The sequence below is a fragment of the Convolutriloba macropyga genome, chromosome 11, assembly GCF_964194025.1.
Source record: "Convolutriloba macropyga chromosome 11, txConMacr16.3, whole genome shotgun sequence".
Taxonomy (NCBI): domain Eukaryota; kingdom Metazoa; phylum Xenacoelomorpha; order Acoela; family Convolutidae; genus Convolutriloba; species Convolutriloba macropyga.
The window spans coordinates 45313827-45374774 of record NC_134478.1 but is presented as its reverse complement, the minus strand read 5'-3'; the positions used below and the strand labels follow the sequence as shown (position 1 = coordinate 45374774).

Here is a 60948-nt window from a genome sequence, read left to right as displayed (position 1 = left end):
CACGAATTTTTTTACTTGAATAAAATCTCGTACGCAATAATACTACATAAAAGTTTAATATATAATTTTTAGTTGCGGTAAATCACAGCTTTCAAGGAAGCTGTAACTTGCGCTTTGAAAGTGGTTCAGCAAAGCTAAACAAAATGCGCAATCGAAATGTACAGATGCAAATCGAAAGAACCCATTTTTTTGGGTTTTTTTCCGCATTGCAGTGTGTAGTAATCATTCATTTGAAGTATTAATGTAAAATTGTTCTCGACGACCCTTTCGACTCAACTGCTGTCTTCTATTTTAGATTAGTTTGGATTTGTATATTTACCAGATGTTCTCGAAATTGATAACCACTTCAATATTGACCGATCAGATTGGGAGCTGTTACCAATTTAGGGCATTGCTGAATATATTTGATCGATAAATAATTTATATCTATATTACTTGGTTTACCAAGAGGTCAAAAGCAACGCTTATTGCTTTCCAATTTCGCGCCAACATTTTAAGTACGCTATAAACCCTTCGTTGTTCAATTTTGTAAGCTTTTTTGAGCTTGGGATTCTTAATTGATGCATTGTATCTCACGAGTAATGTTGCTGGGACAATATGCTGAGAAGTTATCTCAGCAGTTCGTCTTTGCTGGTCAAAATCGCTGAAAAATTATTTAATCCAATTATTTTGGTGCTGAGACTTCGAAATTTTGGTGCTAGTCGGGGAGAAGTCTAGTGTGCATCAATAGAGAAGTCTTGCGTGCGTCAGAGCTCTACTGCAATTTTTTTTTATTAATGATGAAGATTGCCTCATTTCTCCAATATTGTCTAATAAATGGTCTCATTGGAAATTGCCCGTAATAGACAGTTTTAATGGACAATTGATGTGATATACAGCAGTTCTAATAGGTTGTTGACGTTAACTTCAGTATTAATGGACGTTTGCTTGAAGTACAGCTATTCAGTGGTTGCAAAAATTTAGCACATTTAAATTTAACATTTAATATACAGAAACGTATGATTTTTGGGTCCTGTAATAGGGGACCCGTACTTAACGCCAAGTCAAAATCACTACTGGGCAAGTCTAATTCCAAGTCTAGGTATCAGTACTGATTCAGAGCTATGATCATAACACATTTAAGTTTTGTCAGACTTGGCCAAGGCTTGGCAAGTCTAAGCCAAGTGCAAAAATAAAGTTCCCTACGGGGATCGAACCCAAGCTCTCCCTCTAACAAGCTGTTTGTTCTCCTTACTGCGCCACTGTGACTGTTAAAACTTTTGTCTTTTGCGCCGTTAAAATACGCTTGAAAGAAGCAAATTTCGGATCTATTCTGTTCCCCCCCCAGTGTTTTTTTATGACCCCCAGTTACAAATTATGTTGTTACATAGCACGTTACTGTGTAAGAAAATAGCACGTGCGCCTGGGGATCATAAAAGATTTATGCTCACTAAGCTTGGGGGGGGGGTGTGCAAAACAGAATAGATCCCAAATTTCAAGTGAGAAAGCGGGCAAATTATACTTGGGAGACTAGCATTTACAATTGCCCAGTACTGATTAGCACTTGGAGTTCGGTACGGGAGTAGATCGTGAATGGCATAGTGACACAAAAATCGCGCACAGTTTTAAGTTAAGCACATAACTACTGCTTTTCGATTACCGTTGCTAAAAGATTCACGCGACCTGCCGGCCTCGTTTCGACCCACTAATAGTTCTGTACGTTGGAAGTCAATAGCTCAATACATACTTGATTTGCAACGTAATTGCTTGTAGTTTCAACCGGAGATAGATAACGTACTAAGGGACCAAAAAGCCAAAAAAAGAACCAAAGGTAAAAATTAGTCACAAAAAATTATGAAACACCTGAAATTGGTCCGATTGTTTCTCCAAGAAACTCAATGAAATCATGCTTCTTTTTTTTACTTTGTGTACCATATTCGCGCTCGGTACTGGCACCCAGCATTCTGTGACTAAGGTTTATGTTCTAACGTGCAATTAGAGCGTAATATCTCAAGTGCGCCTGTTAACCAGTGATGGTTTAAATCCCTAGGGTTGCAGGATTTATCAGAGCTTGATACTTTCACATAAAAAATTTCAGTTGAGCTCATTTGTTCTGATGCCTTTAGAAGAATTGGAAATTGGGCTAGGTTTCTGTTGACGTTGTTGGTAAGGGCACCTAGCAAGAAGCAGCTTAGCCGCTCTGCTATAAAATAGAGCTTTTAAGTTACTACAAATAAATTAGAATTTTACTGTGACTGGCGAATTCATACCTTTTGCACTCAGGTATATGTTAGAACATAATTCTTAGTCGCCCGAGGACTTAGTGCCTTGACACGATGTCGCTTGCGCCCTGCTGCTGGGTAAAAGGCGAGAGGGGAACTAGGATGTGTTCAATCGTATTTAGAGAATCAAAGGGTTAAAAAAATAATCGCTTGTGCGAGAGGATGTCTAATCAGGGTGAGGAACATTAGACTTACGAGAGCAACTAAGTGAGCAAGAAATTAAGACGAATGCGAGGTAAAAACATATTTCTGTTGCATACGTCTTTTGCACGAGATTTTCGAAGTCTTAATTGCAAGCTAATTGACTAAGCAGAGCTGCCTCGAGTTTTGAACCCTGACTTTTTTTACCCTTGGTTCTCTATTCTATTTTAGTAATAAATTAAACCACTGTTTTCGATGTGAATTCCTAAAATGTATTCTAGCACAACTTAGACACCATTCGTTTCTACTGGTTTCTCTCAACCTACCGGACGAGTTTACATTCTTGATATTCGAAAGTTCGAAAAGCAGTGGTCTAATATAAACATAGCGGGTGTAAAAATCTATTATCGATAATTTACAAACATGTATCCACTAACGTATTTGCTCATTTCACTATGCATAAACCCTCCTGATAATATCATATATTGAACGTACACCCAAATTAGTTGTTTAAAAAAACTATTTCTTAATTTTTAATAAACAAAATGCGTTGCTTTTGAATGGATAGCAATAACAAAACTACCTCAGCTGCAATACATTAGCCGAAGCAATGAGTGCCGAAAAAAGACAAGAGAAGAAACTCCACATTGTGACTCCTCTTGTTAGATCAAACCAACTCTCTCTTAAGAATGGGTTCGAAGTGATGCTAAAACTAGACAACATACAGATCCCTGGATCCTTCAAGATCAGAGGAGTTGGTAATATGTGCCAGAGATCTCTGGAAGACAATCCCTCTGTAAGTGCTTTTTCGGTTAATTTCTGATAAACTGAAGGACGTTCCTCTAAAAGAAGTATCAGCTTTTTATCATATGCTTAATTTTTTTCCTATTATGCATTGAGAGTTGTCAAGTTCTTTTACAACGTGTCAATTTAACTTCATTAATATTATTGTGGCTATTACTCACTTCTTCTGGGGGAAATTTTTGTTTATATTATGTGTTAAGCAATCTGAGAAGCAGAGCTTGGTAGATTTTGTCGGTTGTCCGCATGACTTGATGGATTTAATTATATTCTGGGAGTTTTTCCGTTTGTGCCCCCCCCCCTCCCAGTTCATTATGCACCCCCCCCCCCGTTGAAGAGCACGTGCCATTACATAAACCATTATGTAAAATTTGGTACCTGCGTCGGGGGGCGACGTGATTAAAGGGACTCATCTAGAATTTTTTCACACCAAATGTAATCATTTTCTCAGGGTCGAATTGGCACATTTAACAGGCGCGCAAATTCACCCGGAATTGTGAGTGTATTACGTTTTGCCATCTTAATAAATGGGAGAGAATTTCTAAATGGATTTGGGCTTCGTTTTTATATATGACGCTTTTGAGCAATTACTTTTTGAGCAATTAACCTAAGGGAAATTGCAATGTTACTGATAATATCTCAGTGAACTCCGAGCTATTGGGGATTGAAGCAATTAAGAGATAATTAAAAGCAGTTTTGTACGTTATTTCCGATATCCTTAAATGTGCCATTTCAAGCCTGTGGATGTCACGTTATTTAAACCACTCACAAACCAAAAAATTCAAAGGAATGACATTCAACGTAATATTCTCTTCAAAAACAGCATGTGATTTTTATATATTTTTGTTTCGTGATTAATAGCCGCCCTCATCTTCTCAGCCGGCTATTATAGCGCTCCTATTTTTTTTACTTCGCCGAATAAAAAAATGTTTCGCTTTACCTCATTTTGCCGCCTTTTCAACATTTTGCGTGAAATCTTTTTGACTTCTCTAGGCTAGTTTCTCTCTTCTCTCATTCTGCTAAAAGTGATTTTGAACATCAGTTGCTCAGCAAAGCAATTCAAAATGAACAGAGTCAGTATAAAAAATTGAAGTCAGAAATAGAAACGGGATAAACCCATAAAGCCCAATTTTAGATGCCCGCTATTTGAACGTCGTTCCTATAAGTATTAGTTACCTCTCTCTAATGCTTATTGTTATTGATAGTAGCCCCTGTAGCCTCTCTCTAAGAAACAGAAGTATGTTCAACTGCGAAATGCCATCAAAATAAATCGTTAAAAAATGTTTTTGTAGAAAAATCTTTTTTTCAATATCTTCTGTTATTTAAATCCCAATCATGCTTACTGGAATCAACGGCGGCTATTTTCCGGCAATCTGCCGGGTATGTTTTAAGATCGTACTTCATTGAGTGTAATTTTTTTGCTTAAAGTTTTGCTAAGACATCGTACCAGGTAAAAAAACATACTTGACTTCTCGAAAACGGTGATAGTTGCTGTTTTATAAATAGAAGAATATCTAAGTTATTTTCCAAAAGAGGGGTCCTAGAAAATATTGGGAAAATGTTAGCGCATTGGTACAAGTCTGATAAAAGATACGGCGTTTTACATAATGTAGAAACATGGGTATTATAAAAACTCTATTCCTAAATAATGGGTGCAATTGAAAAAAAAAGAGTGCAATAGCGATCATTTTATTGGAAAACATCCTCCGAATTTATTGAAATTGTTCTCGAAGAATTGCTGTCGCCGTATGATAATTCAATTTTAACTCCAACGTAGTACTCAAACTTCTTGCCAACTGCTTTTTTTGTAATAGCTGCGAAGCTCTAAGCTGAGCGGAGCTATATTGCGGTGTTGGTGTTTTTTTTGTCTTCAGACGCTCTTTTTTGTTTTACATTTGCTTGCACTGCAGAGCTGAAAAAGTCAATTTTTCTGAATGACTTCTTCCTCTAACTAACTGCATTTGAGCGCGTGTCATTTCTCACTCGTTCTAGTAAAAGTCTTTCGGTCAGATACGTGATCAGATTTTTGATCATACGTCACTTAGCTCACTTAATAAGTAGACTTTTGCACTTTAAAACTTAAGTTTAATTTGAATTAGTTTAAGGTTGAAGGAAGTCATTTGTCCACTCAAGGCCCCTAATAAAAAGGTTTTTTGGGGGAATGAATTCTAGCAAGCCTTTCCACTTTATCGCTGAATGTCTCTACATAATTTTTTGAGCGGCGTCATTAACTTTTTTCAATTTTTATTTCTACCTGTATTATATGGCACGCAAGTATATTTCGCAGCTATTCGGGCAATCTGCCGGCTTTTTTTGAAACTATGCATTTATAATTTCCCATCACGACAAATTTTTGTTTACATTGCGTCTAAAAATACAAGAGAACTCAATATTACGAGCCCCAAATCGTATTGCGGTCAGCGGCTAATTTAGTTGCCATACTTGGGTCGAAGCACATCTTTCAGATATTGAGTTCAACGTCTGACCCATTTAACTTTTTGTCCTGCAAAATTGGGTAAAACAGGTAAATCCCGGAGAGCATGAAGTGCAGTTTTCGAGCATATGGACTTACTATTCTCTAAGTTTGTTATCCACCAAATTTTTTGAGGCCACCGAAAGCTTTTCATGTGGAGCCCCTGTCAACATTTATTCTCCTAGAGATTTGAGCCCCCTCTCGTCCAGCCCTTCAAACCTTCCACCCACAACTAGCTTCCTGTTTTGTAACCCTTAATTTTTCCTAGCCCCGATTTCGTAAGCCCTACATTATTTAACACCGAAACAATTCAACTGCTTCATTGTTTCAATCCGATTTAAAGATTCCTATTTTTGAAGATAATTGTCTTTGAATAAATTTTAATTAGTTCTCTCAATGAAGATTAAAATTAGGCTGAATTGACTTGAGTTGTGATTAAAATTTTTCCAGACCTAATAAATTTTGCCCCGCCCCCAATTTGAATCTATAAATCAGTGGCTCGTAATTGTCAGAAAAATAAAGCTCATAATAACTTTATTATTGAAAAACAAAATAAACGAAATAAACTGAGCTCAAAATTATAACCATTAGCGAGTTTTATTGTCTCATCTAGTCCCTATTAGGATAATTAAAGGCTATTGAAGTGTGGACCGAGCTCTTGATCACTTCTTGTTTCATTTCATATTGAAATTAGTTTGGCAACTACTGCTGTCATTGAGTATACCATTTCTTTCCAAAACAAAGAGAAAATTGTTGTAGGTCAGGAGTTTCACGTTAAAAGAGAATGTACAGTTGTCTGAAATTGATCGTTTATCAAAGAATCAAGTGCCGCATTTCCGCCTCTATACGAGATGGCCACCTCATTCGCGTAAACGGTGAGCAGATAGTCAATGTTACCCATAACCGGCGTTGGCAGGATACAGTGTTTAAATTAAACATCTCAGCGTTAATGAAAAAATTTGCAAACATTGTCAATGCATGAACCCGTGGACTGGCTTTTCGATATTCCCAATATGTTCAAATTGCGTTTAAAGTTTGACATCGGAGATAACCAGGAGCTTTTCATCTGGCTTTTTTAAGTTATTGCCAAAAGTTTTTAAATTTACATCCTTCATGTATATATTTTCGGCATTGCTGATGCTTATGTGTATGCTATCCTTCCAAACGAAGCAGAAAATAAACATACGGCCAATTACTTGATTCTTTAGAATTATACTCTGATTCTTCAGATTATAATTCGGAAAAGGCTTTGCTTGATTTTGAAATTAACCATATTTATTTTTTTAAAAACTACCATCCAGAATCAATGGTGTCGGCTGTTGTTTCCTTTGAACCCAAAATTTTGTGCAGACAAGTGAAGAATTAGGACTCAAAAAGATTTCATCAGAAAATCATTTTGTGGCCCTGGCCCAAAATGATTCCTGTTGTTACGTTCTTAAAACCAGACGAAATAGAAAACTCCTTCGCCGAAATACATAGAAAATTTTGGTGCTACAATGATTTTAGGTTGAATAAATTGTGGGTTTAAATGACCGAGGAGCGAGTTTATACGGTGTTAAATGGTAAGTGGTTAAATAAATCGGAGTGAAAAGAAATAGAACATTCCCAAAACTACCTCCCCCCATGGCTTGAACCTCCCCAAGGCTTGACCCCCTAAAGCTGGCATCCCTAATACCCAGCTGGCTACAACCGAAGCTGACAGCTCGCAGGTGGTTTGAAAGCTCATTAGTCGGTTAAGTTTAATCTGGCTACGATTACAACATTAGGACTCTAGTTTTGCTGGATAGTTGCTTGCTTAACAATTTTCGAGAAACATTTTATGAGAAGCAGATCATGATTTCCATTCTGTATTGCACTAACAGATTATTTGTGTCAATTAAGTTAAACGTCATAGCATAATCTGGGCTTAAACATTTGTTACCTAAAATCCGAAAGATTCATTCTAAAATTTTCTTTAAACATGAGATTCTTCTAAGCATCGTAATTCTGCTAGTGTCGAGCAATGCTATTTGTCATCTGGTAACAATGTTGGTAGTGTAATGAGAATTTTGCAGTGTACGAAAAAGATTAGTGACCTTGTTTACTATAGAGTTACTGTATAGCTTTTTGAATAACAACCATGACCAAAGGTTCTGTTTGTCCAGTTCTTGTAGCAAAATAATATTCTACCGTACGTGTGTGATTTCAGGCCTCCTGTTTTGTCTGCTCGTCAGGTAAGTTATTTGGCGTTTTTTCTTTGATCAGTGAATTCTGTAAGCTGAAATGTCATTGTATCAGGTGGAAACGCTGGTCTAGCAGCTTGTTATGCTGGCTTACAATTGAACAAGCCAGTGCACGTTTTTCTCCCTACGTCAACTCCTCAATTCGTCATTGACCAGTACAAGCTCTACTCTGGTGCTACCCTTCATGTTCATGGAAGTGTTAGTCAAAATGTTCACTTTTTTAACTCTTTGAGCGAGAACCGATTTTTAACTCAAGAGCCGCGAGAAGATGGAATATTATCAATGAAGCTAGAAGTGCAAAAAAAGAAGAAATATGCTGTATTTTGAAATATAATTATTACTGTTAAGAGAAAAACTCACTTCATCAACTATAGATTCCATTAATTCAGTGGCTTCTGAAAACCAATTGAAAGTATGAGATATAAAGAAACAACTAAAATTCTCTTCAAGTTTAAGAGTGCAGACATGCGTGAACTTCCAGTAGCGCATTTCCAAAAAATAGTTAATTATAATAGTTTTCCTGGATTGATCCAAATTACATGATTCAACAGCCCATATACACTGGTTATAAAAATTGCTGCCAGGATTTTGGTCTGACTATTTTTTGATATTTTGTCTTCAAAAACAGGATAAATTGGTAGCAATGGGGGCAGTGATTAATTGCTCTCAAACGAAGTTTAGCAATTATATTAGTGCTGTGCTCTTTTTATGCGATTTTTTGCTTGACCACTTTCTTGTCTGACCCATTGGACTTTGGGTTGTCAAAAACGGTATAAACAGGTAACGCCCGGGGACATTAAGGGCTCTTAGAGCCTTTCGGCTTACTAGACTCTAAGTATGCAATTCAACGAAACTGTTTCGGAGATTTAAATTCATGTTGTGAAAGGCGGTTCTTCGAGTTTAACCACCCTTCACTTAACCCCTGCCCCCCAATGCCCCCCGCGCAATTAAGCTAAAGCTGGCCTCCCTAAACCGTAGCTAGCTACTGACGAAGCCAACCCCTCGCCTTTCGTCTGAGAGCAATTCGCTGTTCTCAATTCGCTGTTTTATGCGATTTTTCGCTTGACCGATTTTTTGTCTGACCCATTTGACTTTCGTCCTCAAAATCGGGATAAACAGGTAGCGCCCGGCGGGCATTAAGTGCTCTTAGAGCTTTTCAGCTGTATTAGCTCAAACTGTTTTGGAGACTTATACTTATGGTGTGAAGGGCGGTTCTTAGAGGTTGAACACCCCCCACTGTTGACCACCCACACTATTGCCCCCACCCTCCGCTGCGCTGTTGCGCCCCACCCCCTGTTGCCCCCTCCCCTTATCAGCCCCCGGTGCCCCCCCCCCATCCTTGGCTAGCTACTGTCGAAAAACCGCGTGCTTAAAACACGCAAATATACACTAATTTTCAATTTATTCAAGCTTTTTTATAAATTGTCATTTTTAAAGTTTTATCAGCCCTAGGTGTCAAGGAACCTCCTCAAGGGTTTGATAGTAGGTTTTTGCATAGTTTCTAGTGGTAGTGGAATGTTTTCAACATATTAACGTCACGAATATAAGCTTTTTTTTACAAAACGTGCAATTTTTTCCTTTTTTTTGCATTTAGTTTTCATTGTTCACTTCTTTCAGACACAGGGGCCAGAAAACTTCCTTAGGGGTTTGTTATTAAGCTACTGAATTTTTTTTCGCCATGCAATAGTTTTCAGCTTTTTAATATCACAATTTTTAGCAGTTTTTTTTGATAAAACTTGCATTTTTTCAAGTTTTTTTTAAAGTTCTTTTTGTTTTTTTTAGGTTTCTCCAGCCTCAAGAGCCAAGGTACCCCTCTATTTTTTGACAATAGGTTACTGTATGGTCTGTAGAAGTAATGGAATGTTTTTCAAGATTTTACCATCACGAAGTTTATCATTTTTTGACAAAACTTACAATTTTCAATTTTTTTGACATCTATTGTCAATATTCAGGTTTTCGCAGCCTCAGGGGTCAAAAAACCTGCGTTTGGGTTCAAAAATAAGTTGTTTTTTTAAACAATTCATTAGTTTTTAACTTTTTATCACGAATTTTATCAATATTTGTATGAAGTTTTTTGAAAATTTTTGTCATTTTGTAGGTTTCCCCAGCCTCAAGAGACACTTAGGGTTTGATAATAGGTTACTGCATAGTTTTTAAATAAAATGGAATGTTTTTCAAGATTTTGATATCACGAATATCAGCAATTTTTTTTAAAAATATTTGCAATTTTGAGTCTTTGATTTTTTTTATTTTTTCGGCACCAAGGTCCTAGAGACCCCCTCCAAGGTTTGATAGTAAGCCTTCTGCATTTTTTTGCTAGAGTTGTTGAAATGGTTTTCAATATTTTAAGATTCCAGCTTGAGCATTTTTTTGATAAAAGTTTCTTTATTCAATTTTTTGGAAAATTATCATGTTCCAAGTTTATGGATCTTTATGAGCCAGCGAAACTATTTAAAGCTTGCAATAGGGATACTGGATAGTCACCTGAGACAATGAAATGGTTTTGAAGATCTTTAGCACGATTTTGTTCAAATTTGCGATTGTTTTCAAAATTTTTGAATATTTTTGTCATTTTCTGAGTTGAACAATCATTACTGGCCAGTGAAACTTTTTAAGTCTTGCTAGTTTACATGACAGAACTCCAGAGACAAAAAATGGTGTTAAACGTTTTTCTGACTGCGAAATCTGGAAATTTTTGTTTTAAATTTTGCAGTTTTTGCAAATTTTTAAAATAGTTTTTTTGTATATTTACTAACGAGGATAGAAAACTAAATGTTGCAGAGTCGAATCAAGGTAAAGCTAGCCTCACTAAACCGTGGCTAGCTACTGACGAAGCCAACAGCTCGTCGGTCGTTTACGAGCATTTTGCCCGACTTTAGTCGGTTATGTTATGTTTCTCTATTCTGTGTTTTCAGAGCTCTACTAGTAGTTAAATATGCGTTTTAACGTGTTACCAAAACTACTCAAGAATTGTAGTTCCTTCAAAAAATAACCTCCCGCTGCAGAAAAGTATACCCCGCCGCACCCAGTGATGCTGGCTACCAACGCCAACCACTCGGCAGTCGTTTGAGAGCAAGTCGTGTGATATTAGTCGGTTAGGTTTAGGTATTTAGTAAATAGAATGTCGTAGATAATAATCAGTGTTTTTTGAGCAGTAATTAAGGGTCACTGTAGAGGACATATTTTCTTGATTAGGATTGACTTGTTTATTTGGGATTTGTGCGTGCTTGAAGTGCCGTTCTCGAAAGACTTGAGCGCCTAAAGAGCTGCATTAAGAATTCGGTTGAATGGAAATTTCTGACCTCGAAGCTAAGAAATGGAGGAGGTTTGTATCGCATACTGGAAACCACGACCAATAACAAAATCAAATTACCATGCGTAACAGCTGCTCTCCTATCAAAGACAGGGAAAGATTTACACCGCCCAGTGCGCTTTAGCGGTTTTAAATCTGCCTGGATATTGCGATTTTTCAATTAACTTTGGTGAACTGTATTATGCGTTATACCTTAAACTACCGTTGCATTACTTGACACTCAAGAGTTATTCCAAATAACTAATTATTCAGTTTTGCTGATCTTTAAATTAATTCGCTCAGAATACCATACTCATTTTGAGTTAAAACAATCTAATTTTGAGTTTTTGTTAAGAACTCAAAACGCCCTTTTTGCTCTTAGTGAAGCGAGTTTTCTAATCTTTCCGTGATTTAGGTGTTGGACACACGTGACTTACTTCTCTCAAAAAATGACTTCCTCTTTCTGAAATTCACTTAACTTTAATTCAATGAGATAAATTCAAGTGAGTGTCTATCCCTCTAATTGAAATTTATTTAAGCGCAGCTAATAGAAGCCTACATATTCTCAATCAAAATGTAAAATCTCAGCCCTTATTGAACAGAATAAATTCCTTTTTTGCTCTGTCGTGTTTTACTTCCAGTCTGATACTGCAGATCTACGAAGCTATTGCGACTATGTTCTTGTTGTCTGGAAGCTGTTTTTAAATTTGCTTCAATAACTCAATTGTAGTCTTCGATGGGCTTCAATAACACCAATGCGAAACTAGGCCAAGCTTCGTTCAAGTCACTAAGAGAACTGACTCTGTACTTTAGACAAAGTTTCTCCTGCTTAGAAATTTTGTTCCCTGGAAATGCTTTGAAAATATCAAAGTCGTTGATTCTTTTTTTTGCCGGAAGTCAGTGTTAGGTTAAGCTGTACAACGATTTACAAATTCAAAACAAGATAACAAATGATTTACTACTCAAGGAATTGTACAATAGGCAATGTATTTCAGTTCAACTTAACCAAATTAGCGAGTTTCAACTGTTTTTGTAGTTCTTATGCTGCTAGTTACGTGGTTTTACATGTCAAATTTGCATCGCTGATCTGTTATGGATAAGAATGTCGACAGACTGAACATTTTTTACGGCATCACTTTTTTGTTGTAAATATGATGTCCCTGGAAGTTTTCTAATCATGTAGATGCTTTGTCGAGTATTCGATATTAATAGCAATTCGATTTGCAAATCAATCGTAAAGAATCTGATGCAATTTGGCAATGAATTGTTCAATTCGTTTGTATGTCGTTTTGCTAATACGGTGACATTCAAGTTTGAGTTTGATTTCACTTCATGTACGATAATCAGTTAATAAGACTTACTAAATATAAATGTTGACAAAAGCGGAGAAATCAATTTGGCTTCGATAGAATGTAGCCGTGATTTTGCTTATCCTGCTATTCTAACTTCACTGTTTTATAGCCTTGCTTCGTTTATTTTGTTCATTTAATAAGCTCGGCCTTAAAGCTATGAACCAAGCTCACCGAAGAAGTGGATGATGGTTGTTGTCAATGTTAATAGAAAAAGTCGATTGTTTGTACCTAATTGAGACAAGCCCTTCGTTGTGGTCCGTTTGTGAAGCCGAGTTTATGACAGACTTGATCAGATTTGGTATTGTTCCTTTCGCAAAAATGCATCTGAATTTATTTTTTGAAAACCACTATGCTAATATATGGCTCGACGAATTGTCTTCATAGTTTTTGAATAGTTGTTTTTCCTTATGTTTTTTAAATGAAAAATTGTTTTATTAGGGCTTATTAGGGATTTATTAGGGATTAATTCCAATTAGCTGCCAGTGTGGTTAGCTGGTTCTCCCTTTAAAAATTAAGCTAATTTTTGTTAGGGGGCTAAACAGTAATTGTCGATTATCTGAGTTTAGATGGTCATTTAATTAATTCGTGTTCAGACGAGTAAGCCGATCTCCTCATTTTTTTTCTCCCGGAAATAAAGTGCTTATTTGATGAATAATTCCCCCCTCCACGAGTTTTGGGCTTTGAGATTTTATATAAACACACCTGCCTTGTATGAGATTTTGCTGGAACTGAACTGGCGACAAGGCGGAAAAAATTGGGGACTTGGAGAGCTGTTATTCTGTTTCTTAGCCACTACCTTATGACATGACCACAAAAATTTAGTCCTCCTGGTTTGAAAATAATCAAATTTGTAGGGATTTTGCATGACAATAAGAACGCCAACATGCTGGCATCCAATATGAGCGTTGCTCTAGTTCGTTTGGCGGCTTTTAAAAATTAATTATTTTGAGAAATCAGCATCCCTGTCATCAAACCATAATACCATGAAAAGAGTTTTGACCCATACATTCCTCCAATTATATTTTTTCTTATACAAACTTTTTACTGCAGACGTGAAATTTGACGCAAGTTCTATGAAATATTTCAAGAACGATTCAGAACGATTTGACTATATGTATTTGATTTTATTTGATCTCAAATTTTATTAATTAATCATTTTAGGTATGGAACGAAGCAAACGAGAAAGCGATTGAGTACAGTCAAGAGGTGAATGGAATTATGGTACCTCCTTACGATCATCCCTATTTATGGTCAGAATTTTATGCATTGACAACTGATTACTATTTAGGTGCGTTGTGTGTGTGTGAGTGTATATGCGTACGTGTGCGAGGGGGGGGGGGGGGTTCCATCGGCGCGTGTGTTTTATGTGTGCGTGTAATCTGGTCTCATGTTATTGAAATCTTGTTTATAATAGTAATTGCCATAAAATAGGATTCGTATGATCATATCAGTTAAGTCTCTGATAGTTTTTCAATATACATCAGTTTTCGTAAAACAATAACTCCCTGATGCCGATAATCTGAGCAGGAATAACGGTTCACATCAGTTTTGATCGCTGTGAATTTCTAATAATGTTGGTTTTTTTCTTTATGCATTATTTTTGTAGTTTGAATTGCTTGGTTTTGTCGTTTTCGTAGTTTAAATTTCTGAGGCTGACTGCTGGCTTGATTCTACTGTCCCATTGAACCTTACAGGTATTGTTTTGTTTTGAAAATCTAAAGGCTATGTGAGCCATTTATCACTGTTGTATCTTTTGATCTTTTTAACATTTCGGATGCTGAATGATTCTTTGTTTTTTTTTTTGAAAAATTGTAATTTTACTCAGCTCTTTTGGCCTCTGGTTGCTGCTTGTCGCTGTTTCATTATAACGATTTATTCTTTTGGTTAACTGACGCCAGCGTCTAACGATAATAAATTCAATCTTAACTATAGTGTTCAGGAATGATAATAATGTGATTTCTCTTAATAAGATATTTCAGATCAGTTCCTCTGAAGGGAGTTATATTAAGACTATTTATGACAGAGGTCTAGTTTATGGCTAGTCTAGATTTTTGCTGAACTCTGGTGAATAGAGCCTCAATTTAGAAATTGTCTAACATATTTTTGTATATAAAACTGAGATAGAAGCTCTATGAAGCTCATTTCTGAATTGGGTAGAAGTAAGCAATCCCTGTCAAAATCATCGGACTTCAATATTTTGCAAACCTGAGTGAAATCCTGTTTCAACCACGGATTAGGGTAGTTCCAAATTTTCGATTGCATTATTGTTTTGTTTTGCACAGGGAAGGTCATTCGAGTATGATCGACGAGATTGAATCTGAACTGGGTCCAGACACAGTGCCCAGCTGTATAGTGGTGTCAGTTGGTGGCGGTGGATTACTCCTGGGAATGATGGAGGGAATATTAAAAAGACCTTCGTGGAAAAATGTTCCGCTAGTTGCGATGGAAACTGTGGGAGCAGATTGTCTTAATTTGAGCATCAAAGCTGGAAAAAGTGTGCGATTGACTACAATTTCAAGGTAAAAGTAAAAAGAATTATTGATTCTTCTGGTTTAACTTTAGAGAATTTTTTGTAACTATTTATAAAAAAAACATCGCACAGTTCTTTTACATACTCCTTTCAGAACTTCCTAATTGGTTTAAAAAACTTGTCAAAAGCTGAAATCTCCGTTAACTTCTAGAATTTCACAAAACTTTTTTTTTGAATTTTCACAAGTACTCGCAGGAACTTGAAGAGGTTTGGACAAGGCAGTGGCGGGTAATCCATTTGGAGCCGTCAAATGTCCTCTCTGAGTATATCCTATTTTTCTACTTAACCCAAAGATATCTCGAAGGTTTCTGGTTAACTTTACTTAAAATAGCAATATGTCGTCATAAGTTCTGCTGTCGTTCATTTATATTGAGAGGAATTGTTATCTTTCCCTGTCTCTATCTCTCTTATGACCATATGACGTCGCGCTCACTTTTGTCCGTTCATCAGCTTTTGTTCGCTCGAACATGCAGATTTTAGAGTGAGTTTTGTACGTGACCTCAATTTTCACTCTTATAAAAATCAGTCTTTCGAGTGAAATTTGTTCAAAAATGATTTACCTCTCTTAAAAGTATTTTTGTCTTTCTCGAAGATTAAGCGTGCGCTTTAACTTAAGGAGTTAAGGTGAAATCTCACTCCAAGTGAAGGATGTTTAAGGGCAGCTTCGAGAAATAACGATTTAGTCGAAATCTGTCTAAGAATTCACAGCATGGCTATTCATTAGTAATGGTTTCTCTTCTTCGTTTTTTAAAATAAAGTCTACAAACCTATCGCAATCAGTTTCTATTAGTATTCGCTATTCTCAATTATTTTGTACCGCCATTATCAGAGGAAGGTTTTATGTTTCTTCAGCTTTGCACCTCATATCTTCGGGTGATTAACATTATTAATTGCTCTCAAACGAAGTTTGTAGCAATTATATTAGTCCTGTCGGTCTTTTTTATGCGATTTTTCGCTTGACCAATTTTTCGTCTGACGCTTTTGACTTTTCGTCCTCAAAAACGGGATAAACAGGTAGCGCCCAGCGGGCATTAAGTGCTCTTAGAGCCTTTCAGGTCTGTTTCAGCTCAAACTGTTTTGGAGACTTATACTTATGGTGTGAAGGGCGGTTCAGAGGTTGAGACACCTCCCCCTTGTTGACCCCCCACCCCCGCTATTGGCTCCACCCACCCCCCCCCCCCGTGGCTAGCTACTGACCAAGCCAACCGCTCGCCGGTCGTTTGAGAGCAATTCGCCCGACGTTAGTCGGTTATGTTTATTTTATTAATAGCCGCCCTCATCTTCTCAGCCGGCTATTATAGCGCTCCTATTTTTTTTACTTCGTCAAACTTTTTTTCGCTTTACCAATTTGCCGCTTTTTCGACATTTTGCGTGAAATCTTTTTGACTTCTCTAGGCTAGTTCCTCTCTTCTCTCATTCTGCTTAAAGTGAATTTGAACATCAGTTGCTCAGCAAAGCAATTCAAAATGAACAGAGTCAGTATAAAAAATTGAAGTCAGAAATAGATGCGGGATAAACCCATAATGCCCAATTTTAGATGCCCGATATTTGAACGTCGTTCCTATAAGTTTTAGTTATCATCGCTTATGCTTATTGGTATTGATAGTAGCCCCTGTAGCCTCTCTCTAAGAAACAGAAGTATGTTCAACTACGAAATGCCATCAAAATAAATCGGACTTAAAAAATGTTTTTGTACAAATTTTTTTTTTCAATATCTTCTATTCTTTCAATCCAAACCATGCTTATTGGAATCAACGGCGGCTATTTTCCGGCAATCTGCCGGGTATGTTTAAATTCTTGAAAACCTAACTCAAGAATTTTCTTTAATTTCGTAATATTTGTCAAAAGAAACAAATCTTGGGACTTTTGGTTAATGTCAGTACTGTCAAATACATGTATTTCAATGAAACTTATCAATCATTTTTCTGAAAGCTAAATTGGAATAATGTTGTCATTTTTGTTCAATTGAAAAATTGTTTGGTGATAAATGCTTATATTTTGCTTGCCACTGTTCGTTGCAGAATTTTTGTCGCGCTTGAAAGTGGTTTTATCGATGCTTTTTGGGCGTGGTCGGCTTGGGATTCGACATCAGCTTTATTAAAAAAAACCTGTTGCAGAAAAGTTCTGGAACTGGAACATTTTATTCTTATACAAAAAAAATAGTTCAGCACAAAACTTCTAATGCGCAATCAAGCTATATTGAGAAAAAATTTTTGTTGTATTATTAATAGCCGAGTCAGCAATTCCAGGCGGCTATTATTGCGCTCCTAATTTTGAATTGAATTGAATCAACAATTTGAATTGTATTGAGGCGCTGTCTTTTTTTTCAAGATCTTTTCACACATTTTTATGATTTTTGCAAGTCAACTTGGAGTAGTGATTTTCGTCACGCCGAAAAAGGAAGTGGAGCGAAGAAGCGAGTGGTTTGGCGGCGTGAAAATTTTTAACTTGAATTTTAAGGTAGAGTGATAAAACAATGTTTGAACAAAAATTCGCTTTCTCGCTGGTGATTTTTTGTCCACATGCGGCAAATTCACTTTAATTTTTACTGTTTTTCAATTTTTTGATCGAATTGTTTGCCTAATGGTTTTCGCAATCCTTTCTTAGTTCATTCTAGGCCTATTTTTTGGTAAAACCAAATTTCACTTTTTCGCTAGTGGTTTTTTGTTCACATGCTGCAGTTTAACTTTGATTTTCTGCTTTTTTTTTAATTTTTTTTATCCGATTTTTAAGAAATGGTTTTTCCAGTTCACTCATAGTCCCTACTAGGTCTAGTCTGTTGTTTAATCAATAAAAATTCTTTGCATTGTGCATCAGGACTTGTCCTGCTATGTTTTTTTACTTCGTCTAACAAATTTTTGTTTCGTCTTACCCTGACTTCTTGGAATTGTTTTTTTTAATTACTTCAGTGACTTTACTGCTTTGCATTTAAAATTTGTGTTCGTGACGTCACTTCTGCTTTTAGGTCAATTGCGTGATTTACCTCACTAAAAATGTGACTTCTGAACTCACTTATTGAGCTTTAAATTTTGTGAACATTTAGTAATAAAAGGTCAATGGTGTGCATCTAAGTAGTGCCAAACTTATATGCCCTAATTCCTGAGTGATAGAGTCTTGAGTTTTATCATCGAATCATTTTTGAAAAAGCTCCATCAGGGTTTTTTTTATTGTAGAGCAAATGTGTCTCATAATAATGACAGTCCGAATCTAACCCAAAAAGTCGAGTGGTCTATTAAAGAGGTGGTGGTCGATCTGCCAATCTTATTTCTTTAGTTGTTTCAATTCATGGTGGGCCACAAGCGTCTATCGCAGCTTTTTTCCGGCTATATTCGAGTTTTGCAAAGCGAAAGTTTCTTGCAGATGAGACCTGGATGAAATGAGAATGGCAATGTCAGTTATTGATTTTGCATAGGCGTTGTAGAGCAAGGTGATGTAGTGACAAAATTACTTTTTGTGGACATTTTTGCATAAGTTCTGTATTCTGAATTTTATTCTCTCATCTAAATGTATTCGTAGATACTTGCATGATTCGATATCTCTGAAAATTTGTGTGCTTGTTTTTGTGGCTTTCTCAATTTTATTCATTTGCCCCATTTTTATTGAAGAAAAACCAATCGGACGAGTTTTTGATTTTTTCTGAAATGTACATATTTAGGCCTTGAACAGAACATACTTGTGTCATTTGCTGAGAGAATGACTTCGCATTCTTTCATTCCTGTGGTAATCCGTGCTTCATTGAATTGTTCATTAATGCACTGTTATCCCAAAATACGTTTTTGTTTCCTGTCTTTTAAATAACTAGCTCATAATAAGAGAGTTAAATTTTCCACAAAAGTCGATAATCTCAGGTTTTTAAAAGCGAAAATCGAGTGATCGACTTTCTCAAACGGTTTTCTTAATATCGAGAAGTCACAAACCACCTGAACTGTCTCTGTCCTTTTCAGACCAGAATTCGTCAATACGAGCAACCACGCTTCAGCGCAGTTTCTATCTATCGAGAAGTTGAAATTAATGCTTAGATGATTGATGTATGAAAATACTCAGAAGCTTCACGTAGCCAAATAAAACTTTTATTTAATTGTGTCCACTTTGAACATATCCGGTGATAGGCTGATCTGTTTTAGCGTGGCTAAGAGTCTAGGAGCTCTAGAGCCGTGTCCAGAACTTCTCAGACGACTTAAAGATGACACATATGTTGTGTTGTCAGAAGTAGTCTCTGACGAACAGGCCGTTAATGCGTGCAAACAGTTCATGCGTAAGTTGGGTTCATGTCATAAAACCCGATGTATAATCACTCACAGAACATTTGTGTGTTGATGTCATTTTTACTTCCTCATAACGATTGGTATTTACTACAATGGTTATATTCCCACTAGTAATAGTGTTTTTAAAAACATTATTGCTGCAGAAGCGGCAGTTACTATGCTCGTACATGGTTATATAAACAAAATCTCTGTGAACGAGACACTTAAGAACGGGCCACCGGCCCAGCAGTGTTCCCTCATTGAGGTCTAGGGAATAAACCCCTACGACCCCCCCCCGCCTGTTTAATTGCTCTTGAACGAAGTTCATAGCAATTATTGTAAACGTGTTGGTCTTTCTTTTATGCAAATTTCTTGCTTAACCATTTTGCGCTTTTCGTCTAGAACATTCTTTAACTTCTGAAGTGACTTTTTCACGCTTTCGTTCTTCCTTTTTGAATGATCTCTAGTGCTCTCACTCCGAAGTAAAGCTTGCTAATATAAAGTCGGTTGCAGCATAGCAAAAATATGGGCCAAGCTCAGTCAGCAGTGCGTAGGGTTATGAAGCGGGAAATCAGTGGCTCGAATGTTTTTCCACCCGTCTGTCGTTCGAGAGCAATTCTTCCGACATTAGTCGGTTTATGTTCAATAGCCGCGTCAGCAATTCCAGACGGCTATTAGAGTGCTCCTAATTTTTTTTACAATTCAAATTATTTGAATTCTATTGGGCGCTGTCTTTTTTTAAAGTTGTGTTCACACATTTTTCACTGACTTTGATCTTTCAAAAACGGGATAAACAGATAAAAGCCCAGCGGGCATTAAGTTTCATTAGAGGCCCAAAGTGGGCTTTAGTACTCCTTCAAGTGCTCAGATTGGTGCAGTTGCTGGGAAGGCCTTAATTTAAGGTTAAAAGGTCATTTTTAGAAATTTTTGGGCTCGAATTGGTGTAATTTTTGCTTTTGTGATTTCTTTCAATTTTTTAAGTGATAAGTCTGAGGTTGAAGTTTTTAAAATTTGTTGAAGGCTTTTTGCGAGACAAAATTACTTGTTATGGCCATTTTATGAGCTATATGTTTTTGCAATTTTTGTCATTTTTTTGCGTTTTTCCAGCGTTAGGGACCAGTGAATCTCCTTTAAGGTTTTTTAATAGTGCACTGCAGAGTTTTCAACATTGGATTGGTTTTCAACATTTTAATGTCTCGAGTGTTGGCATTTTTTTGATAAAATCTGCTATTTTAAGGTTTCCTAAAGTTTGTCATTTTTTGATATTTCTTCATTCTCAAGTGCCAGAAAACCTATTCCATGGTCTGAAAAAGGTACTGCGTGGTTGTTCGTTTCACTGGATTTGTTTTCAACAATTTAGCCTTTTGAATTTTGAAATTTTTTTGATAAAATTTGCAATTTTCAGTTTTTTCTAAACATTTGTTAGCCAGATAACCTCATCCAGGGTTTGATAGTATGTTACTAATTAGTTGCTAGGGGGCAATTGAATGGTTTTCATTATTTTAATAGAACGAATTTCTATTTGAAATCAAAAATTTCTTCTAAAAATTATTGACTATCGATCTTTGAGCCAATTAATTTTTAAGGCTTGGAATTGGGTCAATGGATAGCCTCTAGAGACACAGAAATGATTCTGAAGATACTAAAGTCACAATTTTAGCAACATTTCATTAAAATTTACAATTGCATTTAAAAAATAAATTTCAGTCATTTTCGAGTTAATCGATCTTCAAAGGCCAGTGAGTTTTTTCAGATCTTGCGGAGGTAATTCTGGAACGATTTCAGGGATGAAATTTTGCTCTAAGGGTGAAAGCTTCAAAAATTTTAGGAATGAGTATATTATTGTTTAATTTGTCTGATTGTTTTCATTTCTCAATTTTTTTAAAAATGATTTTGTGTTTTGGCTGTCATTGTTCTATTGATCTGCTGGTCAGGTAGAGTACTTCTAAGTTTTTCATTCAATTCTTTGAATTGTATTTCAGGACTTGTCCTGCTAGGATTTTTTTACTTCGTATAACAGATTGTTTCGTCTTACCCTGACTTCTTGGAATTGAATTTTTCAATGACTTCAGTGACTTCTACGGCTTTGCAGTTAAAATTTGTGTTCGTGACATCATTTCTGCTTTAAGGTCAATTGCGTCACTTACCTCACTCAAAAAATGACTTCTGAACTCTTTTATGGAACTTTAAGTTTTATGAATATTTACTAATTAAAGGTCAATAGTGTGGATCTAAGTAGTGCCAAACTTATATGCCCTAATTCCTGAGTGATAGAGTTTTATCTAAAATTAATTTTGAAAAAGCTCCATTTGGGTTTTTTTCTTGAAAAGCAAATGTGTCTCATAAAAATGACAGTCCGAATCTAACTCAAAAAGTTTAGTGGTCTATTAAAAAGGTGGTGGTCGGTCTGTCAATCATTTCTTTAGTTGTTTCAATTCATGGTGGGCCACAAGCGTCTATCGCGGCTATTTTCCGGCAATCTGCCGGCTATGTGTATAATAGGAAATAACCCCCATTGTCATGTGTACAAGTAAACTCTAAGGTGCTGAATGACTGCTAGAAAGAATTTAGTATTATTATTATTATTAAATTTTTGTTGACCGACAAAGAGAGAGAGAATGCAAAGAAATTTTAACTTATTCATTTTTGTTCGTTTCAGTGGATCACCGTATGTTAGTGGAACCTGCATGTGGAGCTGCACTGAGTGCTGTGTATGAAGACATAATCAAGAGACTATCAACTGAGGGAAAGATAGACACTTCTAATGGACCTGCAGTCATCGTTGTTTGTGGTGGTGTTGGAGTACAGATGCTTCTTTGAAACGGGATCATTTTATGGAATCTTGCATTGCATTTTACAAAATTGTACAAAAACTGAAAAAGATTCATTTCCTGTTGAATCGGGAACATTGGGTTGACATCAAAATATAAACGCAGTTAAATTGACGAGAAAGAACTGCAAAACTGGCTGTTATGCGTAAATGTGGTGTTGACGAGATATATTTGCAGTGAGGTCCACAGCTTGTGATGCATCTTTAGAATTAATTGTTTACCAGCATCAGGTTTTTATAGCTGCGAAGCTGTAAGCTGAGCGTAGCTATATTGCGGTGCTCTTGGTTTTTTACGACTCGAAGAGGAGTATTGGTTTTCTTAAGGTTTTTTTATAGCTGCGAAGCTGTAAGCTGAGCGTAGCTATATTGCGGTGCTCTTGGTTTTTTTTTGTTTCGTCGTCTGACGCTCTTTTTTCGTTTTACATTTGTTCACACAGCAAAGCTGAAAAAGTCAAATTTTCTGAATGACTTCTTCCTCTCACTAACAGCATTTGCGCGCGTGACGTCATTTCTCACTCGCTTTAGCGAAAATTTTTTGGTTATTTGCGTGATTAGATTTTGATCATACGTGACTTACCTCACTCATTAAAATGACTTTTGCACTTTAAAAACTTAAGTTTAATTTGATTTTGTTTAAGGTCAAAGGAACTCCTATGTGCAGTAAAGATCCCTAATAAGAGGCTTCTGAATTTTAACAAGCTTTACTAATTTATCGCTGAATGTTTTTTAGCCTAGTTTTTATTTGAGCGGCGTCGATTTTTTTTCAATTTAGATCTCTATCTGTTTCTATCTCTATTATATGGCACGCAGGTCTATTCTTTCGCAGCTATTCCGGCAATCTGCCGGCAATGTTTTTTTTTACCGGAATTACTATTTGTTCAGACGCTGTTTTGACCTAAAAGCGAAAGTGAGAAAAATTGCCTTGTGAACAAATTTTTTCCGAGCGAGAGAAGTTTTTTGATCATGCGCTGCGTTTATTGAATGACTTTTTGACTTTGAAAAGTAGTTTTTGACTGAATGGCGCATATAGATAATCGTTTTTAGCCGTTTTTCGTTTAAGTGGCCCATTTTTTTTGCTTGTAATTTGGATTTTAGTAAAAATGATTTTTATTCGATGCTATAATGAAATGTAAACCTTGGAAATTAATACCACAGTGTTTTGTAGTGCCTGGAAACGCGTTTCAAGTTCAAAATTGGCACATATTTCTTGATTTTCTAATTAATTTTTGGCTTTTTTCCTATTAATTTATTCATTTTTGGATCTTTTAGCCGTCTTTTTGTCAAAAATCAGTTAATATGGCAACGTCCCGTTGATAATTCATATACTGAACGCCTCTTTCTACCTCGATGTAATTTTGTTGTATAAAATTGTATATATGCTGATCCGATTTTGGTAATTTTTTCCAATTTTTCTCAATTTTTTTGTCTGTATTTTGGCTTTAATTACTAGAAATAGTCTTTTTGTGCAACATGATGGGTTTTAATTTTGTTCAAAAAAACTTCTATCGTTTTTTTAGCGTTTAATTTTTGAAAAACAGTTCAAGTTTATTTTATGAATGCAGTCTTAAAAATTTTTTGACCGTTTTTTTTAAAATGATTCAATGTTTCGTATGTTTGATTTCTGCTTTTTCTTTTTGTTCTGTTCAGGAGGATGGATGTTTTCTCAGATGACTCATTGTCTTTTCTATGTCTCGAATGCTGAAAACTGAAATGTGTTCGTTTTTCTTGTTTTTTTTTTCATTTGATTTTTAACTTTCAAAAATCGAGAATTAGTCTCTGTTACGGTGTTCCTTACATTGTGTCCATATTGTTCACATTCTAGCTAGTATCATTCTAGCTTTGTGCTGGGATCTACATTTATAGTGGTTATATTGATTTTTTCTGTTATTGAAAAATTGAATGATTTCAGTTTTTTCTGAGATTTTTGTCGTTTCTTTGGTTTGCGATTGATTTCATTCAACATAAGGAAGTACTGAGAGTTTGCTAGAGAGCTTTTTCCAGAAGGTCCATTTGTTACCTTTTATTGTGATTTTTTCCGGCCTTGGCATTGTTCTTAAATAATTTTTTGCCTTTGAATATTATTCTGTTGCTTATGTCTTTTCTATAATTTTATTTTTGAATTAGTATGAAATCATGTTGCCATATACAACAGCATATATATAACAAGAAAGAAATATATGTTGTTTTTGTCTTAATTGCAGTGATTAGAAATCTAACTGTAGTTGTTTTCTGATTCTTAACTTCGAGCATTTTTTTTGAAAAATTTAACTTAGTTTCTAAGTAGTTATTATTATCTGCCGTTTGCTTTCGCAATCTTTTTGAGACTAGAATCATGAATTATTTGAGGGCAATTGATAGCCCTGTCAGCTTTTTCAGCCTATCAGTGTTTTGAATATCCTAATTATTTTGCACTTAACGTTAACGAAGGTTTTCAATGATAAATATTATTGCTGCATTTTGTTTCTCTTATTGACAGTGGTTTAAATTTCACCAATTTTTAGATCAGACCGGGGGGGGGGGGGGGGGGGGGGGGGAGGGTAATGAGTTCATGGTTTAATACATAAGGTAATGGATTCAGCTGCAATTAGGGTTTTTTGTCAAGCTCTTACGCTTCGAGTCGCTTCCGGAATTCTTCCGGCAATGTTTTTTTTGTTTCGTCGTCTGACGCTCTTTTTTCGTTTTTACATTTGTTCACACAGCAAAGCTGAAAAAGTCAAATTTTCTGAATGACTTCTTCCTCTCACTAACGGCATTTGCGCGCGTGACTTTATTTCTCACTCGCTTTAGCAAAAGTTTTTAGGTTATTTGCGTGATTAGATTTTGATCATACGTGACTTACCTCACTCAATAAAATGACATTTGCACTTTAAAACTTAAGTTTAATTTGAATTTGTTTAAGGTCAAAGGAACTCCTATGTGCAGTAAACTTCCCTAATAAGAGGCGTCTGTGGAATGAATTTTAACAAGCTTTATTAATTTATCGCTGAATGTTTTTTAGCCTAGTTTTTTGAGCTGCATCGATTTTTTTTTCCAATTTAGATCTGTATCTGTTTCTATCTCTATTATATGGCACGCAGGTCTATTCTTTCGCAGTTATTCCGGCAATCTGCCGGCTATGTTTTTTCATTTAAGCAGCTAGTCTGAAGATTAATTAGAGGATTAGTTGAAGATTAACTGCTATAGTAAAGGGATGGCAGTAAAATGATTCGAGAAAGACAGTTTACAAGGCAGATGCGTACACCAATCCCAACTTTAATAAAAAATGACCCATAAGTCGGTGAAAACTGAATCAAAACTTAAAGCAGTTGTTATTAAAATTGTTTTTAGTAGCCGCGAAGCGATAGCGGCTATTGTTGGGGACATCATTGTTTTTTTTCACAATTCAAAGAAATTGAATTGTATTGGTGCGCTGTCTTTTTTTAAGATCTGTTCACGCTTTTCGTCTTTTTCACGTCAGTGAAAAGTCAAAGTGGTGATTTTGGTCAGACTGAATTAGTAACGAGAGCGAAAGTCGGGTAGGCTTGAGGCGCGACTTTTTCAAAATACTTTTAAAAGGAGAGATATTGGTGTATGAACAATTTGGCGGTTTTTGAGATGGGTTTTTTTTTCAGGTGCATACATTTGACTTCTGTTTCAGAGTTTCCTCTCATTCAGTGCTTTTAAGACACTACATATGTATTCGAATTGTGCCTATTTGCCTTTACTTGAAATTATTGAGGAGCAGCTAAAACTTATGACTTTGCCACTATTTGTTGTCATACAATTTTAGCGAATTTTAGATTTTAACCCCATTTTTTAAAATTATCTGTTATCTTATCACTTAGTACCGTCAACGAGAGGACAGATTGGTTGCTAATGAGAATGAGGCATAAAAACCCTAATTAATTGCTCCAGTTAATAGCTAGTGGTTTTCATGACTTTGACAATACTTTTTCTGAAAGATTTTGAGTCAACTTTTCAGCTTTTCAATTATTTATTGAACTTTTTGAGGTCTTATCTTTTAATCTCATTTGGAAAGGTCTCTGATGCAGGTAATAGGGATTAAGTTTATCGGTTTAACCGTTTTTGGTTAAAGCTAGTGCTTTCTGTATTTTTGACACTAATAGTTTTCAATAACAGTTATCGAATTTTTTTGAGTTTCGTGAGTTTTTCTTTTCAACTTTGTCGTCTTATCTTAGTCTCATTATGGACAGGTCTCATCTCATTGGTTGTTTAGAAAGCTTCAATTAAAGCAAATCATTTAAGTTAATTGCTATTGCTTTTTGTGACTTATGCGCTTGTTCGTTTTTTTGTTACTTGTAGCACTTATCGATGTCTTGTCGTTTAGTCTCATTGATAACAGGTGTCAACGGTGGTCATTGATGGCTCAATTATTTGATGTAATTGTATCCTTCAGTACCTCTTTCGTACTTTAATACTAAATGTTTTCAAAAGTTGCAGGGAATATCGCGATTTTTGTCTGAATTTATAATTTTATTGAGAGGACTCATCGACAACTAATGACAGGTTGCTGATGAGAAATAGTGGCATATAGTTGCCAATTTGAGTTCATAGAAGCTGTTTTCTGATGTCGATCCTGACTTTTCAGAAGAAAAGATGGGCTTTTATTCTTGCTTGTTTTTGTTGTTCTGGTGTTGTTTTATTGCTTATTCGAAGTAGTAACAGCTCTTATTTGCCTATTCAAGCTTAAAGGGTTAATGATTGTCAGGTCATAAATTAATAAAATTCTTTGAATTGTATGTCAGGATTTGTCATGCTTTGTTTTGTTAATTTGTCGTCTTCATTGATGATTCTTGCGACCATTGACTTTTTCAATTTCAGTGACCTCTACTGCTTTGCAGTTAAAATTTGTATGCGTGAAGTCATGTTGAAAAATTTTTCTTCCGCAGTAAATAATTTGTTACATTGTTATGTATCTATGAAGTACTTGAGCTGCAATTAAACTGTAGCAACCACAACTTCCGGAACTCCAACTCGTGCGTACAAAGAGCAAAACCTAACTTAAGTCTACGATTAAATAATTGTGCACATGCAGGTCTGAGACATATCTTTGTGTCTTCGATTTGCTTACCCTATCGGTTTGCTCTGGTATAGATAAAGAGATCACGTAAAATCTGTAGCGAGCCAGGGCTAATTTGATAATGAAAGAACTAAGATTAGCGAATAGCTGAATTGAATTTCGCGACGTTAAGCTGGCGGTTAAACAGTTATAAAACGAAGAGCAAAAAATCCCAAGAGAACCCCTAAAACAAACTGGTTGGTGAATTCTTTTGTGTTTATTGTGATAGAGCAGCCGTTTGTTTTCGTCAGGCGACCCGGACAGTTGAATTAAAACTGATATTCATTTTACACAGCAAATTAAAGCTGATTTGTGTCGTACATGAGAATATCAGTACTATCAGTATTATCAAACTGTTGCGAATGTCAAATCAGCATAGCCAATCAACTCTTCAATCAAAGAATCAGAACCGCCTGCAAATCATTCACAGCCAATAAAACCAGACGTTTGACTTTCAGAGAAGAGAGGTAACCCCAACTATAATAACACCAGTCATACGACAGCAAATGTGGTTACAGGAGACGTTGAAGCAACCATGATACAGAAAATGTTTCGGAAACAATTTTTAGTGAAACGAAGAAATGAGGACCCATGAAGGAACTCGAAATTGAATTCGAGACATAGTTGCTACCAGCTCAATATCATCGAGATAAGTGGAGGGAGGAAAACAAATTAAAGAAATTTCAATTCAACATCAGTTTTGGAAAGAGAAGCGAGAACTAGAGCGAAATTGCCAGAAACGGCATTCAGGGAAGATGACGTACGTTCTCAATCAACTGTAACCTGTTACAAGTCACTCTGATTTCGACCTCAAGAGGAAGAGATAACCCGGAGTGGGCCTATATGAATTATGACACACGAACAACAGTTGAAATAAAAGCTAGTTTGGATGTCAGCCCTGAAGGGAATGAACGTAGGCATTATCGGCGTTACCAATTTTCTCGGATCGTTCGTCAAATGATGAAGATGGAGATGCTTTTCAGAAATTTGGCGTGCGATATAACACCGACATCTGTTTAGCAGAAGTTTACCAAAGTTAAAAGCAAACAATTTCGGTTGAAAAACGGTTGATAAACGCATAATCCCGGATTGAGAAAATATAGTCATTTGAAAAGTCTGCAATCTCAGTGATATGATATTCTAGACAGTTCTATTGCGGTGCCTGAAGCGCTCTTGAGAGAAATTTTGAACGACTGTATGTTTTTAAAGATACGCAGCTCGAGAGCCTGCTTAAAGCTCGTCAAGTGAAACTTCATGATTTTGAAAAGACTGATTCATTTCTCTGCTATTGAACATGATCAACGTGATCAAAGAACTTCGTGAACATGATCAAAGAGTATAAACAAAAAGGCGATCTGCAATCGTGTTCAAAATTGTGCCTGGCAGTTGATAAGCTACCAAAATTTGTTATAGAGAAATGATTGCTCTTTGTCAATTTCATGGACGAGAACTGGCCCGTTGTAACCATGTTTTAAAGAGGGCTATCAGAAATGGCTTTTGTGCAAGATGGGATTTCAGAGTTTAAGGGTAAACGCAATGAGGAAGGCCGAGGCATTTTAAATAGAGAAAGAATTTCCCCTGGAATGTAAAGAAAAAAAGCAAATGTTTGATTTATTTTTGTGACGGTGAGGAAGCAGCGCTTATGTTATGGATGTCTGGAAATAAAACATGCAATCAAAGACTGCAAAGTCAACGCGTATAGTCTAATTGTTTTTACCAACAAGTACAACCAACTGCTACACCGAAACACTGACAAGTGCAGTTACGCAGTCAACGTTGGAAAAGCTACAGTCAACCAGAGAACCAAAGTTACGAGCTTTCTTCGGTTAAATCCTGTCTCATCTCAGAATCGTCGCAAGAGAGTAATTACTTACACTTTCATCGACAGTGAATCAATGTTATTAACTATCGATCAAAGCGTGCGAGAGATGTGGCACGCCCAATGTACCAATTTTACGTTAAATATAGCTGGCATAAATGTAATGAAGGGTCTGAGGATGAAAGGGTTTCTCTAAACTTAAAGGGACGAACTTCAGAGGTGCATTCGATTGAGGTATTTGTACACCAGTGAATTTCTTTGTTAAATACAATAACTCAATGCATTGCTACAGCAAACTACATGTTTTCAAACACTTGAGTGTCCTCTCAACCAGAAACTTCAATTTAGTCGAAGTTGGCATCATTGTGGATCAAGATGCGTTTGAAATACAAAAAGCATCAGACAACAAGAGAGGAACGCAAAGTGAACCTTTCGCTGTCTTGACTGCATTAGGATGAGTAGGTAGTCAGTGGACCCATGAAGGGGAACAGAAAACACTAGACGCAAAAGTGGCGAAGTATTTTCAATCCTACTGAGACAGAGAACTCTGTGCTTCCAAAAAATAACGTTGCCGTTCGGTTAAAGAAAGGAATGGAAGCAAAAAAGATGCCAGAGAGTAAGACAAAATTTACAGGAGAGAGGTGTGCAGTGGAAAGGCTGTGAAATGAAATACAACCGAATATACTGAACAACTACTTCTCATACTTGTGTCAGGTTTCCTCCATTCGAGCGAAGGTTCCAAAAGGAGGCAAACCTTAAAAGTTTGTATCGACAGCCAATAGACACCGAGAATCAAATTGTGAAGATATCAAATAAGTCAGAATTGAGAGGCACTTTGGGCATTTTGCACAGCAGCTGGAGCTAAACCTGGAAAAGTGAATTGTGTTTGCAAAGCCGCATCAAAACAAATTTTTTTGCCTGAACGGCAAACTATTAGCCGATTTGCTGCGTCGGTCTACTGGAAAAACTTTCAGAAATCTAGAAGAGGGTCTAATAGCCCTGACAGCCGATATGCGATCAATGACTCTGCTAGTGGGAGTTGCTGAACAGGACAGGAGCTGCCTGAGGTTTTTAGAGACAAAAAACTAATGGACCGGTGCAAATTTAAGAGTCTCAGCGCATTGTTTTTTCGAGCCAAGACTTCGCCAACGTGCGTAATCTCTGCTCTCAAGCGAGTGGATAATGGTAATGATGATGAGAGGCCCATTTCTGGAAAAATAATCCACAATAACCGCTTTTTGAACCATTTGATATTATCAGTAGAAACGCCAGAAGCTATGGATGTGTTTAATCAGGTAAAACCTCTTCTCGTTCAATTCGTTTGAGCTGAAGAAATAGATGAGCAACATTGATAAAGTGAACGCAGCAGTACCAGAAGGCTTAAAATCAGCTTACAGAATCAAGCAGGTGGACGTTGAGCGGGAACATCTGTACTTGGGCTCCCTTAGAAAGTAACTGGTGATAGTTTTCAGGTCTACAGAGAAACTATCGCAGAGAGGGTCTGCAGAGAAACAAGGTAGTTGAGATTCCCGTAACCCAAAGGAAGATATTGTCTCTGATATTTTCGGTATTTGACTCAATTGCATTATTTGCTCAATGGAAGACTTCTGAAAAACATCTGAAAAAGAAGTGTACAACATTTAGACCGCGAAGTGGAATTCAGGGAAGAAGCAGAATTCCGTGAGAGGAAGGAACAGCTTCGTGTTTTTGCTGGGACGAGCTTCGATGAAAAATATTTCGATACATTGATTGACAAAAAATTGAACTTCATTTATTTGCTGACGCTTATGAGGACACGATGTGCACCCTGGCCTATTTACACTCCTAACCAAAGAAACACTCCGCTGACTTAACGTTTTTAATCGGAAAATGCAGAGTGACATCTATAAAACAGTTTTCAATATGACGCTGGGAGTTGCGAGTGGCGTTCATGGCAGTGAGGTTGAATGATCAATTTTTCAAGGAACACGAGATGAAGATACGCAGATGCAGGTTCTGCTCGGACTCAAGTGCAATACTGCAACAGATATACAGCTCTCACCGCAAACAACAGTTTGTGACCACTCGAGTGGCTGCGATACTGGATACCACTGATATTTCAAAGTGGGCAAGTTAAACTTGTCTTTCCCTCAAACGAAGAGAGGGTATCCACATAAGTTTTCATAACAAAAAGCGAAGATCGCGATTTCAACCGACTGGTTAAGGCAATGGCATATCTGCAATGAGCATTGAGCAAAACGAAACCGGCAATAAAGATAATTGGCTTCGAAGAAAAGGAAAACGCAATGGCAACCGTCTTCAAGTAATTACAGCAAGAGCATTTTGCTGATGAGATAAAGCTTTCAACGCTTGAAAAGAAATCTCAAAAGCACCAACATTTTACAGTTTTTACCCTTCATTGACAAAAGGGGACTCATTCGTTCACAAGCAGACTAGGCAGAAGTCAACTGATCTTGAATGCAAATCATCCAATATTGTTATATTGGAAATATCACGCCAAGTTCTTCTTGCGTAACGAGCACAAGAGGAAAACAATCATTAGGGGTCTCAACGTGTCAGAAACATTGTCCAACAACGGGTCTTGATTCTTAGCGTCGGTGCCTTGCGTTTGATGATAAACAACTGTATCCGATGCCGAAAATGCAAAGCACTGACAATTGCTCCAGTGCTGGCCGAGCTACCTAAAGACTGGATTGTTGCTTCAACAGCGTTCGCAAATGTTTAGTACACTACTTTGGCCGTTTTTTGATGAAGGCTGGCCCCAGAACTGAAAAGCGATTGTGTTGTTTGTTCACGTTAACAGCAGTGCATCTAGAGGTTGTCTCTAAAAAGTAGGGTGATAGTTGTCTGAACGCATTTATGCGGTTCACCGCTCGAAGAGGCAAACCGATAAAAATCATCTTTGATAACGAGACAAACTTTATTTGAGCAGACCGAGACTTCAAAGAATATGTTGCAGCATGGAACAGAGAGAGGATTGTGGATCATTAAAGTTCATCATGGGACCGGATGGCAGTTCAAACTACCTAGGAACCTCGTTTTGGCGGAGTCTGGGAGCTATTGATTAGAAGTTGCAAGAGAGCAATGTATGCGTAGGGTAACCTGTAAATGAGAGAACTTGTTCATGTTGTGTCTGGCTGAGCAGACATTAAATGCAATACACCTGATACTAGTCGGTTCTGACGCAAACGATTTCGAGGCTCTTAACTTAACCGTTTTTGCTGGTTTTAAATTTGTGTGTCTATCATATTTACCATGCGCAGAGGAGTTTTTGATCATTGGGCGCTCTCCGACAATCACAAGGTTACTCCAATCTCATCGGGGACACATTCGGAAAGGAATATCTGCCAAAGTTGAACAATCGGAAGAAGTAAAAACGCGAATCAAACAGAATTCTGCACCAAAGTGATCTCCTTTGGTTGGTTGGAAGCATTGATAAATGAGTTTTACAAACTTGGCCGCGTTTCAGAAGCAATTCGATCAGCAGCAATTCTAACGAAAGTCGTAGTCTACAGGAGGCCTGTCGTAGAGCTCGCTCCAGTACTATCAATTGACGGAGATGTTTTCACGAAGGAAAAAGCCGGCGATTTTGAAGCCGGGCGTGTGGAGCTTGCGTAGGAGGAGAAAATAGAAGCGCAAAAACTGAGAATGGAACTCTTTTGTATTAGTAGTTCATAATTGTTTGCGTATTGTTGTCATAGCAACTAGTTATAGTCCTAGTTCGAGTTTTGTTGCTATGTACTGTATCTATGAATTACTTGAGAAGCAATTAAACTGTTATCACCTCAACTTCTGGTGTCTGAACTTGTGCGTTAAATGCAAAACCCTACTTAATTCCAACTTAATAGTTTTTGCACAAACAGGTCTTAGACATATTTTTTGGTCTTCGATATGTTTACGCTATCGGTTTGAACTGGTATAGGTAGTGAACTCAGTCCAGTTTGATTTTGAAAAAACTATTATTAGCGAATAGCTGCAAATTGAATCTGTAATGCAAGGTTAAGAACATAGTGGGTATACACATAAAGGCAAAATCTTAATATCCTCACAGATTTGGAATCGCTTGAACGAATTGTGCTGTGTAAAGTTTTCTTGCCAATTGTGGGAGAGCAGCCGTAACACAACTGGCTGTTTGTACATAGTTTTTATGATGTGATGAGTGTACAAAAAGTGATAGCCTTTCGTGAAGAAATTACTTAGGTCTTAATGCAGTTATTCTCGCTCGGCAGTTTTGTTGAATCGACATCCCGAACGAAAATTTCAGATGCAAAAACTTATACTGGGAGCAATTAATTTGGTTCTTTTATGAAACGAAAATTTTTTTTCTACAGGCTTTTTTCAAAGCACCGTGACCTGAACTTTTGTCCGTGACCTGAACTTTGCCCTTTCGAGCGCGTAATTTTCTTTGAACGTGGGGTATTGGCATTTCGAGAAATGCAGATTTTCTCTCTCTCTCTCTCTCTCCACTCCAGCCTTCCCGTTCAGACCCCGGAACTACCTTCCCCTCTCCGAGCTACAGCTACCTTTACCCGAAAATTCCACACCCCCAATCCCTCCCCGCATATCTGTATTCCACCGCGCGCCTGCCCCCAACTGTGGCAATTCTGCACCCTTCGCAGACATTTTTGTTAAAAGTCAGAAAAGAAGCGTCTGCATTTTCGCAGTTTTTGTAGTAAAATTAGTAAATAATGTTCTGCTATTTTTTGTTGCTGTCTCTATTTGGGGTCAGTGGTGCTTCGAAGCCAGTATTTGAATGTTTTGATGCCTGGAAACATAAATAGCAGATGAGGTACGTCAAGTGTTTGCTTGGAGATGCTTGGTGACTTTTCATAAACTGGTTGATTATTTGGGGTGTAGCAACCGGTGTGCGAACGGGTAGAAAACCAAATTTGTCATATTTTTGTTGATTTTCTGATGAAATTTGGAAAAGAATACATTTTTGCCGTTCTTGGTGAAACCTTCTTTGTAAAAAGGGGTTCTCATATTGAATTTTACAAAATTTCAAAGGGAGAGCGAAAGCATAGTTATTTTTGCTGATTCCTGACATCCAAGTCAAGTGCGATTTTCTCATTGTCTTTGAAATTTGATTAACTAAGCCTAATAGCTACCCAACAATCAAACAATACCGTAATAAAATTTCTCAATCTGCCGAGCTCTTCTGACCCTGGCAATACCCATTTTGCATGGTGCCAGTGTAAAAATATTATCTTAACGAAACTCGAATCCTGAAGTAATAGGAAATTCTTTTGAGTTAAAACTTCAAAAAGTGTAAAATTTCAAAAAGAATCAAATCAAAAAAGCTGCTTGAAGGTAGAATGCTTGGATTTTTTTATTGTTTGCAAGACATGATAGAATTAATTTGCAAGGCGTAGTATTTTGGTTTTCGAAGTATTATACACTTTGTAGTCGTCTGCGCAGCGAAGTTAACAATTGTGTCGCAACGAGAATCTCTTAATGTCATCAAATTGTGCTATAAATTGCGACACATCATATTTTTTATCAAGAACCAAATTTTTTGAGGTAAAACTGATTTGTTCATTGATGTACAAAAAATATTTCAAGGGCACTTTTTCAACGATGACACGAGTATCCGAAATTGGATTACCTATTTGGATTCAGACGAAAAACAATTATCATTTTCTGTGAATTTATTGGAAATTTTGCGGCTAAGTAGACAATTTCAAATTCATTTAGATGTTTTTGCGCTCGACTGTTGACAAACATCTGTTGCACTTTTGTTTATGCTTTAGTAGCATTCAAATCAACTTTTATTCCACTCTTTATTCCACTCTTTTGATATATATTCCTAATAAAACTTAACCAGACATGACATTGTTGTGCAAATTATTGTGTATTTTATTTAAAATAGGCCTTTCAAGTGAATTACATAAATAGTTTGCAAATATTTGTTAATTAATTGAGTTGTTTTTTCTCTTTTAAGTAACTATCAAGTGTTAGAAAAATGTTGGCTGACATGGTTGAGTAATTAGTTGTTTGTGAGTTTCATAAAATCGAGTCTACCTCGATTTCATCATTTTCCAAGTATTGCGAAAACGCGATTGTCATTTTTAGCTATTTTTTCGATAAAAAGAAATGTCAGTTTCGTTTCCGCTAGTTGTTACCAGCATAGAACCCTTTGCTATCCATTTTCTGGTTGTGATATCTAATTTGTCAAATTTCGAGCAGCAGTCAAGCGTGAATACATTCGAGACTGATCTCGTTCACAAGTTCAATGACGTCATTACTTCCTATTTGGGATATCATAAGCCGAGGAGGGCTTCGACAGCACAGGTGAGATAGTGTAATGATTTTATAGTTAATAGTTAAATTAAATGTGCTTAATTGTTGCATTCGTTACTACAGCAATACTACGAGTAAAGCTAGTCATTGTCACTGAATATTACGTCAACAATCCAATAAGACAGCTGTCCAATAATTAATACTAGCTAATACGTAAACTGCCCGATGAAAGATAATATTACAGGCCAGTTGAAGTAATCTGCAGTATCATTGACCTGTTTCTTTCTGAGGACAGCTATATTAACGCATGAAAAAACCCGCACACTTGTAAAATAAGCTTATTTGACTACTCGGACCCCAGTGCCAGAGAAGATCAGTAATGAATCATAAACCAATTGTATAGGTAAGATTCAGTACTGATTCATGGTAGCCACAGGGAACTTGGTTGTGCATTATGTTCAGTTCAAATCCAGTGACCACTTTTTAATCTTAAATTACCAGGAACAATACGATTTTGTTTTTCATTATGTTCACTAAGAAATCAGAAAATTGACATTTTCGAAATTAATTTCATTATTCATGCTGTTAAGTTTGAAAACAGACAAAACAATAATAATGCTCAGTGGATATACAGAAATGTTCAGGGTAAGTTCAGAATTATATTCTGAATTTTACCATGAATTGGCTAATAAGTGCCATAATCAGAATTCTGGTTATAACAAAATTCAGAATGAAATTTTCATGATTCAGTACTGAAATATTATGACACTCAGGGCCGGGTACTGCTTTCAACTCCCATTATTAATAGCTTCACGCGGCCTTCGGCTTCGTTTCCATCCATTAATAGCTCGATAAATCGAAAAGCATTAGTCTAACATACAATTAAAAACTTCATGTTCAGACACTTACATTTAGTTACATTGGTTTTGCTATAGACACCATTCGATAGATGTTCGAAATGGATGAATTGTGGTGTCAGGAAAATGTCTGTGAAAAATTCCTTTAAGTAACTTTGCTTTTTTCAAAGTTTTCGTTCGATTCCTGTTCTGGAGTGACTTTTTCAACTTTTTGAGAGACTTGAATTGCGCGCATTTAGAAATTAAATGTGTTGTTAAAATAAAACCGATTGTGAGCGAAGACACTACATCGACCGTATAGCGTAAAGGTTATTTTCACAGACTCTTAATAGAGAGTTGAGGGTTGAGAACGTTCCTTAGTCAGAGGGTTTTGTACCTTAAAAGTTTCTCTAGCCTCGCTAGTCATTCAAGATCAATTCTTGCGACATTAGTGGGTTTTTGTTTCCTTTTTGTTTTTGCTTGACTGCTCGATTTGACTTTTTGTCTGAAGAATTTAGGTATAAAATTAGAGTGCCAAATATAATAAAAAAGCTTTGTCTTTGTCTTCACTTGCTCTCTATTTGTCTTCAATTGTGCATTGTATTTGTGCTGGCGTAAATACATTTAAAGCAGGCTTCTTAAAGCAGTGGTATAGCCTTCATCAGCTTAAGTTAGCTAAAGTAACATCTAAGTTCACGCCAACTGACTAATTTGATTTGCGGCTCAACCTGATAGGTGTCAAATGAAAATATCTTCTGTTTTCATCTTAACATTCATATTTCGAAATTAAGATGTTGTAATTTTGATATTTTAAAAATATCAATATGAGTTCACCAGATGAAATATCTTTTTGTGTTCAGTTGCAATCAGTCAATGATACCATGACTAAGTTAACTTTTTCCTCAACATAAAACCCGGAACTGCGTGATAATTTTGTATTCTTAAAAGTTATTTTTCTCTCTGAATTTCATTTTTTATTTCTCATGCTGATTGATTTTTACAGTATTGCCTTTTCTGTGAGTTTCTATCACAGGGTTATCTGTTTAATTTTTGGGTAGATTCAGTTTCAGGTAGATTTTTTCGTGATAATAAATCACTAACTTATTTCATACCTAGAAGACAGTAACATTAGCACCAATGTTTGCTTTTGGTAACACATGCTATTAAAGTTTAATTGTATCGCAAGAGTGTTACCGAAAGAAAATCTTAGTAATTTTGTCTGAGTTAATTCATGCCTCCGCTTTATTTTTTTCTTCTTTTTTTACCTCAAGAGCCAGAGTCTAGTTCTGATAGCTCGAAACGTGACATGAAATTGCACATAGTTGTGCCTCCCTTAATTATAAGATTCCATTGTCTTCGTAGAATTGAATGACTTATTCAGTTCCTTTTTTGAAATAATAATTCAATCAAAATCTCTTTTTTTTTGTAACTGGAATTCGGATAAGAATGGATTTTAAAAAATATCATGAATATGTTTCAAACTCTGTGGCTTCATAAACTTTTTATGAATTTCCATGACCCATTCATTGAATTAGTTTTTAATTGCTCTCGAAAAAAATTTAAGCACTTATTGTAAGTTTGTTGGTCCTCTACGACTCGGAGAAGGTTATTACGACACTCGAAGAGGAGTATTGAGATTCTACAGGTTTTTTAAGCAGAAAACAAGTTTGATCATGACTTGAATTTCGACTTCTTTCTGTTCGAGCATTTACCTCCGTTTTTGATTGTTGACTTCTGTTTTCGAACATTAGACTTTAACAGTAGCTTAGTTTGTAATGTATAGTAATTAGGAACTGCTGGTAATATTCAAGGTGAAGAGGTCATTTTGAGATTTTTTATTCCTATATAAGTCACCCCTAATTATCTAAACTACACCGCACAAATCCCCCACCACCTATCTACCCCCCCCCCCCCAACAGCTACCTGTCGGCCCACCAATCCCACTTGTCCCCTACCTACCTCCTGACATTACCACCTTCCCCGTCACTAGCCTACCTCACCCCCACCTACGCCCTACGCCTACCTAAGCACCTACCTCCTACTTACAACCACCCACTTCCTGCTTACTCCTCCTCCCACTTCCCTGCTCCCCGCACTTACCCACATTCACAACTCAAAATTGTTTGTTCTTAACTACATTTGTTTTGTTGATATTTATGAAATAGGTGCGGCTACTTACTTTAGAGTTTTAAGTGTCTGATTCTTTGAGTCGTTTCCGGTATTCTATGGGTTGTGTTTTTGATCTAAAATTTTTGCTTGACTGTTTTGACTTTTTGAGTGAATTTTGCGCATTTTTTTGCGTTTTGCGTGATCAAAATTTCTCTCTCAATCAGAATTTGAAGAATCTGAACTCAATGAGAGGTCGTTCAGTACTACATGTGAACTGAAAAACGCCCCAGAATTGATGTAATTTTTTTCACGTTAATTTTTATTAGTAGTTATAGTGGTATATAATAACCTCTAATGACGTCATTTTTAGCCTCCATTGATGAAGCAGGCTGTAATAGATTTTATATCTCAGTAGTCGTTTGAGAGCAGTTCTTCCGATGTTTGTCTGTTAGGTCGTATGGAGAGGTCACTTCGATTTAAAAATTCTTATTTGGAATTGCTGTTGAAGTGTTGACAAATATATTCTAAAATTTATTGCCTTTAGCCATTTTTTAAATTTTTTATCTTTGTCAGTTTTCTTTGGAGTGCATGCTGCACTACAGTGGTTTGCAGCTTTTTTTGCGCTGTTCCTATTTTACAACTTTTCCTTTGGTTAATTTTCCAATATTGTGATTTATGAATTGCGTATTCAGTTGTGCATAATTAGTGTCCCATCTGTTCACAATTTAGGTAGTGAAGGTTGAAACAGGTGTGAAGCAAAGTGGGGACATTTATGACGTCATGGTAGTGTTCACGGACTCCTATGGTGAACATATTTCTGAAGAAACTTCATACGAGGAGATATTTGCTGGTCGAGAAGGAGAGACTAGCAATGCTACTGGATATCAAGTAAGTATGGGATCACGTTTTTAACTTCACGACGGGGATCTGTTGACCGCATTCCGAATTATTTGTCGAGAAATGGGTGCCCAACCCCAGGCTTATAGAAAATACATGTGTGGTTACCCCCCCCCCCCTCTCTATGTGTAAGTGTTGGGGGAGTGGGAGGACGAAAAGATGAAATGCTCTGAGAATTGGCGAAAAATCTTGGATTTAGTTTTGTCATCAGGGATTTAACTTATGTGAGCCGAATCAAATCTTGTGAGAACTTTTGAAGGTGATTCGAAAATTTGCCAGATTCCTGCGAGAATGCTGAAAGGTTTTGGAGAATCTTGACGGAAATATTTTGAAACGTATCTTTAAAACGAGTAAAAACTGATAAAATAGGGTTCACACCTATTTTTGGCTTTAAAATATTAAAAATATCCAATCAATATCCAATATTCAAAATATCCAATCTCACTTCAAGTTCAATAACGCGAGGAAATTTAAAACAACGAGAGTTAAAAGGCTGAGGTAGAGAGATTAAGAAACATCAAAGATCGGAGAAAACATTGTTTCTTTACACTATTTTTATTCTTACCTGACCAAAGTGGGGAGAATAAAAACAAACATTTTTCATGTGGAAAAATAAAAAACACTGATGATATGAGATTCATAAACTGTTGATCTGTGGTATTGATAACCATACCGTTATGTTAACCGAGTTAATTGTCAATTAAATGTTTTTAATCATCTTGTAAGAATCTTTTTGTATTTCTGTACCAGATACTGGGGGTGTCCAAAACGGACTTCACTCGGGAGAGTTGTGACACATGTGATAATGAGGAAGATTCAGAGACATCTGTATGGAGGATAGTTGCTCTGGTGGCCATAGCCTTCTCTGTATTCCTCATGCTCGTATGTTGTGTTCAATGCTGTAGAGAGTGTTTCTGTGGAGAGAAGAGAAGTGTCATTGTAAGCGCCTGTAAAAACTCTGATTCTGTCCTGGATCGTGCTAAACAGATCACTGAATCATGTAACTCGGCCTGTAATTTTATTGTGAGCAGACTTTTCAGGTCAATTTTATGAAGTTATGATGTCAGAATGTTCTGCACTCGCTCTGTGGGCTTTGGGCAATATCCAGCAACAGTTCGTTTTCACAATGTTTCAACATGATTTTTTCTAGATTTCAGATCCTTAAAATTGGGCTTTTTTCACATATTCTTTTGATGTCCGAGACGTATGTAGGGGGGGGGGGGGATGGGCGGATGGGCGGGGGCTGTTTACGTGCTCTGTATTGGTGGGGTGCCCATAAAATACCATACTGTGGGGGGAGAGCTTTACAGTAGAGTCGAAAGTACAATAAACACAAGTGCACTAGTGATTTTTGACGAACATAATAATTAACAGTGTCTTTCCAATTGTAGGCCCTCCGGAGGAAATCATCGATCCCAATCATGCTATAACTACCATCATGAGGGGGGGGGGGGGGGGGGTTATGCGTGCGTTATGTGACTACAAAGCTGGGGAGATACAGCTTGGGGCAAAGATCCGGTAAATGTTCAGTGACAGTTAGCTATCGACTTGCCTTAATTAGCGAATTTGCTTATCAAGACACTTAGCGCGTCTTTCCCGTTATAACCACCCTCCCCCACCCCACGAAATTATAGCAAATCATTATGATATGGTCTGGAGGCATATTTAGAGGCATGTAACTAGATTTTTGGACCAATTTTTGTTAACATGTTAGTTTTTCCAAAATATCATTAAAGTTTTTGTCATGAAATTTCTATGATCCATCGATGAATTTTCAATATTCATGATGCATTTCTATGATGCATCTAAGAGTTTTTAATATTAATGAATTTTCTCTGAGCCATCGACGGGATATCAAAAATTTATGAATTAGCAGTGATCCATCGATATGGGATTCTCTGGGACTACAACCAGGGCATGCATTAAAATGTCAGATGTACTTGATCTGTCACTCAAGGCAACTCATATTTAAAAGCAACTCCTTTGAACAGATAAAACTGCAGCTTGTTTTAGGTGTGAGAAGATGCAAAGTTATTTATGTAGACCTTTTTATGGCATGCCTGTTTAATCTTTACGCCAACACTTCAATCGATTGAACTTGCAGCTCATGATTAGCCAATTATAAAGCCTTGAATCTAAATGATTTCTTCAACCGGTAGTGCTTTTAACTTCTATTTTAGCCCCCTAGAATTTAACCCCAATTTTTTTTCGAAATCAGTTTCCTCTTAACTAAATTGAACTATAATTAAGATTATAACCCAGCCACCACAATCGGTAAATCAGAGACAAAGATTTAAAAAACAAGGGTTCATCACGAAATTAATACCTGCACCATTGGTGATGAGTGACAACAATTGAGTATAAATTACGGGCAAAGATTTATTAGCAATTCTCTGCGAGAGGAAACAATCCCCTTTTTTGAAGTTCACCTGGGAATAGGTGATCGCCACAAAATTGAACTTTTTTGATTAGTCAAGTCATTTTTTTGTCAATAGTTTCTCTCGAACGAAAATTGAAGCAATTATTGTGAGCGTGTTGCTCTTTTTTATGCGAAATGTTTGCTTGACTATTTATGTACTTTTGTTCTAGAACATTCTGTGACTTCTTGAGTGATTTTTCCACGCTTCACTTCTTCATTTTGAGTGATTTCAATTGCTCTGGCTCCGAAATGAAGTTTTTCGGCTAATATGAAAATTTTTGTCAGCGGTTGATTCTCAAAGTGGTTGTAGCTTAGTGGTTAAGACATTTCACTGCAAGCCTGGAGGTCTCGGGTTCCAACCCCTATAAAGTTTGGGTTTTTGTACCCATAAAAAATCTAAGCTGCGCCCCTAAATTTTATTGCCCCCTACTGTAGTTCAAAAGCAATATTTTAGTCTGCTAGTTGAGATCATCGGGGATAAGATAAGTTAACGATTTCAATTCTGTCAAATGCTCTTGATAATTTAAGGGTGTTGAGATTAAAGTTGGCTGAAGCTAATTTCCAGCCCCACGCAAGATGTTTGAGGACAGTTCCTCCGAGGTTCTGCTGTTCTGTTCCTTAAAGCAAGTTGCAGTTGTCTAATTTGTTCATTTTTGGATGATCTGGGAGCTGTGCCACTCAAAAAGATAAAAAACTTTAAAAATCGTATGAGATGTTCTATTCAGAAAAAACAATCTCATGTGTCCAAGGGTTCTCCGAAAAGATATAACTGAAGGCTTTATTTTACTCATAGTTTTATGAACAGCTACTTTAGATACATAATGCTTCAGTTAATCTGTACCAATCAAAACTGATACAATTGCACAAATAATAATTCTTCGCACTGTTGACCGTATCCCAGAAGTGATAATTTTTACAATGGAATGCAAAAGTATGATAGCAACAATTTCTACAATGAAACAACCTTTTGAATTTCTTTCAGCCAGCCACCTTTGATAACTCCAATCTGACAGTTGACCTTGAAAGAGGAAGAGTAAGACAGTTGACCTCTGCGGAACAGCCCACTTCCATCTCATCGAGACAAGAATCGATAATGTCTTCTGTGTCTAGACGACCTCTAGTCAACACAGAGTGAGTTATGGTTTCTTACTGCGTGTTTACCCAATTATGATCGGGTTTAAGTTAAAGGGCAATTACATTTTTTCAGTCACAACCTTTTCGGTCGTCATCTCGAGTTTTGACATATTTTTTCGAACATGCTAGCGAAATAAGTTCGGATAGTCGCTTGTCTACAAGCGGAAATCAATCATTGTTTAAATAGAAATTAGTTTAAAAAGTTGATGTTAGAATATCGATCAAACTATAGTCTTAAACTTAGTGAGAATTAGAAAGAAAGTTTGACTTACCAGATTAGAAAGACAAGCAATATGACTCGATCAAAGAAATTATATAAATGAATCGTCAAGAAATGGTGCTGAGAATCAATATTCGGTTCAAATTGGTGAATCTAGATAACTATTATTAGAGTTAGATTAAGTGATGTAAAATCTTCCCAGCATGTATTAAATGATGATGATATCTCCGGAAGTGTGAATGAATTCTTAGAAAAGTGCAAATGCATTCCATTTATGGTTCCCTTTGCGACTGATTTGCAGAAGCAAACCATATTGGGTAACCTTTGCGACCCCCACTATAAATCAAGGTGCTAAGATTAGTTTTGTATCTTGACTTCTTCACACTGATAATGGGTATATATACAGCTGATTTTTGAGTCCTTTTTCATCCCCCAAATTCAAATCACCATCTTGATCTAATAATCAGATCTCTCCTGTAAATCTCTAAATTCTACTGTAAATTATCGTTTTGTTATTCTCTCATTTTTGAGAAATTAATTCTTTTACGTAGTTAAAAACGCTTTTTATTCCGCTTGCGAAAGTCCATAACCCAACTGGTTATGGGCCCAGCAATTTTCTAAGTCATAAAATTGATTTCCAAAACAAAACCAATTTGTTGTTGACAGTCATAATCCTTTTCTGCTTAGTACCTTTTCTTTTCACAGTTGTTTTGCCTGCTCAAACTTCAATGGATCAACAGACAGTAAACCTGCTGACCTACACAGGAAAAGCACAGGACTTTCCAATCTGGAGCACAAGATTTGTGGCGATGATTCAGACGAAGGGACTCTACAAATCACTACTGGGGACAGAGGAGCAACCCAATGAGCCTGCGCCGCTGGCCAATGGGGCAACCAATGATGAGAAGAAGAACCACAAGGTGCTGAAGGATGCATATGAGAAGGAAGTTGCAGACATCAAGGAGAAACGGAACAATGTGTGGTGCCATCTGGCACTGACTCTAGATGCAACAACCCTCTTGCTGATGAGACATGACTGTGTTGGAGATGATGGCATTGGAGATGGGCAAAGGCTTGGAAGCTTTTGCAAGAGAGATTTCAGAGTGTGGAGACGACGACAGTGGTGACTTTAGTGGCACAGCTTGCTCGACTGCAGCTCGAGGATTCTGAGGATTTGGTCAGCTTCATCAGAGGACAGGAGTTGCTCACAAGGCTACAAGAAGCAGGGGAAGCAGTCTCAGAGACCCTCTTCAACGCCTTGGTCCTCAATGGTCTGCCAATGAGGTATGAAAGTTTTGTTATACAGGAAAACTTCAACCCGGCAACGAACTTCACAGAGTTGAGGAAAAGGCTGCAGAACTTTCATGAGAGCACGGTGCAGAGACACAAGGGACAAAGTGGTTCAGTGGCACTGGCAGTGAAGCGTGACTTCAAGAAGGGACCCAAGAAAGGAAACTGCTTTGTGTGTGGTATCCCTGGACACTTTGCCAAGGACTGCAGGAAGAAAGAGACAGCACAATGCATCAAGTGTGGTGAGAAGGGTCACCTAGACAGGGCATGCAAGAGACAAAGAGATGAAGGCAAACATGAGTCAGTGGCAATGGGTCCAACATTGACTACACCAGACGAGGAATGCTGGGCAGCTCTTAACCAGTGGAAGACAGCAGGCATGCTAGTGGACAGTGGTTGTACAGATCACATAGTGACGAACATCGATGCGTTTCTGGACTTTGTGCCCATTCAATCAGTGGTCAGAAATCCCAACGGAGAGGCTTCCAGAGTGGTGGGCAGAGGCTGTGTGAGGATCAGCATACCCTCAAACAAAGGGGAATTCCAATGCGAACTCAAAAATGTTGTGTGTGCCGGACTATTCTTCAAACCTCCTATCAGTCTCAAGATGCACGGAGTGGGGACATAGCTTCACTTTCGAGAGAGGAAACAGCTGCATGAAACTCCAGAAGGGAACTCGGGTAAAACTAACACAAAAAAATAATTTGTTTCACTTACCCTGCAGCGTTCTAGAATTCAAGATGAGTTCCAACAGCGTGAAACTTGACAGTGCAAGGAAGTGGCACAGACGATTGTGTCATTTGAATCAAGCGGATGTGGTCAGGAATGCACCAGAGACAGTGGGGGAACTCGATGATGTATGCAATGTGTGTGCATTGGCCAAGATCACAAAGACTCCAGTACCAAGAGTGGCAGAGACCCAAGCAGAAGAGAAGCTGGAGAGGTTGTTCACAGACGTGATGGGACCTTTCAGAGTAGAGTCACTGTCAGGGTTCCGGTTCTGCATTGTGTTTGCAGACTAGTACACGAAGTTTGTGTTTGTGGACTTGCTTAAGGCAAAAAGGGAAGCACTGGCCAGCCTGAAGAAATTTGTTCTCAGTGTGGGGACGCCCAAGAAGCTGAGGCAAGACAATGCGAAAGAGTTTCTCTCAGCGCAGTTCAAGACGTACTGCTTAGATGCAGGCATTCTACAGAAAAAGACCATACCAGAGACGCCACAACAGAATGGGTTAGCTAAGAGGTGCAACAGGACACTGCTGGAGATGGCAAGATGTTTGCTCATTGACTCAGGACTTCCCAAGATGATATGGGGAGCAGCAATTCTTCACGCAGCAAGGATCAGAAACTTGGTTGTGAGACGAGGCGAAGAAAAATTCCCAGCAGAGCTGATGAGAGGTGTAAAACCTAAGCTTCCAATTAGTAAATTATCTATTTTTGGTTGCACAGTCTTCATGAGGAAGAGGGACAGAGAAGTCAGCAAACTTGAACCCAAGGCACTGGAAGGAAAGTTTGTGGGTTACACTGAAGAAAACGGATAACTGGTGTACATACCCAACACACGCAAGGTGATGGCAGTTCGAGATGTGATCATCAAGGAGTCTGAAGTGGGCTCAATTCCTGACAACAGTGAAACGGCTGACCTACTAGATGATGGGTCGGAACTGGGAATCTGGCACCCAGCTGATGGTCATCAAGACGATGACAACAGAGAACGACAGGACACATCTACTGCAATAAAGGAGGAGTGGCATGACGCAGGGAGCGTGAATACTCAAGAAACAACACTGAGACAAGAGGCCTCGGATGTTGGAGAAACATCACTAGATGAAGAATCTACTGCAACAAGATAGAGTCACAGAGACTCAGATTCACTGGAAGACAGTGACACAGAAGACTTCTCACAGTTAGAGACAGTTGGCTTCAATGAAGATGCACTGGAACACGCGGACAGAGCAGAGCCCAGACGAGGGACACGAGCAAGGAATGTTCCGCAATTTTTTGAAGAAGTCAGGACACATCTTGCTGTGACTGAGGGCGACTATGTGGAACCCAAAATAGTTTACGAAGCCAAGCAAGGTGACGATTGGGACCAGTTGCACCGGGCAATGAAGGACGAGGTCAAGGCACTCCAAGACAACGAGACTTGGAACCTAGTGAGACCACCCACAGACAGGGACGTCATACCGGGCAAATGGGTCTACAAAGTGAAATTGGGACCCAGTGGTCAAGTGGACAAATAAAAAGCGCGCTATGTGGCGAAAGGCTTCAAACAAGTGGAAGGACTGGACTACTTTGAGACTTTTGCGCCTACCTGTAAGCCGGAGACATTCAGGATTCTACTTCAGCTATCAGCGAAGCAGGGCCATGTGATGCACCAATTTGATGTCAAGACTGCTTTCCTGCACTCACCAATCGAGGAAGAAGTTTATCTGGAACAGCCACAGGAGTTTGTAAAACGCGGATCAGATGGGGAGAAGTTAGTTTGTCGACTAAATAAATCAATTTACGGTTTGAAACAGGCTGCTAACAACTGGTACAAAGAGCTGGCAAACTTCCTACTGAGACAGGGGTTCACCAGAAGAAGGAACGATCACTGTTTGTTTGCAAGATCAGAGGCAGAGGATCACACCTTCATCTTGGTCTGGGTTGACGACATCATAGTAGCATCAAGAAGTATGACAGTGGTCTCTGATGTCAAGAAGGCACTAGAAGCAACCTTTCACATGGAAGACAGAGGGAGACTACACTGGTTTCTGGGTCTAAGAATCAGACGAGAAGAGGGCAATGTCACAGTCGACCAAGAACGCTACATAGAAACAATGCTTGAGCGGTTTCAAATGGATCAATGGAAACCCTCAAGAACTCCAGCTGACTTGAATTTGAAACCTCAGACAGCACAGAACGGAGACGAAGAAGTGGACCAAAGGATCTACAGAAGCTTGGTTGGATCACTTCTGTATCTGGCCAAACAGACGAGGCCAGACATCATGTTCACAGTCAACATTCTGTCCAGACACATGAATGCACCTACCAATCAACACTGGATGTGCGGAAAACGACTTCTGCGATATCTTCAAGGTTCAAAAGGTTTAAAACTTACTTACACAAAAGAGGCTAGTTATGATTTAGTGGGGGAAAGTGATGCAGACTGGTCTGGAGACGTGAACGACAGAAAATCAACAACGGGCTGTTACTTCAAGCTCAACGGACGTGGCGCAGCACTCAGCTGGGGTGTCAAGAAGCAGGCCACAGTTGCTCTTTTTTTCATCAGAAGCAGAATATCAGGGCATGGCAGCAGCAGTTCCGGAAGCACTCTACCTGAAACAACTTCTAGAAGATTTTGGCATCCAACAGAAACGTCCAATAGCAATTGGAGAGGACAACCAAAGTTGTATCAGACTTTGCCAAAACCCAGTCATGCACAAGAGGAGCAAGCACATCGAGACAAAGTTCCACTTCATTCGAGACAAAACGGAGGACTGGACTATTTCAATTCATTACGTTCCTACAGACAAAATGGCAGCGGACATCTTCACAAAGTCCTTACCCGTTTCCAAAGTGGAAACATTCAGAGCAGTTTTGATGGGAACAGACTCTACGCAATCAGCTCAAGTCTGAGTGGGGGTGTTAGAATATCGATCAAACTATAGTCTTAAACTTAGTGAGAATTAGAAAGAAAGTTTGACTTACCAGATTAGAAAGACCAGCAATATGACTTCGATCAAAGAAATTATATAAATGAATCGTCAAGAATTGGTGCTGAGAATCAATATTCGGTTCAAATTGTTGAATCTAGATAACTATTATTAGAGTTAGATTAAGTGATGTAAAATCTTCCCAGCATGTATTAAATGATGATGATATCTCCGGAATTGTGAATGAATTCTTAGAAAAGTGCAAATGCATTCCATTTATGGTTCCCTTTGCGACTGATTTGCAGAAGCAAACCATATTGGGTAACCTTTGCGACCCCCACTATAAATCAAGGTGCTAAGATTAGTTTTGTATCTTGACTTCTTCACACTGATAATGGGTATATATACAGCTGATTTTTGAGTCCTTTTTCATCCCCCAAATTCAAATCACCATCTTGATCTAATATTCAGATCTCTCCTGTAAATCTCTAAATTCTACTGTAAAATATCGTTTTGTTATTCTCTCATTTTTGAGAAATTAATTCTTTTACTTAGTTAAAAACGCTTTTTATTCCGCTTGCGAAAGTCCATAACCCAACAGTTGAATTAAGATTACGGGGAAAATATAGATGCAAATTTTTATTGAATGAAATGCCAAACCTAACTTTTCAGGTTGAGTTGCAGAACTAATTTGGTTGTTTTTTTTAAAAAAAAATTGTTTTTGTTGCTTAATCGCAGGGAACTCTACGTTGCAGAACATGAGTTCAGGTTCGTGCCTGTAACAAGGAACAATCTCCTACATGTACGAGGGAACGACACGATCTCCGAGCAGTACTTTCAGGAATCAGAAATATTGTCTCTTGCAACTGACGTGTGTGAGACATCTTCAGCCATTATTGCGAAAGTTAGTTTTAATCTGGAACTGTTTTGTATACCTCCCTCCCCCCCCCCCCCCCACGTGAACAAAAATTTTTGTTCCATTTTGTGCGGTCCTACTAAAGCGTGTTTGTATAAGAGGTTTGACTATCCATTACAGTTTTTATATACCATTTCTAAGGTCTTAGTTAAAACTTACATAAAACTATAAATTTTGAGGGTTCATAATCTGCCGGGGCAAACAAAAATCATAGTAATGATTATGTTTAACTAGCTTTCTGAATTTTCGAAAGCCATCTAACGCTGAAAATTGTGTTTAACATATCACGTGGTTAATGATAATATAAATGGAGCTCAATGTTAAAACGTATCGTCAAAAGAATGATAATTCAACTCAGTAATGTGCTACAGATCAACATAATGATTAAAGGTTTTACAGTCCAGTGAATTCAGGCAAGCAACAGCGACGGTCTTTAAAGACTAAAAAAAACACTTTTATTTCCAAGTAGTTGTAACAATTTATTTTTTGTAACAAAACTGCCCAGGAGTGTTCAGACAACAGATCAAAATGTATTAATTTATGTGACCATTTAGTATACATTTTTTTGGCTAGCTCCACCAATGACCAACAAGAAAAAAGATGTAAGGCCCTAATTACGTTTTTTAAATCTAATTTCTCGCGAGCTGATAGCACCATAAGACGAGTATTTACTACAATTCGTAAACTGTTATATTAGGTAGATTTTTATTTCTGAGGCAATTTTTTTTTGTTTTAGAGCTTTCAGCTGAACGGGTAGATTAGTCCAGTCCTCACAAACTTTTTTGATAATTCAATGTTAAATTCTATTTTTGACTCTTAATTTTGAAGTTAAGAGCTTTTCAGTTATTTTGTGCGCGTTTATAATCCAGGTACGGAGTGTATACTCTTCTGGTTGTCTGAATGATGCAAGTTCTTTTTTCAGTTATCTAAAGTGGTCAGCGTTTTCAATTTAAAATTTTTTTCTATAGACAGGAAGGAATATTTAATTCTAAGGTCTCGTAGTACCAGTACAGTCCTCTTTTAGTACCAGTACATGCTCGAATACTACAAAAGTATCTTTGAAGTTTAATAAAATTTTTGTCTGTCGAGTGATCTAACAGTGAAGAATACTGTGAACAGATCAAGACCAAGTCTTTAGAACTGTTTTCATTCGTGATATTGGGACGTCATTTTGGAAGTGCATATGAGGTTTTTATCCCACACGCCATTTTTTTACGCAGAGGTTTTGCTTGGTCTTGGAAATATAAGTTTTATCTAAGTAGACCCTTAGTTATTTCCAAGGGTTGAATCTTGGATGACTTTGAAGCCAAAATTTACTGAACCACCATCTTTTGCTGGTCTTTGTTGTCCAAAAAAACGAGCACTGTGTTTGAGTGATTCAATTGTAGCTTCAAATGAGATAAAATTTTGACAGCAGATGAGTATTTTGATCGAGATCTTTGTACTTTTTTTGCTTTTTCTGTTCAAGTTGTAAGTATCATTGTGTCGTTCTCATACTAGATTCTTCTACTGGATGTTTTTCAAGGTTTTGTCCCATGTCTTTTTAATTAAGAATTGAAAAGTAAAGATCTAAGCTTTATTCCCTGGAGAGTTCTCTATCTAATAGAAGCTCATCGGACTCAGTGTTGTTCACAATTCTTGTTAGTGTATCAATATTTAATAGATTTTTTCCATGGCACTTAATTAAAGATTCGAGATCCAATCAAACTGGTCACCGAATTAGAAGCTTGCACCTGAAAATGCGAGAAGGCATCTAAAAGAAAATTGTGTTTGTCCGTAAAGGAAATTCTATAAAGTCTGTTGTGCATAATAGTGCACACACTGTTGAGAGCTTTTTCCTGAAGCCATTTTGCGTCCCACTCAGTAACCCATTTCTGTTCAAGAATTCATGAATTTTTTTCTCAAGTTTCATTGGCTTTAAATACACATGGGATAATTGATTTTGGCCTCCGATTATCCAGTTCTTCAAGCAAATTTTGTCTGAATTTGGTTAACTTCAGATGTTCTGAGCATTTGCGGAAATATGATCTAGCAAAGCTCTTGTTTATTATGAATCAGAGATGTTTGATAACGGCTGTTCCATCGTCCCTGAAAGCCCATGGGGGACAAGGTGACGGCCGTTGGAGTTGCCTTTCGCCTGGTATATTAGTGCATGTATTGTGGACTCAAGCCTGCAGGGAAAAATATCAGAGTGATTATTTTTCTATTCGTTGTTGCTGAATTGGGGATTTCATTATCTAATTTTCGATGCTCTCTCCAGTTCTTGGATGAATGGACTAAAAACTTAAACAAATGTTAAAAATCTCTCGTGAAGACTGGCATAACTTTTCCTTCAAGTTTTTTAGGTCTTAATTTTCATTTTTAATACCTATAGTCACCATATATTCAATAAGGTTAGAAGTACAACTCTTTATACAAATCTGTGTGGCTTCAGTTTTGTTGTGGATATTGAAACCATAAGGTAATAGAAGCTTTTTTATATCACCGTGTTTGAAATAGTTGATTTTTTAAAAGCCAATTAAAAATTATTGCTTTCCATTTTGTGATCGCGGAATCGTTTTGCCGATCAGCTATTGTCAGTTGCTCTGGAAACATTTTCATTTTAGACGAATTCTTATTGGCGATTAAAAAATAAACTGTTTGGTGAATAACATGCATTCAATTTGATGGTTTCCTTGAGCCAGCGGTCGTTCTTTGGTTGTTTTTGTTTTACCCAGAGCTTTTAAAGACATCGGATAATTTATTAGGATCGCTTCTTAAATTGGGCTTAAACATTTTTGGTATTAAAATCAACAATTCTCTCTATTTTATCATTTTATCATATTTGTTTGTTTTCAATGCCTCTAGTTTCAATGAAACCTTAGATTTTATTAGCAGTTCGCTCTTTTAGGTATCTTTTAGTAAGACTTATGCAGTTTCAATGATAAATCTTTATCTTATTCATTTTCCTTTCCTAGATATTCTCACCAATCTTGAAAGATAGGACAGAACCGGTGTTTCGTTCAATGTCCCAACATTTAAATAATTTAATGGAAGTTATCATTGTATCAGCAAGCCATAAAAATAAGTAGAGGTGAGCAAATGTTGAAGCAAAGGTTTGTGGTTTACCAATTTTTCTATTACTTTTGCAAGAAATCTTGGGCCCAACAATAGAAGAAAGACGAAAAGCTGATCATGTTTGAACCAAGACATAGAATTCAATCATTTTAGAAGAAAAGAAAAGCAGACTTTATTTTGAAATTATCAAATTATCTGGGTTGCATCCTGCATCCAAAAAATTCAGTAAGTTAATCCTTTTTGACCAAAAAAAATTTTATGAAGGTTCATAGATATTGTAATACCTCGGGAAACTCTAAACTTGAAAGTTTTGGTTACCATGAGGAAAACGCCCAGCTCTATGTGAAATTTGATACCTGTTTGCATGATGGAGTTTTATAAGTAGGCCTAGGGTCCCGGGTCGAGGAAAAAACGGAAAAATATGTAAGATAAGCGGTGAAAAGTTAGTTTTTTCACCGCAAATTTCGTATAGAATTTTGCGGTGAAATGCGGTGAATGCGGTGAAATAATGTAAGATCACCGCTAGAGTAGGCGGTGATCTTACAAAAATTCACCACAATTCACCGCTAAAATATGTAATTTCACCGCTAAATATGTAATTTCACCGCTAAGTTAAGCGGTGAATTTGTATAATTTCACCGCAATTAAGGCTGTTTTAACAAAATTTTAACACTTTTTTCCAGGCGGTGATCGAGTTGGTGTAATTTCACCACTAAAGAAAGCGGTGATTTCATGTAATTTCACCGCTTTCACTGCTGTTCTCGCAAAAATTTAACACTTTTTTCTAAGCGGTGAATTTATGTAAGTTCACCATTAATTTAAGCGGTGAATTTATGTAATTTCACCGCATTCACTGTTGTTCTCGCAAAGTTTCAACAGTTTTTTCCAAGCGGTGAATTCATGTAAGTTCACCACTAAATTAAGCGTTGAATATATGTAATTTCACCGCTTTCACCGCTTATCTTACATAATTTGGACACTTTGATTCAAGGCGGTGAATGTATATAATTTCACCGCTAAATTCAACGGTAAAATTATGTAATTTCACGGCTACCAGGCGATTAAGGTTTTTTTCACCGCATTCACCGCCTGACTTATGTAATTTCACCGCATTCACCGCTTATCTTACAAAATTTTCCGCATTCACCGCTTATCTTACATAATTTTGCGGTGAATGGCGGTGACACCTCGGCCCGGGGTGGTTTATTAATGGCAGCTGTGACTGAAGATTGAGTTCGGGCTATGAGTCATTTTTGATGATTATAGGAGGTGTGATAACAGCTATTTTTTAAGCGACGGAGTCCCGTGTTGTTTATTAAAGTGTCCATTGTCTATGTAAAATTAACTATAGCATTAATTGAAACCAGAATCTATAGCAGCATGTCTAACATTGCCTTTTAGTTGACCAATTTATTACTAATTACTGTTATCAAACTTTTCATTAAGATGTGCGATTAATTCATCTTTGAACTTGTTTTTTATGTATTGACCATTATTTTACAAAAGGTGTATCTCAAAAAACAAATGAATGTGCATTAAATTTCTGATTATATAAGTCAGTGAGCTTCAAACGTTCTCCAAAATTTGTCGCGGTGTTTTTTACTATGATGCTTTTATATCTTTTGGTACGTGTTAAGTTTCTTTTTCTCCTATTATTGCACTTCTTTAATTTTTTGTACCCCTTTATCGATGTATGGCAATAGCAATGGGGAGTGAGGCTCTTGTTTTCCTGTTATGCTGCTTCCAATTAACAAACTTTTGTTTGGGCTCTTTTAGTTCCATTTTTGGGAACGATCTTACTTGTTCACTGTAGTCAGCTTGAAGTGATGCCTTCTCTTCTGAACATTGCTTTTTATAAATCCCTTACAAGATTGCTGTGAAGCTGTTCACAAGAATTCACCACAATTAAAAAAACTGTTTGGTGAGTAACATGCATTCAATTTGATGGTTTCCTTGAGCCGCGGTTGTTCTTTGGTTGTTTTTGTTTTACCCAGAGCTTTTAAAGACATCGGATAATTTATCAGGATCGCTTCTTAAAATGGGTTTAAACATTTTTGGTATTAAAATCAACAATTCTCTCTATTTTATCATTTTATCATATTTGTTTGTTTTCAATGCCTGTAGTTTCAATGAAACCTTAGAATTCATTAGCATTTCGCTCTTTTAGGTATCTTTTAGTAAGACTTATGCAGTTTCAATGAAAAATCTTTATCTTATTCATTTTCCGTTCCTAGATTTTCTTACCAATCTTGAAAGATAGGACAGAACCGGGGTTTCGTTCAATGTCCCAACATTTCAATAATTTAATGGAAGTTATCATTGTATCAGCAAGCCATAAAAATAAGTAGAGGTGAGCTAGCATTTTATTGATTTATACTTTTTGTGTTCTGAGAAACTTTTGAGCCTTCAAATGTTGAAGCAAAGTTTTGTGGTTGACCAACTTTTCTATTATTTTTGCGAGAAATCTTGGGCCCAAAAATAGGAGAAAGACGAAAAACTGGTCTCGTATGAACCAAGACATAGAATTCAATCATTTTAGAAGAAAAGAAAAGCAGACTTTGTTTTAAAAATCAAATTATCTGGGTTGCATCCTGCATCCAAAAAATTCAGTAAGTTAATCACTTTTAACCAAAAAAAGATTTATGCAGGTTTATAGATATTGTAATACCTCGCGAAACTCTACACTTGAATGTTTTGGTTACCATGAGGAAAACGCCCAGCTCTATGGGAAATTTGATACCTGTTTGCATGATGGAGCTTTATAAGTAGGCCTAGGGTGTGGTTTATTCATGGCAGCAGTGACTGAAGATTGAGTTCGGGCTATGAGTCATTTTTGATGATTATAGGAGGTGTGATAACAGCTATTTTGTCAGCGACGGAGTCCCGTGTTGTTTATTAAAGTGTTCATTGTCTATGTAAAATAAACTATAGCATTAATTGAAACCAGAATCTATAGCAGCGTGTCTAACATTGCCTTTCAGTGGCCCAATTTATTACTAAATACTGTTATCAAACTTTTCATTAAGATGTGCGGTTAATTCATCTTTGAACTCTTGTTTTATGTATTGACCATTATTTTACAACAGGTGTATCTCAAAAAAAAATGAATGTGCATTAAAATTCTGATTATATAAGTCAGTGAGCTTCAAACCTTTTCCAAAATTTGTTGCGGTGTTTTTACTATGATGCCTTTATACCTTTTGGTACGTTTTAAGTTTCTTTTCCTCTTAATATTGCACTTCTTTAATTTTTTGTACCCCTTTTTCGATGTATGGCAATAGCAATGGGGAGTGAGGCTCTTGTTTTCCTGTTATGCTGCTTCCAATTAACAAATTTTTGTTTGGGCTCTTTTAGTTCCATTTTTGGGAACGATCCTACTTGTTCACTGTAGTCAGCTTGAAGTGATGCGTTCTCTTCTGAACATTGCTTTTTATAAATCCCTTACAAGATTGCTGTGAAGCTGTTCACAAAAATTCACCACAATTAAAAAAAACTGTTTGGTGAATAACATGCTTTCATTTTGATGGTTTCCTTCAGCCGCGGTCGTTCTTTGATTGTTTTTGTTTTCCCCAGAGCATTTAAAGACATCGGATAATTCATTAGGATCGCTTCCTAAATTGGGCTTAAACATTTTTGGTATTAAAATCAACAATTCTCTCTATTTTATCATTTTATCATATTTGTTTGTTTTCAATGCCTCTAGTTTCAATGAAACCTTAGATTTTATTAGCAGTTCGCTCTTTTAGGTATCTTTTAGTAAGACTTATGCAGTTTCAATGAAAAATCTTTATCTTATTCATTTTCCGTTCCTAGATTTTCTCACCAATCTTGAAAGATAGGACAGAACCGGGGTTTCGTTCAATGTCCCAACATTTAAATAATTTATTGGAAGTTATCATTGTATCAGCAAGCCATAAAAATAAGTAGAGGTGAGCTAGCATTTTATTGATTTATACTTTTTGTTTTCTAAGAAACTTTTGAGCCTTCAAATGTTGAAGCAAAGTTTTGTGGTTTATCAATTTTTCTATTATTTTTGCAAGAAATCTTGGGCCTAACAATAGGAGAAAGACAAAAAAATGATCTTGTTTGAACCAAGACATTGACTTCAATCATTTTAGATGAAAAGAAAAGCAGATTTTATTTTAAAAATCAAATTATCTGGGTTGCATCCTGTATCCAAAAAATTCAGTAAGTTAATCACTTTTAACCAAAAAAAATTGTATGCAGGTTTATAGATATTGTAATACCTCGCGAAACTCTACTTTTGAATGTTTTGGTTACCATGAGGAAAACGCCCAGCTCTATGGGAAATTTGATACCTGTTTGCATGATGGAGCTTTATAAGTAGGCCTAGGGTCCCGGGTCGAGGAAAATTCGGGAAAATATGTAAGATAAGCGGTGAAAAGTTAGTTTTTTCACCGCAAATTTTGTACATAAATTTGCGGTGAAAGCGGTGAAACTATGTAAGATCACCGCTAGAGTAAGTGGTGATCTTACAAAAATTCACCACAATTCACCGCTAAAATATGTAATTTCACCGCTAAATATGTAATTTCACTGCTAAGTTAAGCGGTGAATTTGTATAATTTCACCGCAATTAAGGCTGTTTTAACACAATTTTAACACTTTTTTCCAGGCGGTGATTGAGTTGGTGTAATTTCACCACTAAAGAAAGCGGTGAATTTATGTAATTTCACCGCATTCACTGTTGTTCTCGCAAAATTTCAACACTTTTTTCCAAGCATTGAATTCCTGTAAGTTCACCATTAAATTAAGCGTTGAATATATGTAATTTCACCGCATTCACCGCTTATCTTACATAATTTGGACACTTTGATTCAAGGCGGTGAATTTATATAATTTCACCGCTAAATTCAGCGGTAAAATTATGTAATTTCCCCGCTACCAGGCGATTAAGGTTTTTTTCACCGCATTCACCGCCTGATTTATGTAATTTCACCGCATTCACCGCTTATCTTACAAAATTTTCCGCATTCACCGCTTATCTTACATAATTTTGCGGTGAATGGCGGTGACACCTCGGCCCGGGGTGGTTTATTAATGGCAGCTGTGACTGAAGATTGAGTTCGGGCTATGAGTCATTTTTGATGATTATAGGAGGTGTGATAACAGCTATTTTTCAGCGACGGAGTCCCGTGTTGTTTAATAAAGTGTCCATTGTCTATGTAAAATTGACTATAGCATTAATTGAAACCAGAATCTATAGCAGCGTGTCTAACATTGCCTTTTAGTGGCCCAATTTATTACTAATTACTGTTATCAAACTTTTCATTAAAATGTGCGATTAATTCATCTTTGAACTTATTTTTTTATGTGTTGACCATTATTTTACAACAGGTGTATCTCAAAAAACAAATGAATGTGCATTAAATTTCTGATTATATAAGTCAGTGAGCTTCAAACGTTCTCCAAATTTTGTTGCGGTGTTTTTACTATGATGCTTTTATACCTTTTGGTACGTTTTAAGTTTCATTTTTCTCGTTATATTGCACTTCTTTAATTTTTTGTACCCCTGAATGGATGTATGGCAATAGCAATGGGGAGTGAGGCCCTTGTTTTCCTGTTAAGCTGCTTCCAATTAACAAATTTTTGTTTGGGCTCTTTTAGTTCCATTTTTTGGAACGATCTTACTTGTTCTCTGTAGTCAGTTTGAAGTGATGCGTTCTCTTCTGAAAATTGCTTCTTATAAATTCCTGGCGAGATTGCTGTGAAGCTGTTCGCAAGTTTTGCAACAAAATTTTGAATGAAATTATGTATTCTGATAATATTGTTGAAATTTCAACGTAAATTTTGTTCAATTCTTCCATATTTAGCATCATGAAACTGCGTTCCTCGAGAGTTGACATGGTTCAGGTATTAATACTAGAGCTGAATGTAATGATCTGGAGATTAGTTGGATTATAAATGTTTTTTCTTGAGAACTCTTCAAAAAATTGCTTAAGTTTAAATTATTTGATGATAATTTTGAAGGTTGGTTTCCATTGGATTTGAATTTTTGCTTTTACATGACGTCAAAATATATGTCTGTTTAAAAAACTTTTAGAAAGTTGTTTTTCTCAGGACGTGAATGCAGATATCATCAATGGATACTCGAACCGGAAAGTGGACTTCCAAAGAACTGGATCCTTTCCCAGATCGAGGAAACTGACCTTGTACGAGAAAAGTTTAATTCACGAGGCAGCATTACCCCCTCTCGAGGAGGAACAATTGGTAAGCTCAACTTTTTATGAAAACAGTCAAGAAAATGTTTGAAAATATCTCAAAATTATTTCATGATATTTCAAAATTTGGGATTTCAGCAACACTATAAGATCCTGAGCACAGAAAAAATATAATAAGAAATCAGGCGGAAGTTAGACAAAGAATCAACGAGGAGGATTGGTAATGTGAGTGCACAGCACGTAAAGACCACAACCCGCCTTGTGCCCAAAAAATTATCAAATTTTGAAAAAATAAAACAGTTTCAGGCAAGAGGCAGACGTACAACTTATTTGAAGCTAATCTTGCCCGTATCACAAGAGTTCACCAGTTGGTATTTACTCATATCAATCTCCAGGAGTTTTGCTCATTTCGACCACTTGGGGTTTTTTAGTTTAAGTTTCATAATAAACGGCTTGACTCTAAGCTTCCAAGCCATTTAACAGTGGGATAAAAAGTTAGCTTTGGATGAAAGATGAAAAAATCAACCCGTAGGGCTAAATTTGTCGACAAATAACAGAAACAATAACAGATCGACTGTCTTTCGTGTGTTTGCTTAATTATTATCATCATTGAATATGTTTCAGAAAGGAGCGCAAATTGTGAGAAAGTAAGCATTACTCATTATCATAAATTAATTGGTCTAACTTGACTTACACTGACTTACATTTTAGATCATCATCTCTTCAGAATTTGATAAAGGTTGTGGGTGCATCGGAAAGCTTAAAGGTAACGATAAATCGGCACAGTTTGCTAACGATAAACTGGTTATAATTGCCACAGTTTGGTTAGAAAATCCTTCAGAGTTAATTTTTTAATATCGTAGCTGTTTTTGGTAAACTGTTTTCGGTAGCTGCTTGCAATTTTGATGCAAACGGTTTACGCACTGATCGAAAACAAGGAGGCTCGGTAATGCGCGCTCGCACATGATGTTCCGACCCTGCTAATCCAAATTTTTCGCTTCATTGTCTACCAAATGAGGAAGAGAGAGAAAACTTTTAAAAATTCAAATGCTGGTCAAAAATAATTGGCGTGTGAATGAAAAAATCCTTCCAACTCGATTCACCTATAAAGTTATTTAAAGCTAAATCGGTGGGCCGATGAGAACTGCCATTATTAAGACTACGAGACAAGACAAACAAAAAATCAAATAACACCAACAAAAATTTACATTCCAAACTCAATGTCTTTTTCTTTAAAAAAAATTATATCCTAACAAAGTCAAAACAACCTAAACTAAACAGAGTCAATTATAGCCTAAACTAAACAAATTAAATTGTACATCACTAGAAAAACATGGAACCAGTGCCTAATGAGACTTCGTAACAAGAAGACGAAAAGGAACAAAAGGGAAGTTAAAAAAATACGTTTTTGAAAACAAATAGTTTTTAATGAAAACCATTAGATATCATTTGAAATCTTTAAATAGGTTAATGTTCCTTCATACTTTAAATCATGAGAACTTTCATTATCTAGAATGTGTTGGACTTCTACAAAAACAAACAAATTCAGCGGTTAAACAAAAAATTTTAAATTATGAAGACCTTTAGAAATCAATTGAGATGGTTATGGTTAAATAATTCTACAGTATAAATATATTGGGAACTGTCATTATTCAAAAAGTGTCGTGCGATTACAAAAACAAGCAACAAATTCAGAAGAAAAAATTTTGCAAGATAACGGGGTCGAAAGCTTTAAAACCATTATCTATTCAGATAAAAAATATAATTAATTAAACTTCTAATGAACACCAATAATGAGATATTTGACTAATTATCCGACTAGGTAAAATGAAGTATTTAAAAGAACAAAAGTGGAAAAGTTAAGAAACTTTTCTTTTTCCGAAAACAATTTATTTTCAAACTCATTAAAACAATAGATATCAAATGAAGTCCCTAAGTAGCTTCTTTTTAAAAAAAAATCAATTGTCATTGGTCATTCTTCAGTCAATGGACAAAAAATAAAATTAATATAAAAAACAAAAATAAAAATTTTGCATATAACCGGGTTCGAAGCTGTTCGGACACCAAGCAAGGCACTTAAGTCCTCAGATTTGTTCCATCTCGTTTTTTCTAACCAGTAATTTGATATGCGATCTGTTATTAATGGAACTAGGCAAAAAGCAGAGAAAAAGTAACAGCAAAATGGAAATTTCAAATATACATCTACATAATTCTTAAATCATTTGATTTCAAAGTCATGAAAAACGTTTGCTATCAACTGAAATCAGTAAATAGGTTCTATTTTTATCTATTTTCTAATTTGCTCAGAGCTTCAAATATCCGGAATTTTTCATATGGCTACAGTAAGACCGACAAAAGATAAAAACAAAAATTGACAAAAAATTCTTAGAGGACGCTGTTGAAGCAGTTAAAACAACAATCTATTCGATGAAAAACTGATAGTGCAATAGTGCTTTATTTTAGGCGCCAATAACGTCATATCTCACCTGCCAATATCGTGAAAAGACAAGAAAAAGAGTCTCAAAGATTGAAAAACGGCCAAAACTCAAATTCTTTTGAAGACTCTAAGAATATAGGCAGAAGAACCATTACTTTAAACGTCAATTAACCATAGATAATAAATTTTATTCTATTAGAAAGACAATATGGCCTGTATTTTTTTATCGAGAGGTACGTGTTGACCAAAAAAGAGGAAATAGTGCAAATTTTAAAAAGCTCTTGTTTATTTTGAAAAATTTGTATCTTAAGACAAAATGACCATTATTTTTCGACTAAATGAAACGCCTACAAAAACAAATTGGACTCTCATTTGTAAGCTTTGATTTAAACGGTTTTTTTTCTGTAATTCAGGTAAAAACGCGAAAAAAGCAGCAGAAAAAATAAAATAAATCATTGACTGATTTTAATCCGAAATTTTTTAACCTTAAAAAACAATGATTAGACCTAATTTGAGTTGCTATTGCCGTCCGTCCCGTAAAAGCACGTAATT

General features: G+C 36.6%; 2 protein-coding genes across 6 annotated transcripts in view; both read left to right on the top strand.

The window, feature by feature from the left end:
* Positions 1-276: 276 nt before the first annotated feature.
* Positions 277-22373, top strand: LOC142349980 (serine dehydratase-like). Of its 3 annotated transcripts, none has more exons than XM_075401854.1 (8): positions 277-450; positions 2971-3198; positions 7865-7889; positions 7954-8096; positions 13704-13792; positions 14825-15061; positions 19197-19327; positions 21976-22373. In XM_075401854.1, the coding sequence occupies exons 2-8, from the start codon at positions 3013-3015 to the stop codon at positions 22134-22136; spliced, it is 972 nt and encodes a 323-aa protein (XP_075257969.1). In that variant the 5' UTR covers positions 277-450; positions 2971-3012; the 3' UTR covers positions 22137-22373. The 3 variants fall into 3 exon arrangements, with proteins under 3 accessions (XP_075257969.1, XP_075257970.1, XP_075257971.1); XM_075401855.1 differs by lacking the exon at positions 277-450 and adding an exon at positions 473-528; XM_075401856.1 differs by lacking the exon at positions 277-450 and adding an exon at positions 2869-2893.
* A 12478-nt stretch (positions 22374-34851) lies between these two features.
* LOC142349214 (uncharacterized) overlaps positions 34852-60948 on the top strand; it is a 29033-nt gene continuing 2936 nt past the window's right edge. The window contains exons 1-8 of one of the 3 annotated variants that reach the window (XM_075400630.1): positions 34852-35315; positions 38939-39097; positions 39857-39988; positions 42508-42656; positions 48543-48708; positions 57859-58008; positions 58584-58606; positions 58671-58725. In XM_075400630.1, the coding sequence (XP_075256745.1) occupies positions 35118-35315; positions 38939-39097; positions 39857-39988; positions 42508-42656; positions 48543-48708; positions 57859-58008; positions 58584-58606; positions 58671-58725 (1032 nt within the window). In that variant the 5' untranslated portion in view covers positions 34852-35117. Of the gene's footprint in view, positions 35316-38938; positions 39098-39856; positions 40046-42507; positions 42657-48542; positions 48709-57858; positions 58009-58583; positions 58607-58670; positions 58726-60948 lie in introns of all 3 variants that reach the window. The other 2 variants (XM_075400629.1, XM_075400628.1) reach the window with 2 other exon arrangements.

Excerpts from the sequence above, each read along its gene's own strand:
- LOC142349980 (XM_075401854.1), top strand. The coding sequence starts at position 3,013 with ATGAGTGCCGAAAAAAGACAAGAGAAGAAACTCCACATTGTGACTCCT. Across the intron at positions 13,793-14,824 it reads TACGATCATCCCTATTTATG|GGAAGGTCATTCGAGTATGA; the intron begins GTCAGAATTTTA and ends TGTTTTGCACAG. Across the intron at positions 19,328-21,975 it reads TGCGTGCAAACAGTTCATGC|TGGATCACCGTATGTTAGTG; the intron begins GTAAGTTGGGTT and ends TGTTCGTTTCAG.